Below are 57,923 nucleotides of genomic sequence, written 5' to 3'. Positions count from 1 at the left end.
TGTGAGTGCTGTGAAGTGTGTAAACCTGGTGATTCACAGACCTGTACCCCTGGGGATAAAAATATATGTTTATAAAAAATAAAAAATTAAAAAAAAAAAAAAAGAAAACAATTCTACCAAAAACAACACAGGAATAAGAATGATATAAAATATTCAAGACATATTAAATGCATGACTGACTCCAAATTTCCATAGGCTATAAAAACAATGCCATCTATGGAATGTTAAGCTGACACCCAAGACAATAAAAGCCTCCCATAATCAATATCCCACTATTTTCTTGTTGTCCCCAAAAATGAACAACCAGCAAATGATTTCACCTCTTAAAAAAAAGCATTTACACTAAAAAAAATAATGGATGAGGTGAGATTTCCTCCTCCTTAACTGTTTCTAGAGCTACTAAAAAAATTGTGTTTTACAAAATAGTTGATAAAAATATTCTCCTGGATTGTACAAGAAGGGAGACAGGGACCACTGAAAGACAGGGTGTATGATGTTAATCAGACTGGGTTTCTTTCTTTCTTCACCAGAGGCTGGATTCCCCTCATTTTTAATTTCTCCTTTTTCTGACAGTTAAGTCTTTTGTTTCTTGGTTAGCCACTCTGCACTTTTTTGACTAAAGATTTATCCTTTCTGGCTGCCTTTCCACTCTTACAAGAGCAGGTTTGGCTGACAACCATGCTGATCTCCTCTTGGGCTGCTCCTTAGCTGCCCCTCTGCCAGGCTGCCCTTCCTCTTGGCAGTGGGGCACGTGCAGGCTGGGTGCGGGTGGTGCAGACCCATGGGCCACCCAGAGCCTTTCTGAAGCAGGGCTGCCTGGCCACTGCTGCTCCTCCTACCGCTGGAGCTCCCCTCAAAATAATTCTTAATAATCTTGTCTTTCAGTTGTGATATTACATTGTAGTGTTTTAGCAAATCTTATTCTAATATTTTTATTTATTTATTTAAACTTTCTAAAAAAGAGATTTTATTTATTTACTTGTCAAAGAGAGAGAGAGAGGGGCATGTGGGTGGCTCAGTGGGTTAAGCCTCTGCCTTCAGTCCAGGTCATGATCTCAGGGTCCTGGGATGGAGCCCCATGTCAGGCTCTCTGCTCAGCAGGGAGCTTGCTTCCCTCTCTCTCTCTGCCTGCCTCTCTGCCTACTTGTGTCTCTGTCAAATAAATAAACAAAATCTTTAAAAAAAAAAAAAAGATAGAGAGAGCACAAGCAGGGGGAGAGGCAAGCAGAGCAGGCAAAGGGAGAAGCAGGCTCCCCACTGAGCAAGGAGCCCGATGTGGGACTCATCCCAGGACCCTGAAATCATGACCTGGGCCGAAGGCAGTCACTTAATCGACTGAGCCAGCTGGGTGTCCCTTATTCTAATCTTTTAAATATAATTGTATTAAATCTATATATTTATCTAATGAGTACTATTACCTTTCTTGTATTGAACTAAATGAATAAGCTATATAAAGCCTAAACTGTCTATATAAGGCTCTTAACCTCAGTCTTTTTTTTTTTTTTTAAAGATTTTATTTATTTATTTATTTGAGAGAGAGGGGGAGAGAGAGAGGGTGCACATGCACAAGCAGGGGTAGGGGCAAAATAAGAGGGAGAGGCAGACTCCCTGCTCAGTGGGGAGGCAGATATGGGGCTTGGTCTTAGGACCCTGGGATTCAGGGCCTGAGTGAAAGTAAACTTTAACCTACTGAGACACCCAAGCCTCCAAGTCTCTCTCTCCCTCTCTCTCTTTTTTTAAGATTGAGTCTTGAACCCAGTTGTGGATCTCAAACTCACAACCCCGAGATCAAGAGTTGCAGGCTGTACTTACTGAGCCAGCCAGGTGCCCCATCCTCAGTCTTAACTATCAATTATCACTGTTTTAAACAGTTTTCCTGTAACAAAAACAAAAACAAAAAACACAAAACAATAAACAAACAAAAACAATGACAAACCAAAAAACAAAAAAAAAAAAAAAAAAAAGAAAAAGAAAAGAAAAAGTTACTGAATCACAATTCAACTATCTCATATAGGATTTTAAAAAACTCGAAAAACCTAAACTAAACTGAGTTTGAGCCAAGCTTTTCCACTACTCCAAAATATTCAGTGATTTTCTGTGGTATCTTAAACAGCCTTACAGAAAAGCCTCATCTTGTACCCTCCAGTTTTGTTAATATCATTCACGTTCAAAACTAATGTCTATTGCTTGCAACTAACTAGAAACCAAACATTCTTATCTAGGGTAATTTGCTGTACTTAATACAGTCTCCCAAAGGGAGAAATATTCTCAAAGAGACTGTATAAACAAATGCTACCAAAGAAAATGTTTCAACTTTTCTTTCAAAACACAGTGTCTAGTAGGGAATGCCTGCTATAGTGCTGAGAGCTAACCTTAGCTATTAAGGGTCATGCTGTGGAAGCTAAGATCCACTTCAGGTAAAGAAGAGAGACCTCCCTGAGTGTCTGAGGCATTTAGCTGAGGTCCAGAAAGGCCACACCTTAGCAATACAGACCACACTGAGGAGAGGCCACGTTGTACTGGGATGAAACACAAAAGAGAAATAAGCTCGTCTTAATCAAGAATAAAACCAAACCTGAAGAGATCAAAAGGATTTATCAGTCATTTAACAGCAGGCCAGAACAACATCCTTTAAAGGATGACAACATAATCCAGACTCCTTGTGACATATCACACAAAATGTCCAGCATGGGATAAAACACGAGACATGTAAAAGACATTGTATAACCCACAATTAAGAAAAAAATCAGTCAAAGTAAACTAGATGTTAGAATTAGCAGATAAGGGGTAGTGAAACTACTAATATGATCAAGGACATAAGAAAAAGCCTACAAGTAAAAAGATGCAAGGTTAAGCAGAGAATTGGAAAGAATTAAGAACCAAAATGGAAACCCAGGAAATGAAAAGAAAAATATCTGAAATGAAAACTTCATGGTATAGTCTTTTTCCCTTTTTGTTTTTTTATTTTTTTAAAGATTTTATGTATTTATTTGACAGAGAGAAATCACAAGTAGATGGAGAGGCAAGCAGAGAGAGAGAGGGAAGCAGGCTCCCTGCTGAGCAGAGAGCCCGATGCAGGATTCAATCCCAGGACCCTGAGATCATGACCTGAGCCGAAGGCAGTGGCTCAACCCACTGAGCCACCCAGGCGCCCTCCCTTTTTTTTTTTCTTTTCCTTTTTGTTTTTTTAAATTCAATTAACTAACATATGGTATATTATTAGTTTCAGGGGTAGAATTTAGTGATTTAGCAGTTGCATATAATGCCCAGTGTTCATTACATGAAGTGCCCTCCTTAATGCCCATCACCCAGTTACCCGCGTCCCCTCACCTGCTTCCTCTCCAGCAACCCTCAGTTTGTTTCCTGTAGTTAAAAGTCTCGTGGTTTATCTCCTTCTATGATTTCCTCTTATTTTTCCATCCCTACCCTATCTTCACCTGTTTTCTTTCTTAAATTCCACATATTGTGTGAAATCATATGATAATTATCTTACTCTGACTTATTTCACTTGGGATAATACCCTCTAGTTCTGTCCACCTTGTTGCAAATGGTAAGATTTCATTTTTTTGGAAGGCTGAGTGATATTCCATTGTGCATACATACACCACATCTACTTTATCCATTCTTCTGTGGATGGACATCTGGCCTCTTTCCATACTCCGGCTATTTTTGACATTGCTGCTATAAACATTTGGGTGCATGCGCCCCTTCCAATCACTATGTTTGTATCCTTTGGGTAAATACCTAGTAGTGCAATTGCTGGGTTGTAAGGTATTTCTATTTTTAACATTTTGAGGAACCTCCATACTGTTTTCCTGCGTACTTACACCAGCTTGCATTCCCACAAACAGTGTAAGAGGGTTCCCCTTTTTCTTCATCCTCATCAACATCTGTTGTTTCCTGAATGGTTAATTTTAGCCATTCTGACTGGTGTAAGGTGGTATCTCATTGTGGTTTTGATTTATATTTTCCTGATACCAAGTGATGTTGAGCATTTTTGCATGTGTCTGTTGGCCATTTGTATGTGTTCTTTGGAGAAATGTCTGTTCATGTCTTCCGTCCATTTCTTGACTGGATTACTTGCTTTTTGAGTGTTGAATTTGATAAGTTCTTCATAGATTTTGGATACTAGCCCTTTACTAGACATTTGCAAATACCTTCTCCCATTCTGTAGTTGTCTTTTAATTTTGTTGGCTGTTTCTTTGCTGTGCAAAAGGTTTTATCCTGATGAAATCCCAAGAGTTCATTTTTGCTTTTATTTCCCTTGCCTTGGAGATGTCTAGCAAGAAGTTTCTGTGGCTGAGATAGAAGAGATTGCTGCCTGTGTTCTCCTCTAGGATTTTGATGGATTCCTGTCTCACATTTAGGTCTTTCACCCATTTTGAGTTTATTTTTGTGTATGGTGTAAGAAAGTGGTCCAGTTTCATTCTTTTCCATGTGGATTTCCAGTTTTCCCAACACCATTTGTTGAAGGGACTGTCTTTTTTCTATTGGATATTATTTCCTGCTTTGTCAAAGATTAGTTGACCATACAGTTAAGGGTCCCTTTCTGAGTTCTCCATTCTGTTCTATTGATCCATGTGTCTGTTTTTGTGCCAGTACCTGTGCCTATGTCTGTCTTGATGATATAGAGCTTGAAGTCTGGAATTGTGATGCCACAAGTTTTGGTTTGCTTTTTTAACATTCCTTTGACTATTCAGGGTCTTCTCTGGTTCCATACAAATTTTAAGATTACTTGTTCCTCTGCTGTGAAAAATGTTGATGGCATTTTTTTCAAAGATTTTATTTATTTATTTGACAGAGAGATAGAGAGCACACAAGTAGGCAGAGCAACAGGTAGAGGGAGAGGGAGAAGCAGGCTCTCTGCTGAGCAGGGATCCTGATGCAGGACTCGATCCCAGGACCCTGGGATCATGACCTGAGTTGAAGGCGGTCGCTTAACCAACTGAGCCACCCAGGTGCCCCTGAGAACATTAAAAAAAAAAAGATTTTATTTATTTATTAATAAATAAATATGAGAGAGAGAGACACGGTGTGCATGAGAGAAAGAGTATGGGGGGCAGGAGAAGACGGAGAAGCAGGCTCCCTACTGAGTAGGGAACCTGATGCAGGGTTCGATCCCAGGACTACACAACCAGGACCTGAGCAGAAGGCAGACACTTAACTGACTGAACCACCCAGGCACCCTGTTGATGGTATTTTGATAGGAATTGCATTGAATGCATAGATTGCTTTGGGTAGCATAGACATTTTAACAATACTTGTTCTGCCAATCCATAAGCATAGAATGTTTTTCCATTTCTTTGTGTCTTCCTCAATTTCTTTCATAAGCATTCTATAGTTTTGATAGTACAGATCTTTTACGACTTTGGTTAGGTTTATTCTTAGGTATCTTGGTTTTGGTGCAATTGTAAATGGGATTGATTCCTTATTTTCTTTCTTTGGCTTCCTTATTATTCTATAGAAATGCAACTGATTTCTGTGCTGACTTTTATATCCTGCCACTTTGCTGAATTCCTGTATGAGGTCTAGTAATTTTTGGGTAGAATCTTTTGGGTTTTCAACAGGGTACCATGTGATCTGTGAAGAGTGACAGTTTCACTTCTTTCTTGAAGAGTTGGGTGTCCTTTATTTTTTTCTGTTGTCTGATGACTGAGGCTAGGGCTTCTAGTGCTATGTTGAACAAGAGTGGTGAGAGGGAACAACCCTGTCGTGTTCCTGACCTTAGGGGAAAAGCTCTTGGTTTTCCCCTATTTAGGATAATATTCACTGTGGGTTTTTCATGCATGGCTTTTATGATATTGAGGTATGTTCCTTCTATCCCTACACTGTGGGGAGTTTTACTCAAGAAAGGTTGCTGTATTTTGTCAAATGCTTTTTCTGCATCTACTTAGAGGATCATATGGTTCTTGTCCTTTCTTTAATTTAATGTGGTATATCACATTGATTGATTTGCAGATGTTGAATCATACATGCAGCCCAGGAATAAATCCCACTTGGTCATGGTGAAGAATACTTTTAATGTTCTTTTGGAGCTTATTAGCTTGTATCTTGGTGAGAATTTTTGCATCCATGCTCATCAGGGATAGTTTCTAAAGTTCTCCTTTTTGGAGGAGTCATTGTCTGGTTTTGGAATCAAGGTAACACTAGCTTCATAGAGTGAGTCTGGAAGTTTTCCTTCAGAAAAGTAGTTTAATTCTTCAGGTTTCCTTCAGAAGAATAGGTTTAATTCTTTAAATGTTTAGTAGAATTCCCTTGAGAGGCTTTCTGGTCCTGGACTCCTATTTGTTGGGAGATTTTTATTACTGCTTCAATTTCTTTGCTGTTATAGATGTTCAGGTCTTCTATTTCCTTCTGTTTCAGGTTGGTAGTTTATGTTTTAGGAATGCATCCATTTCTTCCAGATTACTTAATTTGTTGGCTTGTAATTGCTCATAGTATGTTCTTTCAATTGTTTGAATTTCTTTGATGTTAGCTGCGATTCCACTTCTTTCATTCATAATTTTATTTATTTAGGTCTTTTTTTCATTTTTTTTGATAAGTCTGGCTAGGGGTTTATTGATCTTATTCTTTCAAAAACTCAGTTCCCGCTTCATTGAGCTATTCCACTGTTCTTTTGGTTTCTATTTCATTGGTTTCTACTCTAATCTTCATTATTTCTCTTCTCCTGCTAGGTTTAGGCTTTATTTTCTTTTTCCAGCTTCTTTAGGTGTAATTAGCATGTGCATTTGAGACTTTTCTTGTTTCTTGAGAAAGGCCTGTTTCACTATATACACACTTTGAGAAACACCTTTGCTGCATCCCAAAGATTCTGAAGTGCTCTGTTTTCATTTTGATTCCATGTATTTTTTAATTCTTCTTTAATTTCTGGTTGACCCATTCATTCTTTAGTAGGATGCTCTTTAGCCTTCATGTGTTTGAGTTCTTTCCACATTTCCTCTTGTGACTGAGTTCTAGTTTCAAACCCCTGTGGTCCAAAAATATGCAGGCAATGCTCTCAATCTTTTGGTATGGGTTGAGACCTGATTTGTAACCCAGTATGTGACCTATTCTAGAGTATGTTTCATGTGCATTTGAGAAGAACGTGTATTCTGTTGCTTTAGGATGAAATGCTCCGAGTATATCTGTTAAATCTTTCTGGTCCAGTGTGTCATTCAAGGTCCTAGTTTCCTTGTTGATCTTCTGGGTAGATGATCTGTCCATTCCTGTGACTGGGGTGTTACTATTATTGTATTATTATCATTGTGTTTCTTTAATTTTGTTACTAATTGAATTATATATTTGGCTGAATTCAATTTAGGGGCATAAATATTTATAATTGTTGTTGGTATTCTTGTTGGATAGATGCTTTTATTATAACACAGTGTGTTTCTTCATCTTTTATTACAGTCTTTGGTTTAAAATCTAGTTTGTCTGATATATGAATGGCTACTCTAGCTGTACATTAGTATGATAAATTGTTTTCCACCCCCTCACTCTCAATCTGCAGGTGTTTTTGGGTCTAAACTGAGTCTCTTGTGGACAGCATGTCAATGGGTCTTATTTTTTTAATCCAATCATTTTTACTCTATGTCTTCTGATTAGAGCATTAAGTCCATTATATTCAGGGTATCTATTAAGTGATATGAATTTAGTGCCATTTTATTACCTGTAAAGTCACTGTTCTTGTAGATTGTGTGCTCCTTTCTGGTCTTTGTTACTTGTGGCCTTTCTCTTCACCCTTTAGTTTTTTGCAGGTCTGGTGTACTATTCACAAATTCCTTTAGTTTTTGTTTACCCTGGAAACTCCATCTTTCCTTCTATTCTAAATGACAGTCTTGCTGGCTAAAGTATTCTTGGGTGCATATTTTTTTCCATTGAATATATCAAGCCAGTCCTTTCTGGTCTGCCAGGTCTCTGGGTCAGGTCTGTTGCCAGTCTTATGTTTCTACTCTTGTATGTTAAAGACCTCTCGTCCCTAGCTGCTTTCAGGATTTTCTCTTTATCTCTGAAACTTGCAAGCTTCATTATTATACGTTGAGGTGTTGACCTATTTTAATTGATTTTAAGGGAGGGATTCTCTGTGCTTCTTGGATTTGAATGCCTGTTTCCTTCTCCAGATTAGGTAAGTTCTCAACTATAATTTGTTCAAATAAACCTTCTGCCCCTCCCCGTCATCTTCTGGAACCTTTATCCACATATGATTTCACTTTATGGAATTGCTGACTTCTCAAAGTCTCTCTTCATGGTCGACTATTTGTCTTCCTCTCTTCTTTCCAGCTTCTTTGTTTTTGAACATTTTATCTTCTATATCAGTGACACTCTCTTTTGCTTCATTTACCCTTGCTGTTAAAGCTTCCATTTTTTACTGCATTTCAGTAATAGCATTTTTAATTTCAGCCTGACTAAATTTTAATTTTTTAATTTCTTCATTAGAGGATTCTTGGTGTCTTCTATGCTTTTTTCAAGCACAGCTAGTATCTTTATAATCATAGTTTTATTTTTATTTTTTAAACATGATTTTATTTATTTATTTGACAGGGAGAGAGATCACAAATAGGCAGAGAGGCAGGCAGAGACAGAGAGGAGGAAGCAGGCTTCCTGCTGAGTAGAGAGCCCAATGCAGGGCTCGATTCCAGAACCGTGGGATCATGACCTGAACTGAAGGCAGAGGTTTAACCCACTGAGCCACCCAGATGTCCCTAATCATTTGTTTTAAATTCTAATTCAGACATCTTACTTATATCCATATTGCTTTAACCCCTGGCAATGAGTAATAACCTTCTCTGTCTTTAGTGGTGAATTTCTCTATCTCATCATTATATCCAGAAATGATAGAAGAAAGAAATAAAACAACAAAACCAAAAATAAAATGAATCAGAAGAAAATAAAAACAAAACAAGAAAAAAAAAATCAAACCAGAAACAAAACAGAGAAAGCAAAATACTAGATGCTGTGTGTATTTTGGTCTGTTTGTTAAAAGAAACCAGATTCCCAAATAGAAAAGAAAGGCAAACCTATACATATGAAAATAAAGTAAAATTCAAAGTAAAATTCAATAAATGTATACCAAAAATAAAAAAATACATACATAACATATATATACATATATTTGTGTATTATGTATATATATATATATACATATAATACAAATTAGGAAAAAATAAGAGTTGAAAAATAGCTAAAAAAACAAAACTAACTGAAGAGAATAATAACAAATCATGAATACTATATACTGTTTTCCCCAAGAGCTGAAGTTTTGCAGTTCTCTATGATCAGTAAACTTAGTGGTAGCTGGTTGTTCCTGCTGATCTTCTTGGGTAGGGGGCTGTTATGCTGATTCACAGATGCTCTTGCCCGGTGGAATTGTGCCTCCTTTTTCAGAGGGCTGGGCTCCAGATTACCTTATGTGGTGCTATTTTGCTCTCTGAAGGCTTTCAGGACTGATGCAGGGGAAGAAAATGGTGGCACCCCACTCTCTAGACCCAGAGATGAAAGTTCACAAACTTTCCCTTCCCCACTCTTCAGTGAGCTCTCACAGAAAAGCAATCACTTTTTTTCTCCCAGGTTTCCATCTCAACTCTGCATTCACTCAGCTTGTGCTTGAGCATTTTTGTCTCAGTCATGTGATTGAGTTTTAAGTCTCTAAGTTTTAGGGACTCCTGTGGTGTAGACCCACGCCCTTACTCCTGAGGGAAGAAGGGGGAGTCTCACTATGGTTCTGGCTTTTGCTGGACCCCTGTGCAGAGAGCAGTCCTGTGACCATGAAGTAGTTTGCAGTTTTTGGCAACACCAAGTAGAAAGCTTGTGCCTAGACTCGTTTTCAGCCAGCTTCCCTGCTCTGTTGCCTGGGAAGTCTGCCATACTCTGTTCTTGTGAACCTGGGGATATCAAGACCATGCTTCTCACCTGGGGTTCCATCCTGCTCTGTCAACTGAGCACCTTAAGCCAGGGATGTCCCCCACTGTAGTAGACTTCTAAACATTTTGATTTTTTGCTCTGCTGCTTATACTTGTGGTAGCCTCCTTATTCTAGCTCCCTTGCACTGCTGTATCCTCCTATCGGATGTTGCCTTGGTTTCAACTCTCCACACCTCCTACATTCCAAAAAGTGTTTGCTTTTCCACGTGTAGAATTGCATCATTTCTTTTCTCAGATCTCCCATTGATTTGACAGGTTTTCAGAATGATTTGATAACTATCTAGCTGAATTCCAGGGACCAGACTTAGGGTCCTCTTCACCATCTTAACTCTTCTCTCTGCACACAGTATTCTTAGTGGTTAGAACCTTTTATCCTGTAATGTCATGTTCTACCTTGGAAATATTCTTTGAAGTGTATCCTTAGTGGTTGGCTTTTTCAGTTTAGCATGTTTCAAGGTTTATGGCTATTGTAGTTATGTATCAGTACCTTGTTCCTTTTTATGGCTAAATTATATTGTATTTTACAAATATATCATTTTATTTATCCATTCTTCTCTTATGGACATCTAGGTTGTTTCCATCTTTTGGCTATTGTGAATATTGCTGTTAGGACATTTGTACTCAAGTTTTATTTGAGTATTTTTTTAAATTTGGGGGACATATATACAGAAATTTAATTACCATAAGTCAGGCCAAGTAGTTTCTTAGCTTATTAATTACATATCAAGTGTCAATAATCTGATAGTTAAGCTAATTATACTATTCTGGGATTTGGCTTTTTTTTTTTTTTTTTTTAAGTAGGCTCGCTGCCCAGTGTGGGGCTTGACCTCATGACCCTGAGATCAAGAGTTGCATGCTCTACCAACTGAGCCTGCCAGGTGCCCCTGGCAGTCAGTTCTCTAGAATACTGAAAGATTGTTAAATAGCTAATTGTACTTGGAGACTGTATTGTCTCCACTAAGGAAATAAGTTTGGTTCTCCCTCATTTCAGTGTGAAGCTGCCTGGGTAAAAGGGCATGGTATATCATTTCTGCTAGGCTTCCAGGGACACCTTTAATGTGAGGAAAATATAAAGAAATATATAGAAGTATTATGCACCTGAAAAGGAAAGACAAATATGGAGGCAGCTCAAAACAAGTGTTATGCCTCTTCTTTTGGCATCAGACATCTCTCCCAGTGGATTCTTGAACCTAAGGAAATACAATATTCTCTTTAGAGATGCCAAGAGGATGATTTGGAAATAAAAATGAGTGGAACTACTGGTACAATGGAGCAAAAGGATGATCCCAAGAACCCATTCTTCTGCTTTCTCATTTCATTGGTCTTGAAAATCTGATTTATAATTACTATTGTTATGTGGAAACTTTCTTTAAGAAAGAAATTGCTTGGATTAGTGGTTATAAAGTATTTGTGTGAAGGCAAAATTAAGAGAGAAAGAGAAGGAGAGAGAGAGAGAGAGAGAAAGGAAAAAGAAAAATGCCCACACTCTACAGTCTTAATAAGAACTGATATGTAGGCCTAATTTTGGATTAGGAATTCTAGTTTATTGAAAATAAATTTTATTTTGGGTGACAAAATATTCGAAGAACAGTACGGTATACTTCTGAATATTAAGAACAAGTTTCTTTTAGCAACTTCTGAAAATATCCAAAACATGAGTTGAGTGGAGCTCACAGCAACAATTTTCCTTAACTATTTTCATAAATATGAATAATCATAAAAGATCATTTGAAGTATCAAAAGAAAATATGTTCATATTTCACTATGTCTATTCCACCTCCAGCAAATATTTCTGAGTGCCTAAAATGTAGAGGGTCTGTTTCAGGTGGTTGGGGTTTATTAGGAACAAAACATAAAAATTCCTGCCCTCAATGGAAGCTTTGAAAAATTAGCATATAGGCCCTCAGTAGGCAGGCAGACAGAAAATGGACTCTTCCAGTGTCTCTAGATGTGGCCTCCATCTGTTGGGATAAAAGCCATTACCTGGAAAGGAGATCAGCCAAGAAGGGAGAAGGGAGCATTCATGGCTATAGCACAGATCTAGCTGATAATGTACTATTACACAGAGAGGTGTTCTATGGGCGACAGATTAAGCCTAAATACACAATCATGGGATTTTGTCTCCTGGAATTTCAATGAATGACTGACTACCTAGGTGAATTCATTTCATTCTAGTGGGTAGATGATCTTGAACTTAATAGCAAATCCCAATCATAATTCTAAAGATTACATACAAAAAGGGTTATGAGGGAGAGGATTCTAAATATATTAAGAAACTGAGAAAAAGTTTTAAGAAAGAATGAAAGACTTTCTTTGTATTAGCACCTGTTATAAAAACAGAGCAAACAGAACCTCTTGATTATTTTCAGGGAACAGCACTAACTAGTTATTATCTTCTTTTTTACAGATGCATCTTGGCAAGGGCATTGGCAGCTCTAGTGTGTGATGTTCCATTTCCAAAGTCCTAGGAGGTATTCTCCTTTTCCTGATTGAAACACTCTTCAGTGAAAAATTCACTATATTTTGGCTCATATGAGTTCTATGTTAGCTCTGTTCCCCAAAAGAGGATATGCTGCTAACAGAATCTAGGGAATGGGTCATGAACAGTCTTGTGTGATAGCTTTACAAAAGACGATTTAGCATATGAACATATTTAAAATCAGTAGGAAAGGGTGAATTATCAAATGGCATGTGGAATTGGATATTAATACAGAAGGCAAAAGATGTAGATTCTAGGTCAAATGACATCAAAGGAAGCACTGGATATATACTTTTACTTTGTATGCAGTTAAGATGGTGGTTACTTTGCTCTGTCAGTATAATGATGGATCCAGGTAGCAATGTTGACAATCACGATAGCGGAGGCTTGCTCAACAGCTTGATTCCAGTCATCATTATCATAGAATAGTCACTTAACAAGGGCATCTAGTTTAACAACTCAGATGTGCTTATTAGCAGCTGACTCCCCCTACCCCTCACAGTTCACAGCACCAAAGAGGAGTGCTTTTGTCAACCTGTAGTTTTACTACCAGTGTATCAAACAGTTAGGCACAGTAAGAACCAGAATCAATAAAAATGCCACAAGTTTCAAATGGACTATTTGCCAGTGTTGAGAACATCCTTGTGTCCTGCCAATTGAAAGGAGCAGCCACATAATTTTTGGGGTCTGCATAATCAATTCTGGGGTCTTCAAAGTTGAAGAGTCAGTGTTCAGTGATTCCCACTAGCCTGTCAGTGAACCAGGCCCAATTAGAGTAACTTCTATGAATTGAGGGCCCTACTAAGCCAGCAGCTTTGCTTCAGGCAAGAGTGGGGGGATACATTTTCTTGTAAGGGGCAGCTGCTGCAATGTGATATACAGCTGAGATACTGCTGGGACCAGGGCAGCTGTATTCTTGAGTATACTGTGTACATTTTACACCTGAGGTTTGTGTCCTTTTTATCTTGTTAGGTAGTTGAGCCCAAGAGTAACCTAATAGCTGCTTTACAAAAGGTGTATACTTGGTAGCCTTGTTAGGGTATCAAGTCAAACCACCCTTCTTCCTGACCACAAGGGCATCTCCTTTTACCAGAAATTCCAATCAACAGAATGACTAGTTACAGAGACTGAAGCACAAAGTGGTCATTAAAGGCTGTGGGACCTCAAAGTTATCTTCTTTACACACAATTCTTTCTGAATGGAAGAATCCCTTCTGAATTATGGGAAGTAGGAAGTATAACATATAACACATTCCTACACTTTCAGATTTAGAAGGAACCACAGTATACTGCACTTGTCAAAAGGCCAGTTCACAGGCTCACATTCATTTCCCTTGCCTACTGTAACCCCTGCCCTAATAACATTTTTAAAAATCTAGATACTTCCTACCTCCATGTGAAGTGGTAAGATTTTTGATTTGGGCAGCTGTATCCCATAAAGCCGTAAGTTTGAGCCCTTTCCTCTCTCAAAGTTCCCCCAAATACTTGGGTGGGTGCCAATGGCCATGGGTCCCCATTGGAGACAGGAAGCTTTCCCTTAAAGCAGCTGATGTTGGGGTATATGGAGGTATGAGTGGCTTCATGACATTAAAGAAACATTTACTTTACTTGCATGAGGTGTGCTCACATTTTAGCCAAAAATCTTCCAATAATTTAAGTTCATTGAAAGCCCTGTAACAGGTGGTATCATCTATTTACATTGAAAGGAGATTTTTTAAAAACTGAATTCTCTGATGATCTTTTAGGAATTCCTCACAACACCAACCCTTTAATAAGTGTTGTACCCACTGACTGATGTAAGCTTGGCTTAAATAATAACTTTCTACCTCCCCAGCAGAGGAATGGCTAAATTATGTTCAAAAGGAAACGGACTTAAACATGTAAGAGCTCAATAGAATCAAGCTTACTGCTCCATCACAAAATGTTCAAAAGGTAAAGATGTGAATGAGAATTTTGTTCCACGTATTTCAGGCCCCCTGGGTGTTACTGTGTAAAATCTGTGCCATGTTAAAGCATGATACTTTACAACTTCAAGGCTATTCTGACAGCATCTTAGTAGAGTCAGTGAGGTCTTCTGTCACAAATGATTGTGGTGTAAAACATGAGCATCCATAGCCCAAAGACCTACATGGAGGAAAGGGAGACTAGGAAATTTTCTGAGTTATCTAAAGGGCATGGCTTCTTTCAAAAGGGCTTTGAAATATCAGCCTATGTCTATTCTCTGATAGACTTTCAGGGTTGCTTTTAGGATAAAATTCTTCCTACATTCATATTTATATGTGTGGGTTTTCTGGAGTCAAATGGCTTGGTCTTCCAGACAGAAGGATTTTCCATAGTTATTATTATCAATAGGGTTTTCCCTCTCCCTGAATTCTCTGGCAAACATTTAGAGTTGACGTCTTATACAATTTTCCAAGTTCATTACATTCGTAAGATTTTTCCCCACTGTGAATTCTCTGATGTATTCTGAGGTTTGATTTCTGGCCAAAACTTTTCCCACATTTGTTACACTGAAAAGGTTTCTCCCCTGTATGAACTCTCTGATGATCACTAAGTATTGCCTTCCGGACAAATTTTTTCCCACATTCATTACACTTAAATGGTTTCTCCCCAGTATGAATCCTCTGATGAACTCTAAGGGTTGATGTCCGGGCAAAAGTTTTCCCACACTCATTACATTTAAATGGTTTCTCTCCTGTGTGTGTTTTCTGATGTTGAATGAGATGGTCTTTTCGCCAGAAGGATTTTTCACATTCATTACATTGATATGTTTTCTCACCACCGTGAGTTCTCTGATGTATCCTGAGGTTTGACTTCTGACCAAAAGTCTTCCCACATTCATTACACTGAAAGGATTTCTCCCCTGTGTGAATTCTATGATGATCTCTGAGGGTTGACTTTTGAACAAAAGTTTTCCCACATTCACTACATTTATAGGGTTTCTCTCCTGTATGAATTCTCTGATGTCCCCTAAGGGTTGATTTCTGGACAAATGTTTTCCCACATTCATTACACTTATAGGGTTTCTCTGCTGTGTGAATTCTCCGATGTGTACTAAGGTGTGACTTCTGGGAGAAAGTTTTTCCACATTCATTACATTCAAATGGTTTCTCTCCTGTGTGAGTTCTTTGATGCTGAATGAGATGTCCTTTTTGAAAGAAGGATTTACCACATTCATTACATTTATAGGGTTTTGTCTCAGAGTGAGTTCTCCGGCGTACTTGGTGGGCTGACACCTGGTAGGATTTCCTATTTTCATTATAGTCAAAGGATGTATCCCCAGTTTGTGTTCTGTCATTACATACCAATGGGTTCTCTTCCGTGACAATTCTCTGAAGTTGAGTGACGTGTGACTTCCTGTTGAAATTATTTTCATTTGCATTACATTCATTGTGTTTCACAGGCATGTTAAACTTACTGTATTCCTTGACAGCTGATTTCCCACAGAAGGATTTCCCACACTGGTTAAGAGGAGAGTATTTCTCCCCAATCCCAGTTCTTTTATAGTCAAAGACAGTTGTTTTTTCACTTTTCCCCCTAAATTCATCATCTTTATAGGATTTTTTTCTTGGGTGAATACTCTTACATGTAACACAAGCAGCCTCATCATAGATGGCCTTTCCAGTTCCATCATATTTAAAAGCTTGTTCCAAAGTTTGACACTTTTGATTCTCAGGAAGATTTTCCTTATAACTGAGAGCTTTTCCATTTTTATTATATTCATGAAACTCCTTTCCAGTATGAGTTCTCTCAAACTTAATTTTGAAAGACAAATGATCACATATACTAGAGCAATTTGGTTTTTTTGTTGGATAGATTCTATTCTTGATGATAAATTGGGAAATATTCTGCATATTTACTCCCCATGAGTCATATTTACAGGATATCTTTGTTGAAACAGGAGCTATGCACAGATTAAACTGTTTTCCCAAAACTTCCTCTTCCTTTATAGTCAATGGTTTATTATTGATGAATATTATTTCCTGCAAGTGTTTATCTTGGATTTTCTTGTTCTTCTTCATCAGGTCATCATCTCTGTAATCTTCTAAAACAGAGATAAATTGAAGACACCTTATAAACCTTACATTTGTTATGGGTGGGAAATATATAGCCTATACATTGCATTTCATTTATTGGTTTTCAAAGATCAAATAATTTATGTGTGTGTGTATCCTCACCCTCCTTTAACCAACTGAGCCACCCAGGTACCCCTTTCTCACTCTCCTTTAAAAAAACAATATTGATATAGTGAAAATGAGAGAGAAAACTGGTAATACATACATATCTGTATCTGGATTATGATAAATTGCATTTCCTATTGGGGTGGAGAAGGAATAGAAATAAGACTTTTACGGGAGTGGTTAATTTAGGGAACAGGAAAACCAGATAATGGGATGAACACAATGGGACTATATAAACTTAAGTACAGTAACAAAAGAATTAGGAGATAATGAACACTGATAGACTAGGCCCAACAGGGGAAAAGTTTGCTTTGAGGAAATTTATTACAGTCCTACACACCTAGGCTATACTGATAGAATACTCAATTTGCTATTCCTTATTTCCATTCAATTCTTTAACATCAAATCAAAATTGATAGTAAAACCTTCCTCACAATTAAATGAAGAAGTTTATAGTTCAGAATCTAACCCATCTTATAGCCATAAGTCACAGAAATACAAAGAAGTGTAAAACTGATAAAAGGAAATCTATTCTTGCAACTAAATTAGATTCACTGCTCAATTCCTGATGTGGAACCTTTATTTTATCAAAACTGAATGGCTAAAATTAACAAGTCAGGAAACAACAGGTGTTGGTAAAGATATGGAGAAAAGGAACCCTCCTACATAGTTGGTGGGAACGCAAGCTGCTGCAGCCACTCTGGAAAACAGTATTTTTTCCTCAAAAAGTTGAAAATAGATCTACCCTATAGCCCAGCAATTGCACTACTGGGTATTTACCCCAAAGATACAAGTAGTGATCCAAAGGGGCACGTGCACCCTAATATTTATAGCAGCAATGTCCACAATAGCCAAACTATGGAAAGAAGCTAGATGTCAATCAACAGATGAATGGACAAAGAAGATGTGGTGTGTACACACACACACACACACACACACACAATGGGATACCATGCGGCCATCAAAAAACCCTGAAATCTTGCCATTTGCAACAATGTGGATGGAACTAGAGGATATTATGCTAAGTCAAATACGTCAATCAGAAAAAGACAATTATCATTATGATCTCACTGATATGAGGAATTTAAGAAATAATACAGAGGATTATACAAGAAGGGAGGGAAAAAATGAAACAAGATGAAACCAGAGGGAGACAAACCATAAAAGACTCTTAATCTCAGGAAACAAACTGAGGGTTGCTGGAGGCGGGGGGAAGGTGGGAGGGATGAAGTGGCTGGGTGATGGCCATTGGGGAGGGTATGTGAATTGTGTAAGACTGATGAATCACATACCTGTACCCCTGAAACACATTAATACATTATATGTTAGTACAAAAAATTGAATGGTAAGTGACTTGATCACTTCATCTTAAACTTCCACATTTCAATTTGACATGAGGGGTGTATGTATTTTATATATGCATGTATGTATGTAAGCTCTATGCCCAATGTGGGACTTGAACTCATGACCTTGAGATCAAGAGCTGCATGCTCTACTTACTGAGCCAGTGAGGTGCCCCAAGGGGTGTGATTTTAAATGGGGGTATCACGGAAGGCCTTGCTGCAAAGATGGCATTCAAAAAAGGTCCAAATCATTTATGCATTCTAGATGGCTATCCTTTGAAGGTTTTATGAGTTGTAAATACCATCCTCTATCTTTGGTTCACCTCTTCACTCTCTTAAGTATGATACATAATTTATATCCGCATAAAACTTATATATACCATTTAACAGTACAGAGTGAACACTAGTATAATTAGAAACCATGTCAATCTGAAACCAATACTATGCTGTATGTTAACTAACATAAATTAAAAAAAAAAAAAAAAGAAACCCTGTCAAGAAACAGAAAACAGAAATGACTCTGCAAAAATCCCTACTTATCTCTGTCCAGTTACAACTCCTTCACGCTTAAGAATTCACTACTCTTTTAATATTTATATAATTGTTTCTTTGATGTTCTTTGTGTGGTTTTACCATCAACATACGAATTTCTAAAGATATAACTGAGTTTTGAATTTCCGACATTTAATAGATGCAACCAGACATGCATATTTATATTGTTTGGTTTCTTTTGCTTTCTTTTGCTTAAGATTATTATCCCTTAAGTAATACAACTCTTTCTTTATTCTACTGCTGATGAGCCCAATTTTTAACACAAACAAACAATACTGCCATAAGTAAATATTGTTTTATTCATCCTAGGGAATATAATCATGCCTTTCTGTAGGGTCTATAGTTAGGAAGGAATTCCTTAGTTACAAATTATGTAAAACTTTAACCTGATCTGATAACTTTTTCTATCGGTAAGATCCTTTAATAGTTTACATCCGCATCAGGACTTTGCCAAATTTGTTAATGTCACATCATACCATGTGTCTCTCATCTCATTTTGTATTTAACTTTGCATTCCATGAAAGCTAAAGAGAGACTGAACACATTTTCAAGGATTTAATGGCCATTTAAAAAGTTCCTGTTCAGTCTTTTGCTTATTTTTCAATTGGGATGTCACCTTTTCTTACGTTGACTTATGGAAGTTTTTACATGTTTACAATACTTACCCTTTCCAGGTTACTTGTACTATACACATATTCTGCTTTTTATGGCTTGTCTTCTCATCCTTTTAACAGTATATTTTATAAACAAAGTTCTCAATTTTAATGTAGTCAAGTTTATTAATCATTTTCTTTTGATTGGTGCTTTTTTTTGCCTTTGAGCCTAATAGAAAAGTCTTGAAATACAAAGGTGTTTAACGCCAAACTGACCTTCTGGAGTCTTAAATACCCCAAGAGAATTCTGTCTGCTAGTGCTCAGGAACTCACCTCGGTGGCTCTGGTTTGAGAATTCTTCCTCTAAGAACCAAGGCTCCTCTCCTTGCTCCAACTTGAAGATTACTGCTGGTTTGAAAATGCAGTTCCCTGTAAACAGGGAACAATGGTTTATTTAGGATAGATGATGAGCTTTTGAGTTTCCAGAGTGTTAAAAGATACAGCTTCAGAAGCAGCACCCTGAAGACCCTGATTTGAACTTATTATGGCGAGTCATCAAAACACTTCTTTGGGGCGCCTGGGTGGCTCAGTGGGTTAAGCCGCTGCCTTTGGCTCAGGTCATGATCTCAGGGTCCTGGGATTGAGTCCCGCATCGGGCTCTCTGCTCAGCAGGGAGCCTGCTTCCTCCTCTCTCTCTGCCTGCCTCTCTGCCTACTTGTGATCTCTGTCAAATAAATAAATAAAATCTTAAAAAAAAAACAAAAAACACTTCTTTTATTCCTTAAAAGGGCTTAATTTTATACTCTGAATGAAATGTCTCAATAACATTAAAATCTAAATAAAATATTCATGTATTGATGTATAAAAAGGAAATGCCTTTTATTTGCTATGATGAGGGTAAGTTACACTTAAATGCTCACCCACTGAGACGAGGTTGTTGTAGTTCTCCAGCATCACATCTCTATACAGAGTCCTCTGAATAGGACCCATTTGCTGCCATTCCTCTTGGGTGAATTCCACAGTCACATCCTTGAATGACACAGATGTCTGCAACAGGACACTTTTCTGCTCAATCTGAAGGGTTCAGAATTAGTTGACAGAGAAAATATCCCTAAAAACAATTCTTATGCTCACTCTAAAGAGTTTAAAACAAATGAATACAAAGGAAGCATATTTTGAATCTAACTTTAACTTACATTTTGGAGCTATTCAATGAGTAAAAATATTTGTAATTTAATTTTTATATATTTGTGAGTTCTATCCACATATTGTAAGTATACTAAACTTTGTTTAAAAATTTTTTTTAAGAAAAAAGATTAAATTTCCTACAATTTTTACTCAACACCCCAATCCACTACCCTGGGCATATTCTAGGGTAGGGGTCAGCAAATTATTACCTGTGGCCAAATCTAGCTTGCCATCTTTTTAAGAAATAAAGTTTTCCTGCAACATAACCACAGACACCCAGTTATTCTGTATTGTTCATGGTAGCTTTTGTGCTATAACACCAGAGCTTAGTAATTCTATCAGAGACATTATAACTATCAAGAGCTGAAAACATTAACTATCTGATCCATTATGGACAAAATTGGCCAACTTCTGGACTAAACAATCAATTAAAAAATAGAATAACAGCATAAAAACAACAAAGACAATACAATTAACAGAGGGATATATGCAGATTGAAAATAACAGGACAGAAAAAAAATATACATAATTATGAGCCAAAGAAAGTTGTTTATATTAACATAAAAACAATAAAGGTAAGAAAGTATGATAATATAGTAACTATTTATGATCCTTTTAACAGAAAATATAAAAAACATAAATTTGTATGTATTTGAAAACCTAGCTTCCAAATATAGTCAATTCTCTTTATTCACAGATTCTGTACCTGCAAATTCACCTCACTAAAATATACTTCTAACCTAAATACTCATTGTTTTGCAATATTTATGGACACTCACAGAAAGGTAAAAGATTTGAGTGTCCAACACATTTTCCCAGCTGGATAATGCTGGATAATGCAAGATAATGCCTTGCCAAATGCTCTTTTTGCAGACTACTTAGCACATTCTTTCCATTTTTGTGACTTTTTTCTTGTATTTCCCCACCTGTGTAATGCAGAAATGCTGTATAGTGTTCTTGAGTACAAGAAGGTTGTTATGTCCCTTAGGAAGATCAAGTGTGTTACATAAACTTTGAGCATTAATTATGGTGCTGTTGCCCTTTAGTTCTTGTTCAAGAAACATTATATTAAATAAGGTATTTTTAAACACACATAAAACAAAGTTGTATATTGAATGGTTGACTAAAATGTTTTGATTAGAAACTCAAAGGAACTTGCTCCCCTAGAAGCAATGATTCAGTATTTACTAATTTAGTGTTCATGGAGATTTTATAGAAAATAACCATGTGAATAGTGAGAATCAACTATATATAACAAAAGTTGACAGGAAATGAGATAGATGGATCCATAATAATATTAGTTTTATAAAATTATAAGAAATTTTAACACAACTCTCAACGCACAGGGCAAGCAGACTAAAACACCAATAGAAATTTAGAAAGGGGTCAGCAATAACCAAGAGGGAAAATCTGGCCTGCTGCTTTTTTGTTTGTTTGTTTTGTTTTGTAAGTAAGCTTTTATTGGAACACGGTCACGTTCATTTGCTTTTGTACTGCCTATGACTGCTACAGCACTACAACTGAAGAGTTCAGTATTTTCAAAGAGACCACATCTCCCACAAAGCCTAGTACCTGACATTGACAGATGAAGTTTGCTGACCACTGACATGGAAGGTTTAAATGACATCAATAACCAATTTGAGTAACTGAAACATAGGATAACATAATCATAGCAAATTATTTTCTAGTCTATTTTGCATATTAAAAATAAAGAGAGGGTACCTGGTGGCTCAGTGGGTTAAGCCGCTGCCTTCAGCTCAGGTCATGATCTCAGGGTCCTGGGATCAAGGCCAACATTGGGTTCTCTGCTCAGCAAAGAGCCTGCTTCCTCCCTCTCTCTCTGCCTGCCTCTTTGCCTACTTGTGATCTCTCTCTCTGTGTCAAATAAATAAATAAAATCTTTTAAAAAATAAAGAGAGTAAGTCTCACCAAATTAGAAAAGATTACAAACATACAGTGTGGCTTTGGATTTTAGCTCAGAGATGCAGAGAGCTGGAGAGAACAATACTAACAAGAACAAAGGTAGGCAGATTGAAAATAAAGGTCTTTTTTTTTTTTTTTAATCCATCAGGGAAATGAAATTGCTTAACAAATAAGCAATTTGAAATCAGGAAAAAGACAGTATCTAGGGAGAATCAGGACCCACATGTTTGCTTACTGGACCATATACTACCAAAATTCATATAAGATGATAGAAAGATAAAGCTAGAAAAACTTTAACAACCTGCTAATAAAGGCCGAGGTTGTGTGTGTCACAGATATAGTATGATTTCTACCTTTTTGGGATATTTTCTCCAGGGTCATAGTCTGTTCACAGAGAGGACTGGGGGAGAATTTTGGGGAAGTCCTTTCCTACTCCATGTGATACTGGCTAGTGTAGGGGAAGAAAAGTCATTTCTTAAATCCACTTAGATCTTATTTAGGGAAAGGTCAATAAAACAAATAACTTGAGGCCACTGGTGGTATCCCCTGGCCGTAAGAGGACAGCAGAAGCAGATACTAGCAAAATGCTTCCCAGACCCATCAGCCTTATCTCTCCTCAGTAATAAAATATCTAAATGGTAAGATGCTAGTTCTTAATGAGGTTAAACTAAAAGATAAGTCCCAGAAAACTGTCATTATTTGGCCTGTCTGGTAGCTCCATGGAACATCCCATTCATAAAACTGTCTTCATCTGACATAACTCCAAGCTTAACCATTGCAAATAGCATTTTCTCTGGGGGGAATGAAATTTGTTAAGAAAGAAAAAACACCCATGGGATATTCTTTACCATCAGGGCTACCTCAGGCAGTTTGTAACAATTAAAGGAAACAACAGTCTAATTTTTTTTTTTTTAAAGATTTTATTTATTTATTTGACAGACAGAAATCACAAGTAGATGGAGAGGCAGGCAGAGAGAGAAAGAGAGGGAAGCAGGCTCCCTGCCGAGCAGAGAGCCCGATGCGGGACTCGATCCCAGGAGCCCGAGATCATGACCTGAGCCGAAGGCAGCGGCTTAACCCACTGAGCCACCCAGGCGCCCACAACAGTCTAATTAAAAAGCTTGGAGCATAATAAATACAGAAGGGGCTATGAAAAGCTCAGACATCTATCTGGGAATCTAGAAGGTAGCACACATGCCCTGGGCTATGTGCATATTCAGGAAACATCTGAGAAAGTACTAAACTTGCTTCTCATTAACCTTGAGGCTCTGTGAAAGAAAAGTGAAAGTGAAAACAAGATAGTAAAATGCCAGGCTAACTGCTGAAGGCATTGGCCAACCTATACAGAGAGCATCTTGGCAAAGATTAAAGCCTTACTGGTTACATGTACTTAAGGAAATTCTTGTCCAATTATTAGCTGACTATTTAGCTAATGGAGCAGAGACTTTGGCAGAGAGTACACATGACAAAGAATATACGTTGTACAGAATCCATTCAACAGAGTCACTAAACAAATGACAGCTGCGGTGGAGTGGTATTTGGGTGATAAATTGACACCTTATTATTTTTTTTAAGATTTTATTTATTTATTTGAGAGAGAGATAGTGAGAGAGAGCATGAGCAAGGAGAAGGTTAGACGGAGAAGCAGACTCCCTGTGGAGCTGGGAGCCCTATGCGGAACTCGATCCTGGGACTACAGGATCAAGACCCAAGCCGAAGGCAGTCGCCCAACCAACTGAGCCACCCAGGCACCTTATATTTTAACTGTCAAGTTTGCAATGAAAATTTAAGACATACAAACAAGTGAAAAAGTATGGCTCATACATAGGAAAAACAAACCCCAAACTATGTATGAAACAGTGTAGAAACTATCTCTGAGGAAGTCCAGACATTGGACTTACTAAACAAAGACTTTTTTTGAAGATTTTATTTATTTATTTGAGAGCGAGAGCACAAGTGGAGAGGGGCAGAGGGAGAGAGAGAAGCAGACTCCCCACAGAGCAGGGAGCCTAATGAAGGATTCCATCCCAGGACCCTGGGATCATGACCTGAGCTGAAGGCAGAGGCTTAACAAACTAAGCCATCCATGCACACCTCTAGACAAAGACTTTCAAAAACTGTTTTAAATATAACTAAAGAAAACCATATCTAAAGAACCAAAATAAAGTATGGGATACCTTCTCACTGAATAAAGAATATAAACAGGGGGCACCTGGATGGCTCAGTGGGTTAAAGCCTCTGCCTTCAGCTCAGGTCATGATCTCAGGGTCTTGGGATCGAGCCCTACATCAGGCTCTCTGCTCAGCAGAGAACCTGCTTCCTCCTCTCTCTCTGCCTGCCTCTCTGTCTACTTGTCATCTCTGTCTGTCAAATAACTAAATAAAATCTTAAAAAAAAAAGAAACAGACAAAAATAACACATATCTGATGAAAAAGCAACTGAAATTCTGAAATTAAAGACTTCAATAATTTGAAATTTAAAATAGGAAAGTACAATAATTAAAGTCAAAAGTTCCCTAGAGGTCTCAATAGCAGATCTGAACATGCAGGGGAATCAGCCAGTTTTGAATACAGACCTAGTAAGATCATATAATATGAAGACAGAAAGTAAAAACAGGGAAAATGAACAAACAGCCTCAGTGACCTATGGGACACAATCAAACATCCAAATATAGCAACATCCACAGGAGAGGAGTAGGGGGAATAGAGAGCAGAAGGGGCAGAAAAAAGAGTGAATCTTGACAGCAGCAAAAGGTAAGTGACTTATCACTTCTAAAGGCTCCCAAATAAAGCTAACAGTTGATTTGTCTTCAGGAACCAGGAAGATCAGAAGGCATATTTAGGACATATTTAAAATGCTGAAAGGAAGACCTATCAATCAAAACTTCAACATTCAGCAACAGTGAAGAAATCATGATATTCCCAAATAAACAAGGGCTGGGAAAAATCTTTCAAGAGTACACCTACCAGGGGCGCCTGGGTGGCTCAGTGGGTTAAGCTGCTGCCTTCGGCTCAGGTCATGATCTCAGGGTCCTGGGATCGAGTCCCACATTGGGCTCTCTGCTCAGTGGGGAGCCTGCTTCCCTCTCTCTCTCTCTCTCTGCCTGCCTCTCTGTGTACTTGTAATCTCTCTCTGTCAAATAAATAAATAAAATCTTAAAAATAAAAGATATGTTTAAAAAAAAAAGAGTACACCTACCATATAAGAAATATTAATAGAGAAGCCATTCAAGTTGTAATGAGAACACATTAGATGATAACTCAAATTCACAAGAATAAAACAACTATGTAGGCAAAAGTTACTATACAGGCGAATATATAAAAGGCACTATAAGTGTATTTTTTGTACTTATTTTTCTCCTATATGATTTCAAGAAAACTGTATTAAGCAGTAACTAGAAATCTCACACTATGTATAAAATGTAATTTTGATAATAACAGCACAAAGCAGAAGTGGCTGGAACTAAGAGGAGGAAAGTTTTAGAATATTTTTGAAATTAAGTTGATAATTCATCTGAACAAGACCATCATAGTTAAGACATTAAAGGTAATCAATAAGGTAACCACTAATAGAAAAAAATGTAGTAAAGGCACATGGTAATTAAAATGGTAACTAGGAGATATTAATTCAACAAAAAAGAAGTAATATTGAAATAGAAAAACAAAATGGACTTACTACCTACTGAAAAGAAATGTCTAAATGGAAGGCATATATGGTACTTATTAGGAGCCACACTAAATGTTAGTGGCTAAAAACTTAAATTAAAAGGCAAAGACTGGCAGAATGGATTAAAACAAACAAACAAAATCACATTATCCAATTGCATCCAGTCTGCCAGACACACTACATTTAAAGACACAATGGCTTGAAATTAAGACTGGTGAAAAATATATTATGTAAGCAGTTACCAACAAAGCCCTGCACTGCCTATAGTAGGACAGAAAATAGATTTTAAGACAAAAATGGAGAGAATAAGGACCTTTTATAATGGTAAAAGTGCCAATACATGAAGATGATATAACAATGACAAACATACATACCTAAAATACAAATACATGAGGCAAAAACTGACAGAATTAAAAAGACAAACAATTCAATAATAACGGTTAGCGATTTCAAAGCCCCACTTTCAAAATGGATAGGACTACTAAATAGAAGACTAATATGGGAGACCAAGACAGATACAAAGATATCTATAAAAACACTCAGGCCGACACTTGCAACATACACATTCTTTAAGTACATATGGAACACTCTCCAGTCTAGATTATACATTAGATCACAAAACAAGTCTCAATACATATTAAAGGTTAAAATAATATAAAGTATCTCCTATGAGCAAAATAAAATGAAACAAGGAATCAATGAGAAGGAAAACTGGAAGTTTAAAAATATGTGAACATTAAACACCACACTCTAAAGAAACTCCTCAAAGATTAAAGAATACTAACAAGGGAATTACAAAATATTTTGAGACAAATAAAAGTGAAAACACAACATATACCAAAACTCATGAAATATAGCTAATGCAGTGCTTATAGGGAAATTTACAGCTGCAACTCCTACATTTAAAAAGATCTTGAATTGGGGCACTTGCATGGCTCAGTGGGTTAAGCCTCTGCCTTCGGCTCAGGTCATGGTCTCAGGGTCCTGGTATCAGGGCTCTCTGCTCAGCAGGGAGCCTGCTTCCCCCCTCTCTCTGCCTGCCTCTCTGCCTACATGTGATCTCTCTCTGTCAAATAAACAAATAAAATACTAAAAAAAAATCTCGAATCCATAATCTAATTGTACACCTTAAGGAACTAGAAAAAATAAGTGTGAACTAAATCCAAAACTAGCAGAAGAAAAGAAATAATAAAGATGAGAGCAAACAGAAAACAACAAAATAAGGAAAAGAAAAACAATAGGATCAATAAAACAAAGCTGTTTCTTTGAACAATCAGAAGAATTGATGAACCTTTAGGTAGACCAAGAAAAAAGAACACTCAAATTTACTAAAATAAGAAATGAAGGTGGGGGGCATTACTACTGACATTTTAGAAACAAAAAGGACTATCAGAGAGTACTATAAACAACAACTATGTACTATGTACTATGTACATATGTACTATGTACTGAGTACTATGTACACCAACAAATTAGATAACCTAGAGGAAAAGGACAAATTCCTAGAAACATTCAGACTATTAAAGCTGACTCAAAGAGAAATAGAAAATCTGAACAGATCCCTAGAAGGGGACTGAATTAGTAATCAAAAACCTCCCAATAAAGAAAAGCTTAGGACCAGATGGCTACACTGACAAATTCTACCAAATGTTTAAGAAGAATTACTACAAATCCTTCTCTAACTCTTCCTGAAAAATAGAAAAGGGAACACTTATCAACTTATTCTGAGTTACTCTGAACTAAAGCCAAAGAAATCACAAGAGGACTAATGATCAATATCCTTTATGAATACAGATGCAAAACTCAACAAAATACTAGTGAACAGAATAGCATTTTTAAAATGCTTATACATCATGACCAAGTAGGATTTATCCCAGAAATGTGAAGGTGGCTCACCAAATGAAAAATCAATCTACGAAACATACTACAGTAAAAGAATGAAGGAAATAAACCATATGATCATCTTGGTGGATACAGAAAAAGCATCTGACAAAATCTAATACCCTTTCATGATAAAACAACAACACTCAACAAACTAGGAATAAAAGGGAACTTCTTGAACATAATAAAAAGCACTTATGGGGCACCTGGCTGACTCAGTCAGTAGAGCATGAGCCTATCTGAGGGTTGTGAATTTAAGAACCTCATGCTGGGGGTCCAGTTTTCTGGAAAAAATAATTACTTATGATAAATCCATGGCTAATATCATACACAATGCTAAGAGGATGATTTCTTCCAAAAATTAAAAAAAAAATGACAAGGATGCCTGCTATAACCAATTCTATTTATTACACTGGAAGTTCTAGCCCAAGCAAATAGGCAAGAAAAAGAAAGACATCAAAATTGGAGAGGAAAAACGTATTTTGTATATGTGTACATATGCCTTGATCATTAATAAAGCACTATTCATAACAGTTAAAAGACAGAAACAACAAAAATGTCCATCAGTTGGTGAATGGATAAACATAATGTGGTATATCCTTACAATGAAACATTGAAAAAACTATGCTAAGTGAAAGAAACAGTCACAAATATGCATTAAATATGCATTAGTGGAGAGATAATTGGCCTGAACTTTTCATGTAATGTCTTGGTCAGGTTTTGGCATCAATATTATGCTCTCATGAAATGAGTTGGGAAATGAGTCCTCATTTTCTCACATATTATACAGTTTCATTTATTTGAAATGTGCAGACTAGGCACATCTATAGTGACAAAGTTAATGGTTGTTTCTGGCCTGGTGGGGTATGCTGGGATTGGGTGGGGGGAGGGATGATAGCTAATGGTACAGAGTTTTGGGGGGTTTTGTTTTTTTAGGTGATAAAAATATTCAAAAATTGAGTGTGGTGATGACTATACAACACTGAATTGTATACTTTAAATGTAAGAATTGTATGGCATATGAATTATATCTTCATAAACTAAAAAAAGGACACTAAAAACAGGATTAATCAGATTTTCTTATATCTATTAAAGAAGCTGAATTTATAATTAAAAACCAGCTACAAAGAAAATCCCAAGATCAGGTTGCTTTCTTGGTATATCTTCCCAAACATTTGAGGAAGATTTTCCAGAGAAGAGAAAATGAGGACTCACTTCCCAACTCATTTCATGAGAGCATAATATTGATGCTAAAACCTGACCAAGACATTACATGAAAGGCCAATTATCTCTCCACTAATGCATATTTAAAAATACTAACTGAAATATTAACAAACTACATCCAGAGACACATTAAAAGATAGTATTTTATGGCCAGGTGGGACTTTTCTCAGGATTCCAAGATTAGTTAAACACTGATAAATCAGTCAATATAATTCATTCTTTTAACAGAATTAAGGAAGAAAATTATATTATTATCTCACTAGATTTAGAAAAAGCATTTCACAAAGTATAATATGTATGTATGATTAACAGCTCTGAGGAAACTAAAAATAGAACTTCCTTATTCTATAAACAATGTGTATAAAAATCCTAGAGTTAAATCCAGACTCAGTGATGAAATACAGAGTATTTTCTTCTTCAGGTGAGGTATAAAACAAGGATTTCTATTATCATCACTTGTATTCAACTTTGTACTAGAAAGACAAGAATAAGGCTTAAAAACAAATTAAAGATATAAAGATTGGAAAGAAATAAGTAAAAATGTCTGTATTTGCAAAAGACATGATTGTGCATATTTAAAAAAATCTAAAAGAATCTACAGGGGCATCTGGGTGGTATTTGGCTGTTGGTTTTGGCTCAGGTTGTGATCACAACTGATGGTTGTGAGATGGAGCCTTGAGTCAGGCTCAGCATGGAGTCTGCTTGAGATTCTCTCTCTCCCCCTCTCCTCCTCCGCTCCTCCTGCTCATTCTCTCTGCCTCTAAAATAAGTAAATAAATTAAAAAATCTTTTTTTTAAACAAAAAAAAACCCCAAAACTGAAAAGAATCTATAAATAAATTACCCAAATAAGTGAATTTAACAAAATGGCTTGATATAAGATCAGTATTAAAAATCCACTGTATTTTAATAAAGTAAAAATAAATTAGAAAATCAAATGTAAAAAACAGTATTATTTATAATAGTACCAAAATAGGGAGGCCTGGGTGGCTCAGTTGGTTGGGCATCCAGCTCTTGATTTAGGCTCAGGTCATGATCTCAGGGTTGTGAGATTGAGCCCCATGTCAGGCTCCATGCTCAGCACAGAGTCTGCTTGTGATTCTCTCTCCCTCTCCTTCTTCCCCTCCCCCAGCTCATGCATGTATGTGTGTGTGTGCGTGCGCGTGCATGCACACTCTCTCACTCAATAAATAAAATCTTAAAAAACACTTAAAAAAATAAATCAAATACACAGGAATAAATCTAATGAAACATGTCAAAGACTTCACCTCTACTCTGAAAAACTACCCAGCCAGATTTTCTGTGGAAACTGATGGAATTTCTATGAAAATACAAAGTATTTAAATTAGTCAAATTTTTTAAAGAGGTAAAACTTTCAGACCTTACTCTTCCATATTTCATGACTTAATGTAATGCAATAGTAATTAGGACAGTGAAGTACTAGGAAAAAGACAAATAATTGGATCAAAGGAAGAGAATACAGTCTAAATGTAGACCTACATTTATATATGGTCACTTGATTGAAAACAGAGGCCCGGCTGCAATTTAGTGGACATAGGACAGTCTTTTCAACAAACAGTGCTAGTGCAACTTATTATCCACATGGAAATAAGAATCTCGACAATTATCTTATACCACACACAAAAACATTTTCAGGCGGATCAAGCTCAAATAATCAAGCATCTGCTAAGAACTAGGAGAATATCTGTGTGATCTTGAAGAACGAAAAATCTTTCAAAGAGACATACAAAGAACTGTCATTAGAGATGCTGATATTGACCTTTATTAAATTTAAGAACCTGGTTTATCAAAAGACATTACTTTAAAAAAAAAGTCAAGCCAAAGAACCCCAAAACTTGTATGGATAATACAGAAAAAACTGACTAATCAATAATATAAAAGGAAGGAATCTAATAAAGACAGAGAACTGAGCAGGTATTTTACATAAAAGGACATCTACATGGCCAAAATACAAATAATGGTACTGAAATTAGTATTTATTACAGGAAAGCAGACTATCAGTTTCAAAGAGAGACCACTCTCTGAATGTAAAGTCCGACTGTAGCAAGTGTTGGTGAGAATTTAGTACAGCCAGAACACTAGTATTATAAATTGGTTCAAGCACTTTAGCAAGCTAATTGTTGTATATATTAAAGCTGAACATTTGTTTATTCTATGAATCAGCCATTCTACTTCAAGGTATAACCAAGAGAAATGAAGATATACCAAGAGACACACAGGAATGTTCATAGCAGCTTTATTCATAGCAGTCCCCAAAAGGGAAAATACAAGTGAAAAACTCACCAACATGAGAACAAACAAATAAATCATCATACAGTCATATAATGAAATACTGCTCAGCAATATAAAGAAGGAAGTAGTGAAACATAGCAAGACTAATGATCTCAACAATGTTATGTACAGAAAAACAAACTGGACCTCCCTTTCCTCTGAAAAAGAATACAGATTATATGATTCCATTTATATAATGTTCAAAAATGAAGTTATTCTTTTTTTTTTTTTCCTAACATGTGATGTTAGAATAGTAGTTGTCTCTGCAGGGCAGAGCAGTAGTTATTATCTGGAAATTGGAAGGAGGAAAACTTCAAGGGTGACGAAATGTTCTTCATCTTAATCTGAGTGGTAAATTACATCTGTATACATGTGCATATATGTAAAAAATCTACCCAGTTCATATTTAAGAATGCACTTCACTAGTATTAAAACTGTACCTCAGTTAAAGAAATAAATAAAAAGAAAAAAAAGAGTGCAAACAAGAGAAAATTAGCAAAATTTTACAGTTAATAATTTAGGAAGGTAAGAAATATCTATTACATTACTCCTTTGTATCTTTCCATAACTTAAAAATTTCCCAAAATGTCATCGGTAAAAATGAAAAGAACCCGGTCTGGCAGACAAACTCTATCCAAAGACAAATTATGAAACAGGGAAATATAGGTCATAAATCAGAAAAACAATTAACTCTTTAATAATTAAAAAGCTATTAAAATTACCAAAAAGGAGGAAGGTTGTTGATTACTCAAACAAACACACACAGATGACTCAGAACTATAGTAAATTGTGCACAATCTCAGCTCTCATACACTTCTGGAACAGGGATCATCATCATTCTGCCCTTGTGCCAAAAAAAACTCCAGAGTCATCTTGACTCTTACTTTACCCCTTTCATATTTTTCATATTCTGTTCATACTTCCAGATTAAAAATGAAATGCCTTTTATTCCATGAATTTCTTCCCCATGTTCTATGTCAGAACTCAGATGAAACCAAACCCTTAACTATGGCATCCAAGGACTTCTAGTGTTACACAGTTTTTGCTATATGCAAAATGCATACATTAAGGTTATTAGGGTGGGCGCTAACCCAATTTGATTAGTGTCCTTTTAAGAATAAATCTGGACACAGATATGTACAGAGGGAAGATGGTGTGAAGACACAGGGGAAAAGCCCTTCATAAGCAAAGAAAAGAGGCCTGGAACAGATTCTTCCCTCACAGCCCTCAGAAGGAACCAACCCTGTCCATTCCCTGATTTTGGATTTTGAGCCTTCATACTGTGAGGAAATAAATTGTTGTGTAAGTAACCCAGTCTGTGGTACTTTATTATGGCAGCTCTAGCAAACTAATATACCTAGTCTGGTTCCAACATTTATCTTGATCTCTCTTATTATCCCCTAAGAGGAATTCCAAAGTGTAATATGCAAAGATTCTTATTGGACCTTGGATGCTTTGTTTAGGCCTTCATGTTGTTTCCTCAGAATGCAGTAACCTCCCTCTACTCTACAGCAGTTAAAATCCCACCTATTCTTCAGGACTGACACAATCCTTCCCAACTATCCACCTTTGACCAACTAGGCCTACAACATCAATCTGCCCTTTCTGTGACGAATTACAAACCCTGATACTGATTCAACTCAAACAATCAATTAATCAGCTAATTCCCTTAATTGTAACTTGTTTCCAGAGTATGAAGAAGAAATCTCCGCATCATTCCCAGCACCTCCTATGTATTATCTTCTCCAAAGGGACTGTACTTGCCCACAAGAAGTTCAGTCCTTCTTACAAGCATACAAACAGTATGGAGATGACTCAGTCTTAAAGAGGAGGAGGCTAACTGACATTTTAGAAACAGCACAAGACAGGGGTGTCAGGAAAACATCCTCTTGGAGAGTCCTTCATTCAGAAGAACAGGACATTTTATCATGCGCAGAACAAGTATGCACAGGTTTCTAGGACAAAAGATAGTAACCACTTGGGCTCTACCTTGTGAGAAATGAGGTATTTTTCTGATAATAGAAAGCCCAATTCTTTCAGTGGCCCAGTTCCATACAGAGAGGGAATAATCTTTTATTTTAAAAGTTTAATGAGCAGTCTCAACTACAGAAGCTGACGGCTTACAATGAAGCCTATGAAAATGAACCTATGGCAGTTCCTGACCTTGAAGATAATGGTCTAACTGGAGAGACAAATATATTATCAGGAGACTTCTGGCAATGTATGAAGTAAAGTTGGGGCTGTAAAGATTCAGAAAAGGGAAATTAGCTCAGAGGGAGACAAGGGGAAAGAAAAGAGTATTGTTTTCTAGAGAGGCAACCAAAGCTAACTCGTGACACATAAAAGCAAAAAGCCAGGAGCGCCTAGGTGGCTCAGTAGCTAAGTGTCTGCCTTCAGGCTCAGGTTATGATCCCTGGGTTCCGGATGGAACCCGTATTCGCCTCCCTGCTCAGCGGGAAGCCTGCTTCTCCCTCTCCCACTCGTCCTGCTTGTGCTCCCTCTCTCACTGTCCAATAAATAAATAAAATCTTTAAAAAAAAAAAAAAAGTAAAGAGCCAGACCTCACATTCATTAGAACGGTCACTATCAGAAAACAGCAAGTGTTGATGAGGATGTGGAATGACCAGAATCCCTGTGCACTGCTGGTGGGAATGGAAAATGGTGCAGTTACTATGGAATGGAATGGTGGCTCCTCAAAAAATTAAACATAGAATTACCACATGACTTAGCAATTCCATTTCTGAGTATAAAGATCCATTTAGACTACTAGTGTCTTGAAGAGGTATTTTTTATCACCAAAGGGTGAAAGGAACCAAAATGTCTATCACTTGATGAAGAGATAAAAAAAATGTTGTATATATACACAATGCCTTATTATTCAGCCTTACAAAAGAAAGAAATTCCAATACATGCTACAACATGCATGAACTTTGAGGACTTTACGTTAAATGAAATAAGCCAGTCACAAAAAGACAAATACTACATGGTTCCACATATATGAATAGGAAAATTAATAGATAGCAAGTAGAATTTGCCAGAGACTGAATGGTGGGAGGTATGAAGAATGGTTGTTTCATGGGTATAGAGCTCTAGTTCTGTAAGATGAAGAGTTCTGGAGATTGGCTGCACAGCAATATGAATGTACTTAATATTACTGAACTGTACAGTTAAAAAAATGGCTAAGATGATAAACTTTATGTTATCTGGATTTTACCACAATTAAAAATAAATGAAGTTTTAGTTTAGTTTTACAGGCTGCCTTAACAAAATACCATAGACTGGGTGGCTTAAATGGTAGACATTTTTTTCCTCATAGTTCTAAAGGCCACGATCAGAGTAACAGCATGAGTGGGTTCTGGTGACATTCTCTTCCTGGCTTATAGATGGCCACTTCTTGCTGTGTCCTCACATGGCCTTTGCCTGGTGCTTGTGTATGGAGAGACAGAGAATCTGATCTCTGTCTCTCTCTCTCTTCCTTTTTTTAAAAGACCATTAACCCTATTAGATTAGTATCCCACCTTTATGACTTCACTTAACTTTATTCCCTCTTAAACATTGTATTTCTAAATATTCACACTGGGGGTGAGGGATTCAACATATAAATTTGTGGGTGGGAACATAATTCAATTCATAGTATTAGGTGTATAGAATGAGGATGTGGTTCTAAAGGTCAATTAGAAGACAATGAGAAGATGATATGATGTAGTGAGGAATAGGAGGATATTTTTAAAAAAACTAAATGAGGTTTGGTTTTGCTGTACAATAAAGTTACACAGTAAATTTTTTAATGTCATGTTCCCCACTGGACTGTGACCACTATTTGTATAGATGTCTTATCTTGTTTAGACTTCAAGTTTTTTTAAGTTAAGTGCATGTCACTTACTTGGGACATCGTGGCTGCTCAATAAACAGTTGCCAAAAAACTCAGAGCACCAATAAAGGTAAAAATAAAATAAGTAGGAAGGGGTAATGTCTCCAAAGCCTGAATGTTATTCTGAGGAACTGGGAATTTTATTGTGTGGGGTGAGGAACCACTGAGATGAGTTATACATGTTCGAGATATTACTTCCCTAGGATGTAGATGAACTACCCATGTGTAAGATATGCTTGAGTAGGTGAAGAGAGAAGTGGGCAGGCTGGTAAAGAAGATATTCCAATAGCTCTGGTGCAAGACCATGAGATAGCAGTAGGAGAAATAAAGTAGAGGAATGCATTTAAAGTGCATTAGGTTTACCATATAAAATGGCTGTTATCTTTAACAAATAAGTAGCAAGACATGATTGCACACCAGATGTGGTAGAAGTTGAGAGAGTAGAGAATAAGGAGACAGGGATGTATTGCACTTTTGTGGCTTGGGTGTCTGGCTGACTGGGACATTATTATCTAACAGAGAAAGATGAGGGCAATTAGTTTGGGAAGGACCGTAAATGGGGTTGTAAATGTTAACTTTTACTTTGAATCAGTTGAGCTGGCGATAACTTGTAGATACCTATATAGAGATGCTGAGTCAACTATGTCCAACATGGCAGTCACCAGCATCCTGTAACTATTTAAAACTTAAATTAAAAATTCAGTCCTCGGGATGCGTGGGTGGCTCAGTTGGCTGGACGACTGCCTTTGGCTCAGGTCATGATCCTGGAGTCCTGGGATCGAGTCCCGCATTGGGCTCTCAGCTTCATGGGGAGTCTGCTTCTCCCTCTGACCTTCTTCTTGCTCATGCTCTCTCTCACTGTCTCTCTCTCAAATAAATAAATAAATAAAATCTTTAAAAAATTCAGTCCTCAGTCACACTAGCTGCATTTCAAGTTCTCAACAGGCATATGTGGGTAGTGGCCATCATTTGGGATAACACAGATACAGATTGCTTCCCTCATCATAAAATGTGCTAAACTGAGCACCTGGGTGGCTCAGTTGGCTAAGTGTCCAACTCTTGATTTTGGCTCAGGTCATGATCTTTTTTTTTTTTTTTAAGATTATTTATTTATTTATGTGACAGAGAGAGAGATCACAAGCAGGCAGAGAGGCAGGCAGGCAGAGAGAGAGGAGGAAGCAGGCTCCCTGCTGAGCAGAGAGCCCGATGTGGGCCTTGATCCCAGGACCCTGAGATCATGACCCGAGCAGAAGGCAGCGGCTTAACCCACTGAGCCACCCAGGCGCCCTCAGGTCATGATCTTGGGGTTGTGAGATGAAGCCCTGCATAGGGCCCCACACTCAGCTGGGAGTCTGCTTGGGATTCTCCCTCTCACTCTACCTCCCACCCCTGCTCATGTGCTCTCTCTCTCAAAAAATACACAAGATAAAATTAACAAAAATTTTAAAAAGTGCTACTGGTCACAGTGGGCTGCAGAGCCACATTTGTGCAAACTGGGAAAAACATCATTGTTGAAACCAGAGTGGGGATGAAATGAGTCAAAAAGACCAGCTAGAAAAATAGTAAAAAAGGAAGGGAAACTTGTGATGAGACACATAAAAGGGCAAAAGAGAGATGATTCCATGAAAGAAACAGGAAGGATGGCAGCAGAAGCCATCACAGACACCAACACAGGCAACCTTCCAGATGGACAGAGTGGGTGTAGAGTCAGGCACTGCAGACAGATCTGTGAGGTAAGGATGAGGCAAGACCCACTGGATTTGACTGTAGTTAGGTCACTGGTGATGCAGGTCACAGGCATATGAGTAGAGACACCAAGGCCTCAAGCAGTAGACAGAAATGTGAATGTAAATTGTTGGCAGCATTTGCTACCGAACAGAACTTTAAGTTCTCTGTTGAACTTGTTCAAGACATGTATTTGAGAGAAATATTCACATAGAGATATTTTCAGGACATGAATGTACCAGCTACTCATGCTGATCTCTACTTAGTTTAAATACTATCTCTGGAACTACAAGAATAGTCAGGAAAAGGTCTACTTCTTCTGTTTTATTTAGATGGACAACTGTATTAACAAAAGCCCTGCTTTGGCTATGTGCCCTTACTTCCACTGGGGGAAAAGTGGGAACAACATTCTACAATTATTTCTGGGTTGTTTTTAGAAAGATCTGCACGATCACCTACCTGAAGATGAACAAAGACATTTTCCATGAGGAAGATTTAAGATTTTCATCAACACAAATCTTGAAACAAATACCCGACTCTCTGCCATGGCTATCAGAAAGAAATCTACACTACACTTTGGAAAATCTGTAACTTCCCAGGACTGCCATCTATCCACGTCAACTCTGCTGTACTACTCATCTGCTTTTCTCTACCTTCCTTGAATAGTTCTGATCCATTTCCATTTCTATGTTAATTAACTATGTTAATTATAAAATCCATTATAAAAAAAGTGTATATAAATAACTCACCTGAGATGTGTTCATTTTCTGCTGTTGTTGGGAGAGTACAGAGAACTGTGATGGGTAAGCTGGGGATAAGGAAAGAGAATGCAATTATGAGAGGTCTGGTGAGCTTTTGCCAGTTTCCTAAAAAATCTCACCACACCCACTGGGGTAAAGGCCACCCTATGGAAAAATGTTCTGTTGACCCTTGAGAAGGGGCAGGAAGCACCACACAGAGACAGCACTCCCAGAATATATAATACATCTCTGATAGGATCATGTGATTGTAACTCTGTTGTTGAATTCACTGGTGACTGTAAATTATTTCTTTCATTTAAAAAAATGTATATCTCCCTCTGACTAATCCACAAAAAAATTAAAACAGAGGGTAATATTAATATCCTATTATTTATACTATGAGTTAGAAAATCAACAGAAAACTCTGGGGGGAAAAAAGATGCTTACTGACAAAGTATTTTAAAATCATTTTGTTCTTTTGGTAAGACTTTTGATGAGACACTTCTAGTGACTTATGTGTGACAGAATGAACTGCACTGTGCTTTGCTCCTCCTTCTGTCCTGGGTGACCAGGGGACATACATCTCAAGCTCCTTTTTTTTTTTTTTTTTTTTTTTTTTAATTTCAAAAGAGTCAAAGATAGACATCCCCTCCAATACTGTCATTTTATAATTCTTTATGTTCAGGATAAAGGAAGCTTCAGCATATCTCTAGATGCCACTTGTGATGGACACACATGAGAGTGGCTTAGAAATCTAGAAAGAGGGAAAAATGAAGAAAATGGGGGGGCTCTTTAAGAAGGACTGAGACTGAATTTCCTTGGCTCTGGCTGTGACTTTTCCTGTAGGGCCTGATAGTCATTCACCTCTTTCAACCCCAGCTCACCACCTTCTGCAAGCTGGTCCAGTTTCCATTCACACAGTCTGTGATAGCTTCTGTATGTGGTAACATCACCAAATCTGGCTCTTTCTGGACAAGGAAATTAGAACTGTTTCTGGTGGAGCAAATTAGGACCCACTCCTTTCTAGGTTCTTCTGCATGTTCTGAAGCTCTGGTGAGGGTGGTTCCTGTTGGATGAGCTCTTCTTCCAGGTGGGATTCCTGTCCCCAGAGCTCCTCTCCTGCCTGCCACATAAGAGTTACTTTGTTCCAGACGTGGAGATTTAGGCCTAGGAAACAAATTCCTCTTAGTTGAAACTTTCACGGAGAACAAAGTTTCTCAACTTCAGCAGTGCTGACATTTTGGGCTGCATAATTCTTTATCACGTGGGGGCTGTGCATTGTAGGATGTCTAGCAGCATTTCTGGTCTCTACCCACCAGACACTGGTAGCACTCCTCCTCGGTTGTGACAATCCAAATCATCTCCAGCCATTTCCAAAAGTTCCTCCCTCCTTCTCTTCCTCTTTCTTTTCCTTTCTTTTCTTTTCTCTCTTTCTCTCCTTCCTTCCCTCCGTCCTTTCTTTCTTCCTTCCTTTCTTCCTTCCTTCCTTCCCTTCTTCTTGCTTTTTTCTATTTTTAAAAAAATTATATGGTTGATACTAAGGGAAGAGCCCAGATGTCTATCAACAGATGAATTGATAAAGAACATGTAGTGTACACACACACACAAAATCAATCAATTACTCAGCCATCAAAAAGAATGAAATCTTGCCATTTGCAACGACATGGATGGAACTAGAGAGTATCATAGTTAAGAGAAATAAGTCAGAGAAAGACAATTATCACGTGATTTCACTCATATGTAGAATTTAAGAAACAAAACAGGATCATAGGGGAAGGGAGGTAAACATAAGAGGAAAATAGAGAGACAAACCATAAGAGACTCTTAAGTATAGGAAAACTAAGTATTGCTAGAGGGGAGGTGGATGGGGGCATGGGGTAACTTGGTGGTGTACATTAAGGGTGCACATGATGTAATGAGCATTGGGTGTAATATGCACTAAACTCTACCCCTAAAACAATACACTATATGTTAATTAATTTGAATTAAAATAAAATTAAAAAAATAAAATTACATGGTTATACCTGTAAGTAGGGTGGCTATAAAAATTCAAGTTAAATACTAAATAAAAAAAACAAAGTGTCTTCCAAATATGATGTAAGCCAATACTACATGTTGGCTTATACCTTGTACCTATTAGAGCTTACACACTAGCACTTGGCTACAATGCTTTATAGACGATGACTTATCTCTTTCTGAACAACGCCACAAAGCAGTTTTTACTAATATTCTTATTTTCAGATGAGAACTTGACTTATGCCCAAGTGACTAAGGAGGAAATTACCCGATCTTCCCGGCTTAAATTTAGGGTCAAGACCGGTGCGCGCTGTATGCCAGTTGGACGGTCTATATCCAATACCCTTAAAGCACATTACCCTCCCGCCGCCAGCAAGGGATCTTCCCAGGGCCGGCCGTCCACAGGTAACACCTACAGCACTCGCCCCATCTGGGCCCCCGGAGTCCGCGGGGCTGGGGTCCGCCCTCAACCGCCTTTGCCAGATCTAGGTTCTCTTCTGGCTCCGGCATAAGAGGCGGGGCTCCGGCCTTGGGGAGAGCGGGGAGTTCCCGAGACATTCGAGTCCCTTCCTCCGGCCACAAACCCACCCCGCCCCCGCCGGGCGCGCGGAGGCCCAGGAACCCGCGCCCACCTCCTCTCACCTGAGGGCAAAACGGCCGCACCCTCAAGGCCTGAGAGGGCGGAAGCAGGGAAGTGGGGTTGGTTGCACATGCGCATGGGAAAGTCCAGGATATCCGTTCCTAGAATGCAGCTCGGGGAGTGGTGGTATAGGGGACTACATTTCCCAGAGAAACTCCGCGACTCCTCGCGGATTTCGAGTGTGTCGGGGCCGAGGTGGGGACGGGGCCGTAAAGAGGGAGTAATAAGATGAACGGCCTGTATTAATAGCTGGAGCCCAGGTCCTACCAAACCCTAGAGGTTACGGGGTAAACTTTGGCGTAAGGTGAAATACAGTAGGTGGTCATGGATCAGATCCTGGTAGGAGAAAACCAGAAGACAATTGGGAACTGGGGAAATTTGTGTATGGATTGGATATTAGAAATATTAAGGGAAGTTATTAGTTTTGTTAGTTGTGATAATAACATTGGGGTTATTCAGGGAAGCTTACTTTTAGAGATGTATATTAAAATACTTAACATTATATTACGTATTTGTAATTGAAAAAAAAATAACTAGAAAAAGCAAATACAGCAACATGTTAAAGATTTCTACCTATATGGGTATATGGGTATGGGTATGCTTTATATGGGTATATATGGATATGCTCTAGTGTATGCGTATGCTCCTTTTACTAGTTTCTACTTCTCTATGCAATTGGAAGTTGTTTTTTTTTTTTTAAGATTTTATTTATTTATTTGACAGAGAACACAAGTAGGCAGAGAGGCAGGCAGAGAGAGAGAGAGAGAGAGAGAAGCAGGCTCTGCACTGAGCAGAGAGCCCGATGTGGAGCTTGATCCCAGGACCCTGGGATCATGACCTGGGCCAAAGGCAGAGGCTTTAACCTGCTGAGCCACCCAGGTGCCCCATCACTTGGAAGTTTTGTAATATAAAGTTTATAAAGGGAAAATTTTGAACTGTTTTTTTTTTTTTTCCAAAAGTGTGCCTTTTAACTCAGAGCTGCCAAAAGAAGAAAAAAATACATGTGTCAAATAACAAAACTAAAACAGTAACAAGTTTGATATCCTTTACTCAAGAGAAAAGAAACTGTAGAGCACTCTCAGTTCTGAGGAATTTTGGACAAGAGCAAATTTTATTAATAGAAATTTCCTTGCAAGGCTAAGTAAAAGTTTCCTTATAAAGGTACAGTCAGCTAGTTATAGCTGAATTGTGATTGGCATATGTTAGGTGTCTTTGACAATGAGAAGGGTACCATTAGATCAGGCTGACTTAGGTTTAGATTTGTGACTTGGGCCCTCATTTTGTGGGTACCAATATACAACTAATTTTACAACATGTAAACAGCTTTTGTGAATAAAACTGTAAAGTATAACAAAGACCAGGAAATCGAGCCTATCATTAACCTAATGGGAAAAGAAGAAAAAAAAGAAAAAAAAGGAAAAAGGGAAAAAAAGAAAGAAAAAGTAAGTTGTTATATATTCCATAAGTAATACCTGAACGTACACACAACTCAATAAAAAACAATTATCATTCAAATTACGCATCTCCTACATTTGCACACTTCTGAAATTAGGAACCAAATTGGGGACCTTAAGACATTTTGGCTGTCTTTGTGTATATATGTTTATACATACAAAATGTACATACATATATAAACACACTTTTCTTGGTTGTTATTTTGTAACATAAATTATTTTATATGGCAATGATAAAAAGAGTTTTGATTAGCAAGAAAAAAGAAAGATTAATGTTGCCAGTAAATTATTGGAACTTATGTGAATCAAGGTATAAAACTTTATTCTGTTGACACTTAAGAAACTTCGATTAAAAAAAAGAAACTTCAATAAATACCAGTTTTCTAGATGAAAAGAATATAATTAATTAAAGTTCCAATCAGAATTCCAAAAAAGTTTTCTATGTATGTTTTTTCTCTTTGACATTTATATAATTTGTTTGTTAAACATGAACAATTCCAACTTTTATGCCAATAAAAACTTTTAGTAATGGTCAAAAGAAAACTGAAAATGCATAGCAATGTATCTATATTAACATGTATGCTATTGCTAAAATATTTAAAAACTGATCCTGGTGCAAGAAAAGTTCAAGTCCAAGAAGAAAAGAAAGTGAGAAGGTAGTATGTGTTAGAGCTGGGGTTTGAGCAGTGGAAGTACATTGAATAATTTTGTTAGAACAGTGAGGTAGGTGCTGGAACACAGCACGGCCATATCCGTGGAATTTATATTACAATAACTTTTATAGTGATTCGAGTATATGCAATTAAAAGACAAAATATTAAAATAACTTTCATTATTCAAGTATATGCAATTAAAAGACAATTTCTAGAGTTTTAAAATTTAAATTTCTAAAGTTCCTAAGTTCTTAAACTTAAGAATTTGTATTCTTAAAGAATACAAATGTTTTAAAAATATAAGGCCTCTCCGCTCCTTTCTAGGAAACCCTACCTCTTCACTCCTCTCTCATGCCTGAAACCTTGCTCCACGCCTGAGAAATACTGGCCTGGTGTGCTGAGATGGGCTACACATCCATCCTCCCCTACCCCACCTGAATCCAGTGCTGTCAATGTAGATGCATCGTCACGACAGTTACTAATAAATATTTGCAGAGGGGTGCTTTGAGGCTATGAAACATACTGTTTTTCTTTAAAGTATCATTCACCAGTTTAGCATTCATCTGTGGATTTTGCCTGATTCAGTTATTACTCTGGTATTCTAACGGTGATTTTTAATTTCCCTCATTAGTTTGAGAAAGCATAAAGCAGCCTGTGAGGTGTGGGAGCTGGCCTGACACTTAGAGCTTGGCTGTGAGTAAAAGCTGTCCTAGTGCTCATAGCTAAACAGTGGTGTTTTCTTGCTGCATGTAAATGATCTCACTGAACACAAGCGGACAAGGTCATTTTGTGACCATTATGATGTAACACAAACAAGATCATTATTTTGCATGAGTAAAGACAAAAGCTCTGCGACTCTCAAAATACCAAACATGCCCCTCTCAGCTGATACAAGTGACTGTTGCTTTTTTTTTTTTTAAACAATACCCAATCCTGAACAAATTCAGCAGCTTTGGAACCAAGGCAAAATGAACTAACTAAAGCTCAAATCCTATAATTTCTAACATTCTTTTACTGAAACCCTTTATCATTTCCATGTAATCTGTGCCTATCTCTTAAAATGACTATTAAAATCTTAATTGTTCAATTTACATGTGTGTCCTTTTTTTTTTTTTTTTTAAGATTTTATTTATTTATTTGTCAGACACAGAGAGAGACGGAACACAAGCAGGGGGGTTTGGTGGGGCAGAAACAGACTTCCCGCCAAGCAGGGAGCCTGATACAGGGCTGGATCCCAGGACCCTGGAATCAGGACCTGAGCTGAAGGCAGATGCTTAATGACTGAGCCACCCAGGTGTCCCTGCATGTGTGTTCTGATAGTATTTGGCTGAATTACAATGATATCTTCTATAGTTATTGATTGGAATTCTGCAAGGAAGATTTGTCCCTTCTCTGCTATGTACTTTTTAATTCAATCATTTGTTTTTATCTATATGGATAAAAAGATTATATTATTATATAATTATTATATTATTATGTTATAAGTGGAGATTTATTTCACTCTTTGCACTACAGTCCATTACTGTATTTTTTATTTTCTGAATATGTGCCATCTTTGGCCATTGGGAGCTCGTTCAGACTGGGTCTGTATTCTATTTTTTTTCTTTAAATAGGCTTTATCTTGTAAAACAGGTTCACAGCAAAATTCTGTGGAAAATATAGAGTTCTTATATACTTCCTGCCTCCAAACATGTACAGCCTTCCCCACTAGAAATATCCTGCACCAGAGCGTGGTACATTTATTACACTTGATGAACCTATGCTGATAAATCACTATCATCCCAAATTCACTGGTTACATTAGAATTCACTCTTGATATTATATATTCTATAGGTTTTGACAAATGTATCCACCATGAAAGCATCATACAGAATAGTTTCATTGCCTTAGAAATCCTCTGAGCTCTTTCTGTTCATCCTTGCCTCCCTTCCAAGTCGTGGTAACCACTGATTTTTTTCTGTCTCTGTAGTTTTGCCTTTCTCAGAATGTCATTGTATTTGAAATCTTATAGTATGAAGCTTTTTCAGATGGGCTTCTTTGACTTAGTAAGGTCCATTTAAAGTTCCTCCATGTCTTTCCGTGGTTTGACAGCTCATTTCTTTTTACCACTGAACAAATCTCTTGTTTAATATAGCACAGTTTATTTATTCATTCACCTACTGAAGGACATCATGCTTATTTCCAAGTATTGAAAATTGTGAATAAAGCAGTTATAAACAACCATGTGCAAGCTTCTGCATGAAATTAAGTTTTTAACTCATTTGGGTGAATACCAAGGAGCATGATTGCTGGATCAAATGGTATGATTGTGTATGGTTTGTAAGAAATTGCCAAATTATCTCCCAAAGTGGTTGAACCATTTGGCATTTCACCAGCAATCAATTAGAGTTCCTGTTGCTATACATCCTCACCAGAGTTTGGTGTTGTCAGTGTTTTGGATTAGGCCATTCTAATAGTTATGTGGGTGGTGTTTATTGTTGTTTTAATTTGCAGCTCCCTAATAACATAAGATGTTGAGCATCTTTGTTTTTTTAAGATTTATTTATTTATTTGAGAGAGAGAGAGAGAGAGCACGAGCCTGTGAGCAGGGGGAGGGGTAGGGAGAGAGAATTTTAAGTAGACTCCCTGCTGATTGTTGAGACCCACATGGGGCTCAACCCCAGGACCCTGAGGTTGTGACTGAGCTAAAATGAAGAGTTGGCCGCTTAACTGACTGAGCCATCCAGGTATCTCTTGAGTATCTTTTCTTATACCTGTCATCTCTATATTTTCTTTGTGAGGTGTCTATTCAGATATTTTGCCCATTGTTTCATCAAGTTGTTGGTTTTCTTACTGTTAAATTTTAACAGTTGTTTGTATATTTAATTTTTACATATTTATTTTATTTTATTTTATTATTATGTTCAATTAGCCAACATTTAGTACATTGTTAGAATTTGATGTAGTGTCCAATGATTTATTAGTTGCATATAACACCCACTGCTCATCACCACACATGCCCCCCTTAATACCCACCACCCCGTTACCCTTTCCCCCAAACCCTCCTTTCTATAACACTCAGTTTTGTTCTTGGAGCCCAGAGTCTCTCATGGTTGGTCTTCCTCTCTGATTTTTTTCCCCACTCTGTTTCCCCTCCCTTCCTCTGTGGTCCTCTATGCTATTCCTTATGTTCCGCATATGAGGGAAACATATGATAATTGTCTTTCTCTGCCTGACTTTTTTCACTTGGCGTAATCCCCCCAGTTCCATTTATGTTGATGCAAATGGCTAATATTCCACTGTATATATGAACCACAGATAAATGATCAGTGTCTTTCATGTGTTGAAGGACATCTTGTCTCCTTCCACCATTTGGTTATTATGAACACGGCTGCTATGAACATTGGGGTGCTGGTGCCCCTCTTCTCAGTCCATCTGTATCTTCAGGGTAAGTACCTAGTAGTGCAATTGCTGGGTCATAGGGCAGCTGTATTTTTAATGTCTTGAGGAACATCCATACTGTTTTCCAGAATGTCTTTACCAGCTTGCATTTCCACCAACAGTGTAAGAGGGTTCCCCTTTCTCCACATCCCCACCAACACTTGTTGTTCCCTGTCTTGTTAATTTTTGCCATTCTAACTGGTGCAAGGTGGTATCTCATTGTGGTTTTGATTTGTATTTCCCTAATGGTTGGTAATGTTGAACATTTATTCATGTGTCTGTTAGCCATTTCTATGTCTTCTTTGGAGAAATGTCTGTTTATGTCTTCTGCCCATTTCTTGACTGGATTCTTTGTTTTTTGGGTGTTGCATTTGAGAAGTTTTGTTTTGTTTTTGTTTTTGTTTTGTTATTTAGTTGACAGAGAGAAACACAGGTATGGAGGGAACATAAGCAGGGAGAGTGGGAGAGGGAGAAGCAAACTTCCTGCTGAGCAGGGAGCCTGATGGGGGCTCGATCCCAGGACCCCAGGATAATGACCTGAGCTGAAAGCAAACACTTCTTAACGACTGAGCCACCCAGGCACCCGAGAAGTTCTTTATAGATCTTGGACACCAGCCCTTTATCTGTAAGTCATTTGCAAATATCTTCTCCCATTTCGTGGGTTTCCTCTTCGTTTTGTTGACTATTTTCTTTCCTGTGCAGAAGCTTTTTATCTTGATGCAGTCCCCAAAGTTCATTTTTGCTTTGTTTCCCCTTATCTTTAGAGACATGTCTTGAAAGAAGTCGCTATAGTCAATGTCAAAGAGGTTATGACCTATGTTCTCAGGATTTTGGTGGATTCCTGTCTCACATTTAGGTCTTTCATCCATTTTGAGTTTATCTTTGTGCCTGGTGTAAGAGAATGGTCTAGTCTTATTCTTCTGTATGTGGCTGTTCACTTTTCCCAGCATCATTTATTGAAGAGACTGTCTTTTTTCCATTGGATATTCTTTTCTGCTTTGTTGAAGATAAGTTAACCATAGAGTTGAGGGTCCACTTCTGGGGTCTCTATTCTGTTCCATTGATCTCTATGTCTATTTTACATACCATGCTGCCTTGATGATCACATCTTTGTCATATAGCTTGAAGTCAGGCATTGTGATGCTCCCAGCTTTAGTTTTCTTTTTCAACAATCCCCTGGAAATTCAGGGTCTTTTCTGGTTCCATGCAAATTTTAGGATTGTTTGTTTCAGCTCTGTGAAAAATGTTTATGGTATTTTGATAAAGATTGAATTGAATGTGTAGATTGCTCTGGGAAGCATGAACATTTTCACAATGTTTGTTCTTCCAGTCCAAGGACATGAAATGTTTTTCCATCTCTATGGGTCTTCCTCAGTTTCTTTCATAAGTGTTCTGTAGTTTCTAGAGTACAGATCCTTTACGTCTGTGGCTAGGTTTATTCCTAGGTATCTTAGAGTTTTTGGTGCTATTGTCAATGGAATTGATCCCTTAATTTCTCTCTTCAGTTACATCGTTAGTGTATGGGAATGAAACTGATTACTGTTCATTGATTTTGGGTCCTGTCACATTCCTGAATTGCTGTGAGTCCTAGCAATTTGGCGGTGCTTTGTATATTTTAGATAGCAGTCCTTTATCAGATATGTCTCTTGTAAATTTTTTCTCCTAGTATGACTTGTTGTCTCATCCTTTTGACAGTGTCTTTTGCAAAGCAGGAAGTTTTGTTTTTTTTTTTAAAGATTTTATTTATTTATTTGAGAGAGAGACAGTGAGAGAGAGCATGAGAGGCAAGAAGATCAGAGGGAGAAGCAGACTCCCCATGGAGCTGGGAGCCTGATGCAGGACTCGATCTTGGGACTCCAGGACCGTGACCTGAGCTGAAGGCAGTTGCTTAGCCAACTGAGCCACCCAGGCGCCCGCAAAGCAGGAAGTTTTAATTTTAATGAAGTCCAGTTTATTGATTATTTCTTGAATCATGATGTCTTTGGTATTATACCTAAAAAGTCATTGCCAAACCCAAGATCATCTAGATTTTCTCTTATGTTATCTTTGCACTTTACATTTAGGTTTATGATCCATTTCAAGTTAATATTTGTAAAGGCTGATACTTCTTTTTTGTATGTGGATATCCAATTGTTTTAACACCATTTATTGGAAAATCTGTCATTCTCCATTGTGTTACTTTTTTTTTTTTTTTCCAAAGATCTGACTATATTTGTGTGGGTCTATTTCTGGGCTTTCTATTCTGTTCCATTGATCTGTTATCCTTCTCTTTCACCATTCTTTCTGTCATATTATCTTGATTACTGTAGCTTCATAGTAAGTCTTGAAGTTGGTAGTGTCAGTCCTCTGACTTTGTTTTTCTCTTTCAATATTATGTTGGCTAGTCTGGGTCTTTTTCCTCTCTATATTGAAGTTTAGAGTCAGTTTGCTTGTATCCATAAAATATTTCTGGTATTTTGATTGGGATTACATTTAATCCATTGAATTTATACATCAAATTGGGAAGAACTGACATCCTGGCAATACTGAGTCTTCCTATTCATAAACATGAAATACCTCTACATTTGTCTAGTTATTCTTTTATTTCTTTCATCGGAGTTTTGTAGTTTTCCTAATATAGATCTTGTACATTTTTTTTTGGTTAGAATATTTATGAAGTTTTTCATTTTGGGGCAGTGCTGATATAAATAGTGTTATGTTTTTAATTTCAAATTCCATTTGTTTTTTGCTGGCATATAGGAAAATGATTGACATTTGTATATATCCTTGTAGCCTGCAACGTTGTTGTAATTGCTTATTAGTTCCAGGAGTTTTGTTGCTCATTCTTTCATATTTTCTACATAGGCATTCACATTATTTGTGAACAAAGATGGCTTTCTTCTTTTTTTTTTTTTCCAGTCAGTAAGTTTTATTTCCTTTTCTTGTCTTATTGTATTAGTAAGACTTCTAGTATTATGTTGATTTAATTTCTTTATTGAATTTCTTTAATAGACATAGCTGTATTCAGATCTTTTTTTTTTAATTTTTATTTTTTTAAGAGATTTTATTTATTTGACAGGGAGAGAGAGATCACAAGTAGGCAGAGAGAAAGGAGGAAGCAGGCTCCCTGCTGAGCAGAGAGCCCGATGTGGGCCTTGATCCCAGGACCCTAGGATCATGATCCGAGCTGAAAACAGAGGCTTAACCCACTGAGCCACCCAGGAGCCTTTCTTTTCTTTTTTAAAAAAGATTTTATTTGTTTGAAAAAGAGATAATGTGCAGAGAAGAGGGGCAGAGAAAGAGAGAGATGTGCACTCCCTGCTGAGCAGGAAGCCCAATGTGGGGCTTGATCCCCAGACTTTGAGATCATAACCTGAGCTGAGACAGATGCTTAACTGAGTCACCCAGGTGCCTCATATTGTCTATTTTCTTTTGTGTGAGTTTTGGTACATTCTGTCTTTTGAGGAATTAGTTCATTTCACCTAGGTTATCACATTTGTGGCCATAGAGTTGTTTATAGTATTCCTTTATTATCTTTGTTTTTTTAAGATTTTATTTATTTATTTGACAGAGATCACAAGTAGGCAGAGAGGCAGGCAGAGAGAGAGAGAGAGGGAAGCAGGCTCCCTGCTGAGCAGAGAACCCGATGTGGGGCTTGATCCCAGGACCCTGGGATCATAACCCGAGCCGAAGGCAGAGGCTTTAACCCACTGAGCCACCCAGGCACCCCTCCTATATTATCTTTTTAATGTCCACAGATCTGTAGTGATGTCCTTTCATTTCTGATATTAGTAACTTGTTTTCTGTTTTTTCCTTTGGATGGAGTGGAGGTTAATCAGTTTTATCTTTTAAAAGAACCAGCTTTTGGTTTCATTGTTTTTCTCTATTGGCTTCTGTTTTCAGTTTCATTGATTTCTGCCCTAGTTAATACTTTTCTTTTGTTTACTTTGGATTTGTTCTTTCTTTTCTGGTTTTCTAGCATGGAATCTTAGATGATTGATTTTGGAACTTTCTTCTACAAGGCTACAAAGTTCTCTCTAAACAGTGTTTTCACTGCATCCCCCAAAATGGATAACTTGTAATTTTTTAGTTCAAAATATTTTAAAATTTGAGAGTTCTTTGATTCACATGTTATTTAGAAATGTATTGCTTAATCTCCAAGTATTTGGGAATTTCCCAGCTATCTTTCTATATTTATTTCTAGTTTCATTCCATTGTGGTTTCAGAGCATATATTTTGTACTTTTTATTCTTTTAAATTTTTAAAAAAATTTTATTTATTTGACAGAGAGATCACAAGTAAGCAGAGAGGTAGGCGGGTGGGGGGGTACATGGTGGGGGTAGCAGGTACCTGCTGAGCAGGGAGCCCGATCTCGGGACTGAGACCATGACCTGAGCTGAAGGCAGAGGCTTAACCCACTGAGCCACCAAGGGGGCCCTATTCTTTTAAATTTGTTAATATGTGTTTTAGATATAGAATGTGGTCTATCTTACTGAATGTTCTATGTGAGCTTGAGAAGAATGTGTATTCTGCTATTGTTAGATGAAAGAGTCTATAGTTGTTAATTATATCAGTTAATTCATGGTGCTGTTTTGTTCAACTATTTCTACACTTGTTTTTTGCCTGCTGGATCTGTCCATTTCTGATAGAGGGATCCAACTGTAACTATCAGTTTTTGCCTCACGTATTTTAATTCCCTGTTGTTAGGCACATACACATTAAAGATTGTTGTGTCTTCTTGGAGCTAAGATCCCTCCTGTGCTTGCTGACCATAACCAGTTTTCCTGCACCACTACTTGGGCACTCTATTAGTTCAGGCACCCCCATTTGTTGTCTCCTGGTATTCTAAGACCGCAATGACCCACCTAGAATTCTGCCCTTTTCATCCCCTGGGCCCCTTTCAGAAAGAGATATCTCTCATTGGAGCACATTTCTAAGGATTTCCATTTTTGCACGCCAGTGTTATATTACTTTCCAGTAGCCAGTTTAGGGAGGCTCCCTCCCCCCTGTTTATCTTCTGATACTTCCCCTCAGATTCACTTTTCCACACCTCTTACCTTGCAAAAAGCAAGTCACTTTTCTGCTTGTAGAGTTCCAGATATATTTTCTAACATCTTCAGCTGATTTTGTGGGTGTTCAGATGGTTTGATAGATATCCAGCTAAATTCAAGGACCAGATGAAACAACGTCCCCTACTCTTCTACCAGGAGACTTACTTTTAGATCCAAAAACAAACTGGTTGATATTGAAAGGATAGATAAAATATTCTATGCAAACAGTAACCAAAAGAGTGTAGAGGTACTTGTATTATCAGACAGTATAGTCTTTGAATAAAAACAGTTATTATGCTAAGTGAAATAAGTTTCAATCAGAGAAAGAAAATTATCCTATGATTTCACTCATGTGGAATTAAAAAAAAACAAAACAGAGGATGATGGGGGAGGGAGGGAAAAGTAAAATAAGATGAAATCAGAGATGGAGACAAACCATAAAAGACCCTGAACTATAGGGAAAAAAGTGGAGGGGAGGCACGTGGGGGGATGGGGTAATTGGGTGATGGGGATTAAGGAGGGCACAAGATGCACTGGGTGTTATATGCAACTGATGAATAACTGAACTCTACCTCTAAGACTAATGATACACCATATGTTAACTAATTGAATTTAAATAAAAATTTAAAAAGTTATTAAAAATTTACATATTAATAAAAGGTTTAATACCACAAGAAGCCTTAACAATTATAAACAATTGCACATATAACAAGATCAAAATAAGAAGCAAAAATAGGCAGAATCAAGGGAGAATCAGATATTACTATAATAACAAGGAGATTTCAATCTCACTATTGATAGTGATTGTACAACCAGACAGAAGATAAGGAAACAGAAGACATGTACAACAAAATAAACCAACTAGATCTAACAAACATTTATAGAACATTGCACTAAACAACAGAATACACATTTGTGTCAAGGGCATATGGGGCATTCTTTGGGAGAGACCAAACATTTGGGCACAAATTAAGTCTCAATAGATTGAAAAAGAAAGGTATTATACAAAGTCTCTTCTGTGACCATAGCAGGATGAAGTTAAACATCAGTAACAGAAGGAAAACTGGAAAATTCATTTGTGGAAATTAAGCAACACTCTTAAACAATAGATCAAAGAAGAAATCACAAGGGAAATTAGAAAATACTTAGAGAAAATGAAAAGGAAAAGACAATATATCAAAATCACTGGATTTAAAAAAAAACAGTGCTGGGGGGTAATAATATAAAAACACTGGAAAAATATGCCAAGGAGCAGGCTAAGCCACACTTAATTTAAAAAATTATATTCTTTCCATAACAATATAGCATAATATGAAAACAAACTACTTGTGTGTTCGATTGTTAGAAGCATTATTCAAGCACTCTTTTCTTTGGTAAACCTGTAAGGAGGGTGCTTTAGTCCTGATGAGAATAAGTTTCTCTTAGGAATATGGAAGGGCCGCTGAAAATTGAGCTCAATGTTTCAAGTCCTTGTAAAAATTTTCTATCAACACAGAAGATGAGTTCTCAAACTGTGACCCGAGTCATGCCCCCATGAACTCTGCACACAGGTAGAGGATCCTCTACTACTTGAAATGGTGTTTATTTTTAAGTTTTGACACACCTGTGACAAATAATGTGAAACCTCATGGCTTTTGCCCATGATTAGAGCCAAGTCAGCTGCAGAGCTGAGTCTTCTTTTTTTTTTTATGGCAGGCACCATGTGATTCAATTATGCAAAGAACTCAGGATATAGTTCTTGTGTTAAAAGGCATTATTAGTCACACATGAAATCACTTTCAATACAACAGGGAAACAACTTAGGGCAGCTGTGGTATCATATGCTGAAAGCATTTAGAGAATGTGTATGTGTGTTTGTGTTATTAGAACTATGCTCAAGTATGACTTCTTTCTAGAATGTTCATACATCTTGTGTGTATGCCTACTAACCTGGACTGTAGCAGAGAACCCAAGTGACAATACTTCAGCTTAGTTTTGGCTTCTAAAAGCTTCTATCAGAGAGAATCTTAGGGAGATGGTGGGGAGGGGGATGTAGGGCCATTGAGGGAGAGGCGTTTTATGTCTCTGTTCAGAAGCAATTGCCTGGGAACTAGACAATGTTTTGGATGAAGTCATGTCAGCAACTTAGCAGACCCCAAGGTTTCAAGCACTTCAGGAATGGTGTCATCAGATAGGGTTAGAAAAATTGATGCCATAATGATGTGAGGAACTCCCATCCAATCAAGGTGAAGCCTCCTTTAGGTCTAAATTATCCCATTGTTTTATTATGAATTATAATCTTGCATTAAGCTTTTTTAAAGAACACATTCATTTTGATTTTTAGCATTAGTAAAATAATGGTAGTTATTATTTATTGCCCATTTGCTCTGTGCCAGGTTGGTTTAAGTGATTGACATAGATTCAGAAAATGCTCCTCAAATGGATTGTAGGTAATTACTATCATTGTGCACCTTCCACGAATGAGGAAACCGAGGAACATAAAGAACTGACTTGCTCCAGGTCACAAAGCCAAACAGGAGGGGGAGGGGAGTAAATAACCAATTAGTAAAGTCAATAAGCCACTTGGCACATGCTGGGTCTCCTAATATACATAATAAAGTTCAATTTTATGATTTTTAAAATCAACTGTACTGACATGTAATTTATATAATATAAAGTGTATGCATTTTTGTACATTTTGATGAGTTGCAAACATTTATTCAGCTTTGTAAACACTATCACAACCTAAATATAGAACCTTCCATCACACTAAGACATTCTGTTGTTCCTCTATCTAGTGAATTCCAAACCCCACCCTAGGCAACCAATGATGTGTTTCCTATCCATCTATATGAGAGGTCTTTTCTAGAATTTCATAGAAAAGAGATGATACAGATTCTTTTGGTTGGCTTCTTTTCCCAGCCTAATCTTATTGAGATTTATCAATGTTGATACATCCATTAGCAGTTTTTTCTATTACTGAGTGCTACTCCATTCTAATATCACTGTTTATACAATTTATCTGTTGATGGACATTTTGGTTCTTTCTAATTTGGAGCTACTGTGAATAAAAGTTCCTTGAACACCTTAATAAAATTCTTTAGAAAAACTTAAAAAATTTTCTGGGTACAGTGTTTCCTTGGAGGCAAATATCTAGAACTCAAATTGTTAGTTGTAGTTATGATATTGTTAACTTTATAAGGAACTATCAAAGGGATTTGTAATACTACCACATTATAATTTTAGTTTGCATTTCCTTGATGACTAAAGCTTGGGACATCTCTTTTAGTATTTATTGGGTATCTATATATCTTCTTTTCTAAAATGCCTGTTTTAATCTTCTCCTGTTTTGCCCATTTTAACTAGGGTGTTTATATTATTATTATTATTGCATTATAATTTTTTCCCATTATTAATATTCTTTATATATTGTGGATGCAAGTACTTTATCAGATATAATTGTCAGATCTATTAGGGACATTTTCTCCTAATCTGTGTTTTTTTACAATTTCATAATAAAATCTTGAGAAGCACTTTAAAAATTCATAAACTTCAACTTATCTTTTTTTCTTTACTATTTGGTCTCAAAGTAAAATTATACTTTTGTCTGTTTTCTAACAAATATTGTACTGTTAGCTACTTTGTTTAGGTCTATATTTCATTTTGAATTAAGTATTTAATTATGATGTAAACATAAAGGTATATTTAAAATACACAATTATCCAATTATTTTATCACCATTTTTGGAAATAGTTATCCTTTCCCATCAAATTACACTGGAACATTTATCAAAAATCCATTTAAAATTTTCAGTTTTAGCTCAGATAAGTAGAGAACATCCAGTAAGAAAACAGCTAGGCAGACTTTAAGTTAGTAAGTTTTCTTGAATGCATCAGCTGAGATGGCAGGGTAAAAACTAACGCAGACCTTGGAGAGCTAGGTGGCTGCAGGGAGAAGCAAGGGCCCAAGCAGTTGCTTCATTGAGCCAGAGAAGGACAGATATTATATAAAATGACTCTAATGGAAAAGCTAGACAACATGCATGATTAGATAGGTTATTTCAGCAGAGAGATAGAAGTTTTAATAAAATTTTAATGCTAGAAATAAAAAACAGTATCATAAATGAAGAATGCCTTCAAAGGGCTCCTCAGTATACCTGATACTGCTGAGAAAATAATCGGTGACATTGAAGATGTGTGTATGTTGAAATGTTTTTTTTTTTTTCATTTTATGTATTTTAATGTTCACAAGCTTATTTTACTAGTTTAGTCCTAGAAACATCTTCACATGAAATATTCCTACCTGCTTAACTGACTGTATAATCATTTACTGTTTTATTTAAATTCAATTTAATTAACAAATCTGTATTATTAGTTTCAGAGGTAGATTTTAGAGATTCATCAGTTCCATACAACACCCAGTGTACACTACTTCAAGTACCCTCCTTAATACCCATCACCCAGTTGCCTCATCCCCCACCCACCTCTCTTCTAGCAACCCTGTTTCCTATAGTTGAATCTCTTATGGTTTGCCTCCCTCTTTGTTTTCTTATTTTATTTTTGCTTCCCTTCCCCAAGTTTATCTTTTTTCATTTCTTAAATTCCACATGAGTGAAATCACATGGTATTTGTCTTTCTCTGATTCTTTCACTTAGCATAATATTCTCTAGTTCCATCGACATTGCTGCAAATGGCAAGATTTCTTTCTGTTTGATGGCTGAATAATATTCCATTGGGTATATATGTGCATGTGTGTACGTGTATGTGTGTAAACCACATCTTTATCCATTCATCTCTTGAAGGACATCTAGGCTCTTTCCATATTTTAGCATGGCGACCCTGAGATAATACAAAAGTACACAGAAAACACTGTTTGGCTTCTTTGAAAACTGTTTAGTAACAATATCCTTCCCTAGATGTACATGTGAGAAAGCAGCAGGAGAAATGAAATGTAGTATGGGATTCTGTCCATTCAGAGATTTCCTGTAAAAGACTTATTAATCTACATGTGGTAAAATGTAGCTGATGTCAGAACAGTTACTGAGCAAGGGGTACATAATTCTATTATAATGATGTTGGGTTTCAGTACACTTATAAATACCTGGTAAGTGGCATGCACATATACAAACACACATAGATAAAAAATAGAGGAATCAGAAAATATTCACATATATTCAACACTGTTCAGTTTATGCAACTTATTTTTTATTTCTTTTTAAAGCTTCTTATTCTAGTGAATTCTACATTATCAATATTGTTATGTTTAACTGTTTTCATAATACATATGTAACAATTGTTTTGTGAAACAATTTCTAAGTAGATGCTATTACTTACCTTTCTCAAATTGATAGATTCTCCCCCTGTAACACATTCTGAGAAAGATTAAAATTTGACAACCTGTTGGAAAACTTTCATATGTTTACAATTCAATTATCAGATATTTGATGAGATATTATTTTTTGGTAAAGGATTTCCTACATATGTTGAAATGTTGAGTTTCTTCCACTGGTATTTACCTGACTGATGAGGAGGAGTTGTGGATAAAAACTATGGTCATTCAGGATATTGTCAGGGGTTTCTCCTTTGTCAGGTTTCTGATATATGTTGAGTTTAGATATCCACAGAAATCATATTCCTAGGCTTTATTAGTTGAGGGTTTGGTGAGTATATGTCAGTATAGAGTGTACTCAAGCCTGTAGAAACTCAGTAACAAATTTATATCCTTGCTGCAAAAAGACTGGTTCCATGGAGGAAAAAACTCCATTCCAGTCACTCTTTTACCCTGTTTCCTTCCGTCTTGTACTCTCCCATCTTCAGTGCATGAGCCCCGCGATTTCACTGGGAGAAATCTCTACTCCATTCTAATAAGGGACAGTAGAAAACATTAATTCAAGGAATGTATTAAATGAGACTGGTCAATGACACCCACATCCTACTAGCCAGAGGTTATTAATATGACACCATTTGGATGACACTGGTTGAGAAATTTAGACATATGGCATATGGGGATTTAGACATATTTGGACATATGGCATATGGGGATTACTTCTGTGTAAGTCAAACTGAGGGCTGATTTATAATAGAAAAATTCCCCACATCCATTACCTTTTTGTTTGTGTTGAAATAGTGTGAGGTCTATAACCTCTATGTATTTTCTGTTGTACTGAGGAAGGTGGCTTTTGGCTAAAAGTTATCAAACACTTATTACACTCTCAGTTTTCTTATTGTATCATTTATCTGATGATGAGTATATTTTGATAATTGATGCAGAGTTTTCACATTTTATTACATTCCCAGACCTTTTCTGCAGTGTGAGTTTTCTGAGGATTGAGTACAGAGTATTTCTTACATTCATTCTTTCTGTAATTTCATTTCTTTGGTGGGTGAGTTCTCTGATCCATAATGAGGACTGTACTTTGTATGAAAGACTGCCCATATAAAATATATTCCAAGAATTTCTCTCCTGTGTACATTCTCTGATGTTTGTGAAGATTGGTATCTTGCAGAGGAACTTGCAATAGTTTATTCTATTCACAGGGTTCTCTTTCTCTTTTATATTGTGAGATTTGATTTCTGGCTCAAAGTTTTTCCATATTCTTTACGTTCAGATGTTCAACTCCCTGTGTGGGCTTTCTGATGTTCTCTAAGGCTGGATTTCTGGCTGAAAGTTTTCCCACACTTATCACATTTATAGGGCTTCTCCCCTGTGTGAGTTCTCTGATGTACTCTGAGGTTTGATTTCTGGCTGAAAGCTTCTCCACAGTGATTACAATTATAGGGTTTCTCTCCAGTGTGAGTTCTCTGATGTTTTCTTAGGACTGACTTTTCACTGAAAGCTTTTCCACATTCATTACATTCATAGGGTTTCTCCCCTGTGTGAGTTCTCTGATGTCCTCTGAGATTTGATTTTTGCCTGAAAGTTTTTCCGCACTCATCACATTTATAGGGTTTCTCCCCAGTGTGAGTTCTGTGATGCACTCTGAGGTTTGATTTCTGGCTGAAAGCTTCCCCACAATGATTACATTTATAGGGTTTCTCCCCTGTGTGAATTCTATGATGTCCTCTGAGTTGTGATTTCTGACCAAAAGCTTTCCCACATTGATTGCATTTATAGGGCTTCTCCCCTGTGTGAGTTCTATGATGTTTCCTTAGACCTGACTTCAGTTTGAAAGCTTTC

General features: G+C 37.1%; 2 protein-coding genes across 11 annotated transcripts in view; both read right to left on the bottom strand.

The window, feature by feature from the left end:
• Positions 1 to 11,431: 11,431 nt before the first annotated feature.
• On the bottom strand, positions 11,432 to 40,286 carry ZNF510 (zinc finger protein 510). Of its 10 annotated transcripts, none has more exons than XM_059411694.1 (6): positions 40,214 to 40,286; positions 38,420 to 39,063; positions 37,565 to 37,623; positions 19,967 to 20,120; positions 19,380 to 19,475; positions 11,432 to 16,422 (listed from the first exon to the last, which is right to left on the bottom strand). In XM_059411694.1, exons 3-6 carry the CDS (start codon positions 37,577 to 37,579, stop codon positions 14,723 to 14,725), a joined length of 1,965 nt encoding a protein of 654 aa, XP_059267677.1. In that variant the 5' UTR covers positions 37,580 to 37,623; positions 38,420 to 39,063; positions 40,214 to 40,286; the 3' UTR covers positions 11,432 to 14,722. The 10 variants fall into 10 exon arrangements, with proteins under 10 accessions (XP_059267677.1, XP_059267674.1, XP_059267680.1 ...); XM_059411691.1 differs by having other exon boundaries at positions 38,420 to 38,722; positions 40,214 to 40,271; XM_059411697.1 differs by having other exon boundaries at positions 11,432 to 16,419; positions 38,420 to 38,722; positions 40,214 to 40,271.
• Positions 40,287 to 55,929: 15,643 nt separating this feature from the next.
• Positions 55,930 to 57,923, bottom strand: part of ZNF782 (zinc finger protein 782) — a 44,634-nt gene continuing 42,640 nt past the window's right edge. Inside the window, 1 exon segment of the mRNA XM_059410142.1 lies at positions 55,930 to 57,918. Within this exon segment, the coding sequence (XP_059266125.1) occupies positions 57,299 to 57,918 (620 nt within the window). The 3' untranslated portion in view covers positions 55,930 to 57,298.

This window comes from Mustela nigripes, chromosome 9 (assembly GCF_022355385.1).
Source record: "Mustela nigripes isolate SB6536 chromosome 9, MUSNIG.SB6536, whole genome shotgun sequence".
In the NCBI taxonomy this organism is placed as follows: Eukaryota; Metazoa; Chordata; class Mammalia; order Carnivora; family Mustelidae; genus Mustela; species Mustela nigripes.
The sequence above is the reverse complement of the archived record's forward strand: the minus strand, read 5'-3'. Positions and strand labels throughout refer to the sequence as shown.

Coding starts and splice junctions, on each gene's coding strand:
- ZNF510 (XM_059411694.1), bottom strand. Junction 19,476..19,966: donor CAACAACCTCGTCTCAGTGG/GTGAGCATTTAA, acceptor CCCTGTTTACAG/GGAACTGCATTTTCAAACCA. Junction 16,423..19,379: donor CTCAAACCAGAGCCACCGAG/GTGAGTTCCTGA, acceptor TCTCTGTTTTAG/AAGATTACAGAGATGATGAC.